The following is a 72,089-nucleotide window of genomic DNA, read 5'->3' on the forward strand; positions in this document are numbered from 1 at the left end:
CTGCAAGACAGTATACAGGCTGCCATCCATTAACTGTCTCTCAACAGAGACCAAAACCTGATGGGCACCCTTCCCTGCCCAGTTGGGCACCTGCCCTCTTGGCAGCTAGACACCCTTTACTTTTGGTGTACACCCCACACAGTCCCTTTCTAGGATAGCCAACATACATAGCTATAACAATATCCCTCAGTGTGGGAGACTGGACACTTGCCAGTTATTCCCAAAGACTACTAAGGACTGTAGACCATCACCGGTCCACAGCTACAGCTACATTTAAACCTGTAAGAGAATTGAAGGTTAATACAACATATCAATACAATGAAACATAATATTGGCATCATGGCAGCTTCAGGCAGCCAAATCTTCTGCTACTAAACATGTGGTTCTACAAATTGTCCTTGTCTCCTTGGAGTCATGTCCATGAAGATGCAGGCATTATCTAAGTCTATTACACAGTATTGTGGGGGCTTCCAGTGGCAGGAGTGATCGCGAGCAATGTTACCAGCATCAGGCAGGTCGAGCACGCTGTAGCTTGAGCTTGAGCGGGTTGCATTGATCTCAATCGATGCTCCACTTGGTGACGAAGTCTTCCCGGATCATGGATGGGTCCGCTGACCGGACGTGAGTGTGATGGACCCAGGTCGCGATGTCATCTACCTTGAGAGTGGTGGGGGTTGTCAGCACCACAGTGTAGGGACCCTTCCAACGTGGCTTGAGGGTCTCCCGGCAGTGCCTTCTGATGTAGACCCAATCTCCTGGTTTGTGCTGATGAGGAGTTGGGGTTGGGCTGGTCTCGTAGATAGCGTGGAGGCACAGCCAAATGTCCTCGTGTGCCTTCTGGAGCCCTCTCAAGGAAAGAGATAGTTCTTGATTTTCAAATTCAGCAAGAAGGTCAGCTTTAAAGTTAGGAATGATAGGGGGTGGCCTGCCAAACATGATTTCATAGGGAGTAAAGCCCAGGGTGTATGGGGAGTTCCTTACCCGGTAAAGGGCATACGGTAGGAGAGCCACCCAGTCCCCGCCAGTCTCCATGGTTAATTTGGTAAGGGTCTCTTTTAGAGTTCTCTTCATTCTTTCTACCTGCCCTGAACTTTGGGGCCTATAAACACAATATAATTTCCAATTTGCCCCAATAGCCCTGGTTACTACCTGCGTTAACTGTGAAATAAAGGCTGGCCCATTGTCGGACCCTATGATAGCAGGAAAACCATACCTGGGTAATATGTCTTCCAGCAGCTTCTTGGCCACCGTCTGAGCTGTTTCATGTTTGTTTGGGTATGCCTCTACCCAGCTAGAGAAGGTGTCTATAAATACTAAATGATATTTATAACCATACTTCCCTGGTTTAATTTCAGTGAAGTCGACCTCCCATTGTGCTCCCGGTTTGGTGCCTCTGAGCCTGGTCCCTTTTTCATTTGATCCTACCCTCGCATTCGTAAGTTGACAGGTCTTGCAGGCAGACACAACCTGATCTGTCTTGGTATTCTGCTGGCGAATCTTGATCCCGGCATGTCGGATTAAGTCCTTCATTTTCTGAGTTCCCAGGTGAGTGGATCGGTGCATGTGTTCTAATACCGTGTCCCCAAGCCGGTCTGGCAGTATAAGTTTCTTATTTGAGGTGTACCACCATCCCCTCACCTCCTGGGCCAGGGGAAGCTTCCTGATCTGCTGCAGCTCTTCCTGAGAGTACCTGGGCTGGTCTGGTAGAACTGGGTCCCTGGGGTCTGGTAGTTGTAAGGCCATAGTGGAGACCGAGATGAAGGCTGCTGCCTTGGCTGCCTGATCAGCCTTTTGGTTACCTCTTGCCACTGGGTCATTTGCCTTCTGGTGCCCTTGGCAGTGGATAATGGCTAGCTTAGTGGGAAGCCATAAGGCCGCGAGCAGGTCGAGGATTTCCTGCTTATTTTTTATTGTCCGTCCCTCTGCTGTCAATAGCCCTCTCTCCTGGTAGATTGCTCCATGAACATGAGCTATAGCAAATGCATAACGGCCGTCTGTGTAAACGTTAAGCCATTTCCCAGCCCCCAGTGTCAGTGCCTTGGTGAGTGCAATGAGTTCTGCTCGCTGAGCTGACGTCCCGGAGGGCAGGGCCTCCGCCCACACAGTGTCCGTTTCAGTGACCACCGCTGCACCCACGTACCTGCACCCATCCACACGAAGCTGCTTCCATCCGTGAACCAGGTGGCCTCTGCATTTGGGAGGGGCCGATCGGTCAAGTCCTTCCGAAGTCCATGTACCTGCTCTAGGATTCCCGCACAGTCGTGTAGTGGGGCATCTAGGTCAGGGTCAGGTAGCAGGGTAGCAGGGTTGAGGGCCACACTGGGATGGAACTGTACTCTAGGGGGGTTGAGCAGCAAGCTTTGATAGTGGGTCATGCGAGCATTGCTCATCCACCTATTAGGAGGCTGTTTTAGGAGCCCCTCAATGGCATGCGGGGTTGTGATCCAGATCTCCTGTCCCAGGGTCAGTTTGTCGGCATCCTTGACTAAGAGCGCGGTTGCCGCAATGATTCTTAGGCATGGTGGCCAGCCGGTGGCTACGGGATCCAGCTTTTTAGACAAATATGCTACTGGGCGACTCTAGGGGCCTAAAGCCTGGGTTAAAACCCCTTTTGCTACTCCTTTGCACTCGTCTACAAAGAGGCGAAAGGGTTTCGTAATGTCTGGTAGGCCCAGGGCTGGAGCAGCCAAAAGAGCTCTCTTTATCTGATTAAAGGCAATTTCCTCTGTCTCAGTCCATTCAAAGGCATTCCCTTCCTTGGTGGCTTCATATAGGGGCCTGGCGATCACAGCAAAACTTGGTATCCAGAGGCGGCAATAGCCAGCCGATCCTAGGAATTCCCTCACCTCCCTCTGGGAGGTGGGAGTAGGGATTTTCAAGACTGTCTCTTTCTTAGCATCTGACAACCGCCGCTGTCTGCCCTCCAGTATGTATTCCAGGTAACTCACCCTTTCTTGGCATATCTGAGCCTTCTTCACAGAGGCCCGGTATCCTAAGGTCCCTAGGGTGGCCAGCAGATCTTTGGTCCCTTGCTCACAATCTTTGGCAGTATCGGCAGCAATCAGGATGTCATCTACATACTGAAGGAGGGTGAGACTGGGGTGTTCTCTCCTGTACTCACCAAGGTCTTCATGCAGCACCTCGTTGAAGATGGTGGGCGAATTCTTGAACCCGTGGGGCAATCGCGTCCAGGTTAATTGTCCACTGTAGCCTTCCTCTGGGTCGTGCCATTCGAAGGCAAACAGGGGTTGGCTTTGCGGCACTAGCGGCAGGCTGAAAAAGGCATCCTTCAAGTCTAATACAGTATGCCAGACTCTTGAGGGTGCCAGAGAGCTTAGGAGAGTGTATGGGTTAGGAATGGTTGGGTGTATATCTAGGACTCTTTTATTTACTTCCCGGAGGTCCTGGACTGGTTGATAGTCATTCTTGTGGGGCTTTCTGACTGGCAGGAGGGGGGTGTTCCAGGCAGATTGGCACGGAACCAGTACCCCTAGGCTTCGCAGTCTCTGGATGTGAGGCTGGATTCCCTTCTGAGCCTCCTGGGACATAGGGTACTGTTTGACTCTTATCGGGCCTTCTCCTTGTTTTAGCTCTACTAGGGTTGGGGCCCTGTGAGTGGCCAGTCCTACTCCCCCCGTCTCTGCCCAGGCTGTGGGGAATTCTTGCAGCCACATGTCCATATTGTTCTCTACTGGGGGTGCCCCCTGGTGGAAGTGATATTCATCCTCCAGTCTCAGAGTCAGAACCTGGATGGGGTGGCCTTTGCCATCGGTGACCTGAGGCCCCCCTTGTCTGAAAGTTATTTGGGCTCCAATCTTGGTTAGCAAATCCCGTCCTAATAGGGGGTAGGGGCATTCTGGTATTACCATGAAGGAATGGGATACCCGCCCCATTCCTAGATCTACTGTTCTTCGGGTAGTCCATGAATACTGGCTCATGCCAGTTGCCCCTTGCACCCAGGACTTTTTATTAGCTAGATTCCCTTGAGGTGTGTGGAGGACCGAATGTTGTGCTCCAGTGTCGACAAGGAAGTCAACAGGGGTCCCCTCCACTCTAAGAGTTACCCTGGGCTAGGGGAGGGGGTCAGAACCCCGCCTCCCCTAATCACTCAGTCCTTCCAGCTCCAAGACCTCCACCCGGTTCATCTTGTTTTCCTTTTTACCGGCCTTCTTTGGGCATTCTAGGACCCAGTGCCCTATCTCTTTGCAGTAAACACACTGGTTCCATTGCAGCTTCTTTTTCTGGCCCTGGGGCGGTCCCCTTACCTCTTTCTTGGCCATCGGCAAGCTGGCGAAGGTGGCGGGTCCGCTCCTCAGGGGACTCCGTGGTGGTGGCTAGCAGAATCTTGGCCAGGTTTCAGGTCTGCTTGTCACTGGCAGCCACTATGGCACGGGCTTGCCTATCCTTGGGGGGCTCTCGGCTATTATACACCTTCTCAGCCACTTCCAGCAAGTCCCGAAAACTCTTTTCTCCTAACCTATCTATTCTCTGCAGTTTCTTTCTAATGTCCGTAGCTGACTGGTTTATAAAACTCATGATTACAGCTGCCTTATTCTCAGGGGCTTCTAATTCCATGGGGGTATAGGTGCGATATGCCTCCATGATCCACTCTAGAAAGGCAGCTGGAGACTCATCTCTTTCCTGCTGTACGTACCCTACCTTGGTCAAATTGGTAGGCTTTCTAGCAGCCCTGAGGAGACCCCCCCATTAGAGTCTGGCGGTAGATTCGGAGCCTCTCCTTACCTTCTGCCGTGTTGAAGTCCCAGTCAGGCCTAGTTAAGGGGAAAGAGACATCCATCTGGGCCTGGTTTGTGGTTGGGTTTCCATCTACACTGGGAACCACCTTCCGGGACTTATTGAGGATCCTTTCTCTCTCTTCTGTCATGAACAGAACCTGTAAAAGCTGCTGACAGTCGTCCCATGTGGGCTGATGGGTGAAAAGAACAGAATCTAGCAAGTTAATATGTCCCCCTGGCTTCTCGGAGAACTTAGGGTTTTGTGCCTTCCAGTTATAGAGATCACTGGTTGCAAAAGGCCAATAGTGATGGGCTGGTTGCCAGGGGTCCAGCGGCCTGTAAGGGCAGGGTCTTGATGGTGGAGTCGGGTGCTGCAACAGACAGCTCCCGCTGAGCCCTCTGCTGGGTGAGATGCGGGCCTCCTACAGGAACCGCGGCCATTCCCGGAACTCCGCCCCCAGCCACTCCCAGAACTCTGCCCCCAGCCACTCCCAGAACTCTGCCCCCAGCCACTCCCAGAACTCCGGGCATGAGAGGATCACCCCCCTGTGGGCTATATGGGGGAGGAAATATTAGTTCTTCTTCAGTCCCCCCCTGCAGGACAGGGTAGGGGGGAGCTGATGGCTGGGTGAGATTCTTCTTTTTCTCCTCCATTTCTGTTTCCTGCAAAGCAAAAATGGGCTGCAGCCCAGGAGGGCATGGAGGTAGGAAGGGCCTAAGCCAAGATGGTGGGTTTTCCACGAGGTCCTGCCAAGTAACAATGTAAGAGAGTTGATCAGGATGTCCCCCCTGAGTTGGGAGATGATTTCCCTGACCCGGCGGATGGTGGGGAGGTCAAAGGTCCCCTCTGGCGGCCAGCTGATGTTAAAAGCCGGCCACTCCCTGGAACAAAATGTCTGCCACTGGCCTTTCCAGACCTCTGCACTGAGGCTGCTGGCTCTTCCCTTTACCTCTTTAAAATGATCGACCATAATGCTTAAAGGAGTAGTTTCAGTCTGTCCCATAATATCTGTCCAATAAGTCCACAGAATAAAACAAAACAAACATAAACACATACAGCTAAAGGGCCCAAAAGTACAGCCTTCCAACTCCATGGAAGCAAAACCAAAATAATCTCCCAACTCCATGGAAGCAAAAACTGAAAGCTAGACGATGGCTGCACGCCAACCAGTGGGAGAGACCCGCCTATTCTCAGATTGAGGGGTTTCTACAGACCTTCCGACTCCATGGAAGCAAAACTACACCCCTCCAGATTGAGGATTGAGGCATCCCCCGACTCCTCCCGCCTGTGATCCCCCAGTGCATCCGCTTAGATCATTATGGGCATTTACAGATTTCCGAAACGAGCTCACACAGAACAGAACACTCAACAACACAGACACCTACCGTGGTCAGTCAGACTCTCCGGATCGGGGGTCCCTCGATGGTCTTGGGAATCCTGGACAAGCCCCCAAATGTTATGCCCAGATTTCAAGATTCCCGATATACCAACAGGGAGCCAGCCAAATCTGATGCAAAAGCAGAGAGTTTTTATTATTATAGACCCAGGTCTGGCTCCCAGCCTCCACCGACAAAACGGTGAGACAAGCATGCCATCCCCGTGGGAAAAAAAGGGGTTTTAATAGGGGGGTGGAGTGAGGGGAGGAGAGATGACTGTGGGCCCTGCCGATTGGCCAAGCGCAAGTCGGGTCTTGTTACACAGGATGTGGTCATATCCATGATGCGCATGTCCCTTGATTGTCATTGGTTAGTTTAAAGAAATCCTGGGCGTGGCTAGCAGAGGCTTGGGCTTCCAGGAAGAAGGTGCTTGTTGAACACGTGGCTGTTGCCCCAACATGGAGGATTTGGGGCAAGATGGAGGGCATAGCCCTTGCCCTTTCAGTTTTATGATTTTTATCCCAAAGGCAAGGGAAGTAACAACTAGGACTATATCAAACTAAAAAGCATCTGAAAAGCAAAGAAAGCTTGTAACAAAATAAAAAGGCAACCAAAAAAATGGGAGATGATGTTTTCAAACAGCTTCATCAAAGGGATAATCCCAAAAATATATAAAGAACTCATTCAATGCAATACCAAACAAACAAGCAATGCAATTAAATGGGCAGAGAACCTGAACAGACACTTTTTCCAAGAAGACATAAAAATGGCCAGCAGATATATAAAAAGATGCTCAACTTTACTATTAGGAAAAGGCTACAGCTTTTCAAAACTACACCTCACACCTGTTAGGATGGCTATTGTCAACAAGACAAGTAATAACGAATGTTGAAGAAATTTTAGAGAAAAAGGAACCCTCATTTGTCACTGGTGGAAATGTAAAATGTTACCATCACTATGAAAAACATGGCGGTTCCTCAAAATATTCAGAATAAAGTTACCATATGACCCAGAAATCCCTTTTCTGGGTACCTACTCAGAAAATTTGAAAACCTTTATTTGCAAAGATATATAGCAAATACAGCCCAGAACACCAGAAATGAGAAAGGTGCTCACATAACATCTGGTTGTGAAAAGCAACAGGTTTGCTGTCTGCCAGGAAGAGATGGCTAGAGATGCAGGCAATACACAAAATTTCATGTGCAGCCACTCACTTTGGGCTCCAGTAGAGGGATGGCAGAGGATAATGGAGCAAAAACCAGGGTTTGGAAGCTCTGGGGTTAGAGCTCAGAAGGCAGACACACCAGTTTCCTGTGCTAAGTCATTTCCTTATACTTCAGAGGACATCTTTTTCTGCCAGACCTTAACTATCCAGGCAGTTTTTGCCTGAGTTTGAAGCAATTGCCCCACCCTATTATAAAACGCCTTGTTCCACCATGTGGAGTTTCTGAGGACCATTAAGACACTGAGAATAATAATCTGCCTACAGGCAGAAGTAATTGCCACACCCTGTTGAAAAAACTCTTTCCCCAACCTGTGATCAATAGCCTGAGGCTATTCAAGACTGAACACAATCAGACTGCAAGCAGAGCTGGGTCTCTGAGGGCTTTGAATCATTTCCTGATCTAATTCAGGGCCCTGGGCTAGGAAAAACAGACCTTGGTCACAATTGTGGTTCTTTTCAAAACACCCAGCCCCAGCAGAGGAAGCAACAAGCTGTGGATTGCTGATAGTTCCAAACAGGGTACTCAAGGCCAGTCACAAACAGCATCTGACACTGTCATTCATTAGAGATTGGGTGGCATAGCATATCCAATAAATAAATAGTCATAAACACAAATAGGCAGCTTTCAGAACAGCAAGAGCACTGCTGCTCTGAGTCTGTATATTCTTCTGAATCCTACTAACAACTATGCCAACTGTCAGGGCAGGTTCCTTCTCAAACCCTTCCTATTTCACTAACTGTTGGGGCCAAACCCCTATGCCAGGGGCTGGATCTTCTTGGACACTGGGTGGTAGACAGAGAAGCTATGAGAAGTTGTGGGTGTATATAAGAATTCCTTTCTTGTAGAAGCCAGTGGCCACATAGCAATCAGATAAAACAGTCCTTCACAGCAAAATACCATACAGGTAGCAGCACACCAGTTGGTTAAACCAATACACCTTTCCTATAAAGTAGTAATAGTCTCTGTACCCATAGTTATTATCTGAGCAGCTGGACGTTGTCTCAGACTCACTGCCTCACATAATAGTGGCTCCTGAGCTCTCTGGCCTTAGTAGCTTCTCCCCGCTTTCTCAGGCTCTCTCTCCTCTCTAGCATAGTAGCTTTACATGGTAGCTATATCTGAGCTCTCTATGAGCTCTTAGCTTTACATCATAGCAGTAGCAGCTTTCAGCTTCATCTGCCTCATCTGAGCTCTCTAGCCTTAATAATATACTTTAATACTACTTAGACAAAAGAGGCTTTGTGCCAATAGTTACATCAATCATTTTGGCTACAGCAACACATGTGTGCACAGTGTACCATAATTGTTGTCCTTACAGGTCTATGAGCTCTAATTAGCCTTGGCTGTCCATCAACTCTGACATGGATCCCACGGCAGCCAAAATGGGGAGGAAAAAAAAAAGGCCCAAATGAAACAAGAGAATTCTACAGAAGAAGAGTTAAATGAAATAGCGATAAGAAATTTATCAGACAGAGAATTCAGAATAATGATGGCAAAGATACTCAGAGCATGAGAAAATATATAGTAACTATGATGAATGACATAGAACTAATAAAGAATTCACTGGAAGAAATACACAGCAGATTAGGGGAAGTTTAGGATTAGATCAGTGAATTAGAAGACAGGTTGGGGGAAAACAAGCACTCAATCAGAGAACCAAAATGAAAAAAAAAACAATAAAAAAAGGGACAGCTTCAGGTAGCTGTGGGACAACATAAAACATAATAATCTTTTCATAATAGATGTGCCAGAAGGGGAAGAAAGTGAGCAAGGGACAGAAAATGTGTTTGAAGGAATAATAATAGAAAATTTCCCTAGCCAGGAGAAGGAAAAAGTCACACAAGGTCAGGAGGCACAGAGTGTCATAAACAAGAAGAACCCCAACAGGCCCACGTGCAGACACATCATATTTAAAATGCCAAAAATTAAAGACAAAGAAAGAATCTTATTTTTTTTAAAGAGAGAATCTTAAAAGCAGCAAGAGAAAAACAATTTGCTACATACAAAGAAGCTCCCATAAGGCTGTCAGCTAATATTTCATCAGAAACTGTACAGGCCAGAAGGGAATGGTATGAAGTATTCAAGCTAATGAAAAGCAAGAACCTGAAATCAAGAGGACTATATCCAGCCAGGCTATCATTAAAAATAGATGGTAAAATAAAGAGCTATCCTAGACAAAAACAAAAAAACAAAACAAAAACAAAACAAAACAAATAAGCTAAGGGAGTTTGTCACCACCAAAACAGCACTGCAAGAAATGCTAAAGGGAATGCTGTAATGAGAAGAATTATATATAGAGAGAAAAACATAGTTATACAGAATAAAAATGGCAACAAATAAATAACAATCAACAATAACCTTAAATGCAAGTGAATTAAATGCTCCAATCAAAAGACATAACATAGCAGAATGGAAATGAAAATGTGACCCAAATATATGCTGTCTAGAATAGATCCACCTCAGAACAAAAGACTCACTTAGGATGTGAATAAAGAGAGGGAAACAAATTTTCCATGCAAATGGGAATGGAAAAAAAAAGCCAGGGTAGTAATACTCATATCTGACAAAATAGACTTTAAAATAAAAGCCATCACAAGAGACAACAAAAGTCACTACATAATAATAGAGGGATCGATCCAACAAGAGGATATAGACCTGGTAAATATATATGCACCCTATAAAGGAATATATATATATATATCTACACTAATAAAAGAGAAACATGGTAATTGGCATACGACCGCTACCCTTCCCATTGGCTAATCAGCGAGATATGCAAATTAACTGACAGCCAAGATGGCGACTGGCAGCCAGGCAGCTTAAACTGAACATGAGGCTTGCTTGCTTCAGTGACGGCGGACTCCAACGTTCCCCGCCTGCCACTGCAGGCCTCTGAGCGGGCAGTTTGAAACATGGTAACATATAGAAGCTAAAAAAAACTTCCAGAAACCTGCTTTCAGCTAGCCGGGATCTCAGAGCTGGAGTTGATACAGAGTTTAGATTGTAGAACACAAACAAGTCTGGCCCCGAGGGTTTCCGCTTTCCCAGCAGCAGAGGCCGCAGAGCGGAAGCCACAGCTAAAGCTGGCCCAGAATAAAAAAGAAAAAAAGGAGTGGTTGGGAGCTTCAGTCACCCTACAGCCTGAAAACAGCCCTCAGCCCCTCACCCAGGGTGGCCAGGCACCCCAGTGGGGACCCCCACCCTGATCCAGGACACCCTTCAGGGCAAACTAGCTGGCCCCCACCCATGCACCAGGCCTCTACCCTATATAGTAAAAGGGTAATATGCCTCCCAGCACCGGGATCAGCGTGATAGGGGGCAGCACCCAAACCCCCTGATCGGCCCTGCTCTGTGTGTGACAGGGTGCGGCACCCCAACCTCCCCCCCCCATGGGCCCTGCTCTGTGTGTGATGGGGTAGAGCCATAACCTCCCCATCGGCCCTGCCCTGAGTGTGAGAGTGGCGGCGCCCCAACCCCCTGATTGGCCCTGCTCTGTGGGTGATAGAGGGCAGCGCCCCAACCCGCTGATCCGCCCTGCTCTGTGTGTGACAGGGGACGGTGCCACAACTCCCCTATCGGCCCTACTCTGTGCGTGACAGGGGGGAGCTCCCCAACCCCCTGATGGGCCCTGTTCTGTGCATGACAGGGTATGGAGCCCCAACCCCCTGATCGACCCTGCTCTGTGCGTGACAGGGGGTGGCGCCGCAACCTCCCTATCGACCCTGTCTGGAGTGTGACAGGGGGCGGTGCCCCAACCCCCCAATCGGCTGTACCCTGAGCGTGACTGAGGGTGGCATCGCAACCTCCTGATCCGCCCTGCTCTGTGCATGACAGGGGGCGGTGCCCCAACTCCCCAATCGGCCCTGCTCTGAGCCCGACCAGGGGCTGCACCTAGGGATTGGGCCTGCCCTCTGCCACCCAGGAGCAGGCCTAAGCCAGTAGATCGTTATCTCCCAAGGGGTCCCAGACTTCGAGAGGGCACAGGCTGGGCTGAGGGACCCCCCCCTGCCCCCCAAGTGCACAAATTTTTGTGCACTGGGCCTCTAGTATATATATAATTTCTGGAGACTTTAATGGAGAGATTGACAGCAATATCATCATATTGGGGACTTTAACACCCTGCTGACTTCACTGGATAAATCTTCCAGACAAAAATTAACAAGGAAATAGTGACTCTAAAGGACACACTGGATCAGATGGATTTAATTGGCATTCATAAAACATTTCACCCCAAAGATGCAGAATATACATTCTTCTCAAGTGCACATGGGTCATTTTCAAAGATAGACCATATATTGGGTCACAGGCAAAGTCTCTTCAAATTCAAGAAGATAGAAATCATATCAAGCATCTTCTCAGATTACAATAGCATAAAACTAGAAATCAACTACAATAAAAACAATAAAAAAAAATCAAACACCTGGAGGCTAAATAGCATGCTATTAAACATTGACTGGGTTACCAGAGAGATCAAAGAAGAAATAAAAAGCATCGTAGCAACAAATGACATTGAAAACACAACAATCCAAAATCTTTGGGACACAGTGAAAGCAGTTTTGAGATGGAAGTTCATAGCTCTATAAGCCTACCACAAAAAAACAAGAAACAACAGTAATAAGTTACCTAACCTTACAACTCAAAGAGTTAGAAAGAGAGCAAGAAAAGCCCACCATAAGCAGAAAAAAAAAAAAGGGAATAATAAAGATCAGAGCAGAATAAACGAAATAGAGACCCAAAACAAACAATACAAACGATCAACAAAACCAAGAGCTGGTTCTTTGAAAGGATAAACAAGATTGATGAACCTCTAGCCAGGCTCACCAAGAAGCAAAGAGAGAGGACCCAAATAAACAAAATCAGAAATGAAATGAAAGAGGTGAAATAATAACTGATGCTACAGAAATACAAATTATTTTGAAAAATACTGTGAACAACTCTATTCCAACAAAAAGGACAACCTAGATGAAATCGACATAGTCTTAGAAAAATACAAGCTTCCAAAACTCAACAAAGAAGAATCAAAAAACCTGATTAGGCCACTAAATACTGAAGAAATTGAAACAGCGTTCAAAAATCTTCCAGCAAACAAAAGCCCTGGTCCAGACAGCTTTACAGGGGAGTCCTACCAAGCTTTCAAAGAAGAACTAAAACCTATCATCCTCAGACTATTCCAAAAAATTCAAGAGGAAGGCACACTTCCAAGCTCTTTCTATGAAGCCAGCATTACCCTAATTCCAAAACCAGATAAAGACATCACAAAAAAAGAAAACTACAGGCCAATATTCTTGATGAACATAGATGCCAAAATCCTCAACAAAATTTTAGTAAGTCGGATACAGCAATACATTAGAAAGATCATACACCATGACCAAGTAGGATTTATTCCAGGGATGCAAGGATGGTACAATATTCGCAGATCAATAAATGTGGTACATCACATAAACAATCTGAGAGACAAAAACCACATGGTCATATCAATTGATGCAGAAAAAAGATTTGACAAAATCCAACACCCATTTCTGATAAAAACTCTCAGCAAAGCGGGAATAGAAGGATCATAGCTCAACGCAATAAAAGCTCTATATGGCAAACCTAGAGCCAACATCATAATCAATGGACAAAAACTAAAACCATTTCCCCTAATAACAGGAACAAGACAAGGATGCCCACTTTCACCACTCCTTTTTGACATAGTACTAGAAGTACTAGCCAGAGAGATCAGACAAGAAGAAGAAATAAAAGGCATCCAAATTGGAAAAGAAGAAGTAAAACTGTCCTTATTTGCAGATGACATGATACTATACATAGAAAACCCCAAAGACTCCATCATAAAACTACTGAACCTAATAAATGAATTTGGCAGTGTAGCAGGATACAAAATTAATGCCAAGAAATTTATGGCATTTCTATACACCAATAGTCAACTTACAGAAAGAGAGACTTATAAAGCAATTCCATTTACCATTGCACCAAAAAATATTAAGATACCTAGGAATAAACTTAACTAAAGAAGTAAAAGACCTCCACTCAGAAAACTAAAGGACATTGAAAAAAGAGATAGAGGAAGACATAAACAGTTGGACAAACATACCATGTTCTTGGATTGGTAGAATCAACATCATTAAAATGTCCATACTACCCAAAGCAATCTATAGATTCAAAGCAATACCTATTAAAATACCAATGGCATATTTCAAAGATCTAGAACAAACTCTCCAAAAATTCATCTGGAATAAAAAAGGACCCCCAAATAGTCACAGCTGCCCTGAGAAAGAAGAACGAAGTTGGAGGGATCACAATACCAGATATCAAGCTATATTACAAAGACACTGTTCTCAAAACTGCCTGGTACTGGCACAAGAACAGACATACAGATCAATGGAACAGAACAAAGGATCCAGAAATTGACCCAAGCCATTGTTCTCAATTAATATTTGACAAAGGAGGCAAGAGCATACAATGGAGTCAAAACAGCCTCTTCAATAAATGGTGCTGGGAAATTTGGTCAGATACATGCAAAAAAGTGAAACTAGATCACCAACTTACACCATACACAAAAACAAACTCAAAATGGCTAAAGGGCTTGAATGTAAGATGGGAAACCATAAAAACCCTAGAAGACTCCATAGGCAGCAAAATTGCAGACATATGTCGTAGCAATATCTTTACAGACACAGCTCCTAGGGCAATGGAGACTAAGGAGAAAAGAAACAAATGGGACTACATCAAAATAAAAAGCTTCTGCACAGCAAAAGGAAGCATCAACAAAACAACAAGAAAGCCCACTGCATGGGAGAACATATTTGCCAATGTTATCACTGATAAGGGTTTAATCTCCAACATTTACAGGGAACTCATGCAACTTAACAAAAGGAAGATTAACAACCCAATCAAAAAATGGGCAAAAGACCTAAATAGACACTTTTCAAAACAGGACATTCAAAAAGCCAAGAGACACATGAAAACATGCTCAAAGTCACTATTCATCCAAGAGATGCAAATAAAACAACAATATGGTACCATCTCATACCTGTCAGAATTACTATCATCAACAAATCAACAAATGACATGTGCTGGAGAGGATGCGGAGAAAAAGGAACCCTCCTTCACTGCTAGGGGAATGCAGACTGGTGCAGCCATTGTGGAAAACCGTAAGGTGTTTTCTCAAAAAATTAAAAATGGAACTGCCATTTGATCCAGTAATACCACTTCTAGGAATATATCCCAAGAAATCAGAAACACCAATCAGAAAGGATATATGCACCTCTATGTTCATAGCAGCACAATTCACCATAGCTAAGATTTGGAAACAGCCTAAGTGCCCATCAGCAGATGAGTGGATTAGAAAACTGTGGTACATCTACACAATGGAATACTACGCTGCTATAAAAAAGAAGGAATTCTTATAATTTGCAGCAGCATGGATGGAACTGGAGAGCCTTATGCTGAATGAAATAATCCAGGCAGTGAAAGAAAAATACCACATGATCTCACTCATTTATGGATAATAAAGAACATTATAACCTAATGAACAAAAAGATAGATACAGAGGCAGAGAAGCATTGAACAGACTGCCAAATTACAGCGGGAAGGCTGGGGAGTGTTGTGGGAGAGGGGGCTAAGAGATCAATCGAAGGACTTATATGCATGCATATAAGCATAGTCAATGGACACAAGACACTGGGGGGGTGGGGTAAGGGCATGTGCTGGGGGCTAGGGTAGGCCGGGGGAAGGTCTATGGGGGAAAAAAGGAGACATATGTACTACTGTTTGTAATACTTTAAACAAGAAAATAAAAATTAAAAAAAACAAAACCAACCTATTTTTTAAAAAAGGAGATGAATAAAATGAGAGAATGGCCATGTATGTGTAAGGATAGAATGACTTCATATTTTAAAGCTTTGAGTTCTCCCCATGCATTTCTCATCAAAACTTAACCAAAATATTTTTAGCAACTTAACAAACTTATTAATATAAATTCTGACTAAAACTCAGACTTAATGCAACATTCAGGGGAAAAGAGCAAAGCTGGATTTATTGCCCCACCAGATTGTAAGGCCTAGCAATAAAACTACTGAAGTACTGTCCCAGAGTAGACAAATAATCAATGGAACAGAATAGATAGCAGGCAGACACGGACCCAGGAAAGGTGGCATTGTCAGTTCGTGGAGAAAAGATAGCTTCTACTAATGGCTTTCAGAAAACTAACTTACTTTACAAAGAAAAACAAACTTCATAGAGATCAAAACTTACATGTGCTAGAGCAGCCAGAATGGGACTAAATTATTAAGAAATTTTGATTGAGACCTTTGGGTGGAGGAAAGTTTCTTAAGCTGGAGCCAAAAAACACAAACCACAAAAACCATGACAAACCAGACGAATGCATTCTTTGCAAAAAAAGAGATGAAAGAGTAGGTTAACTGTTGCTAGACAGGAGAAAACATGTTTAAAATCCTAAACTATTAAGGGATTGTTATTTATGGAAATAACTCCTACAAAGTAACAAGAAAAAGGGAAATGTTAGAGAAATGGACAAGGTATTTAGAATATGCACAAAAGGATAAACCTAAATAGTTAAGTATTTGAAGGAATTCTCTAATTTTTTTAGTATTAACAAAAATGAAAACTAAATACAAAAGAAAAGAGGACTTAATGATATTCAGATAATATGTGGGGGAAATTGGAACCCTTTTCACTGCTGCTTGAAATGTAAACAGACACATTCTGGGGAACATATGACAGCAGTCACCAAATTAAAGATATGCATTCACTATGACCAAACAATTTCACTCCTGGAAGCCTACTCTAAACAGTCTAAGTCGACAAGAGAAGAGCAAGAATTGTTTGTGGATCTGTTTGTATCCATCACTAGGTGAAGGATAGCAAAATCAAGGACAGGACACATGTAATACCAATTGCTTTTCACTTTATAAATGCCCTGCTTCAAACTCATGTTCTTCAGTTACCACAAGCACATAAGCAGAGTATATTTGAGTTGTCAAAATTTTAGCAGGAAAAGCAAACTCTCTTATTCTTCCATTATCAGCAGGAAAATGAATGTATTTAAGTATAAATTATAATATTTCACAGAATTTTGCTCTTCCCAAATTCCAGTATCTTGAAAACATAAAATATTCACATAGAAAAATGACTGTTTCAATTTCCAGAGATTAAGTTCAATGGTACATGAGCATAACTACTACAAAGTAACAAGAAAAAGAGAAATGTTAGAAAAATGGATGAGGTATATAGAATATGCACAAAAGGATAAAACTAAATAGTTGACAAGTTAGGAGAAGGGAAGACATAGACTACTTCAGGGAGGGCAAGAAGAAATTAGAAATAATATATATTAACAAATGTGAAAATATGGGGACAGTGGGGCGGACCTTAATCAACATTTGCTAGTATGGGCTTTCTAGAAATTTAATTTTGAATGAATTTATGATGGAGGAAAGGAGGATATTATGGAAAAGTTAAGGTAAAATTGAACTTAGTGTTTATGTTTTATTTGTTTTATAATGATGTGTGTGACTACAACTTTAGGCAGGGATTTAAAAATTTAGTAACTGGTAAAGAGAAAAGAAAATGTTACCTACTAAGTAACATTTATATGAGTAATATATATAACAAATATTTTAAACCTTTTTTTAAAATTCAGAGTTTTATTTTTTTTTCTATACAAAGAATTTCAACTTACGTTTCTAAATTGTCAACACATGTGAATAACACATTTGAATTTATCAAATATCCAAATCTAGAAATTATGTGGGACATTTTTTAAAGCCAATTTATATTTGTTCTTAATGTGAAGGTATGGAATTGAATAAATTAAAATTTATTTTGTCTATTTGCATGCCCTCTGATAAATACTGATTGATGTATTGAATAACAGGATTCTAGTTTTTTCTATAACTACAGAAGAAATGAACTTTAGAGAGCCAATTAAAAGTCAAATTCCTCAGTTATGAGAGAAGTTTATAACATTTTTATAAAAATTTACTTTTTCAGTGACAGATAAAACTTTCTTTTCTTACTTTATAAGTTGATGCAATCTCAATATATAAAATTGTTACTAGTTATTATATTAAGCAAGCTTAGCTTTCATGACCATTTCCAAACTCCACATTGATGCTTAGAGAAGGACAACATTCAGTGACTGTTTCCCTTACTGCAGATGGAAGGATTCCAAACTTTTTCACCTTTATCTAGTTTATTCTGTTTGCCTATGTGCCAAAAATGTGATATTAAGGTTTTATTAGCTATTTGATTGCTTTGTTGGAAATGACCCTCAGTCTCCAACTGAAATGACTCCCAGATATATCTCTTCTAGGGTATTTTGTCCTATTTCAGATTATCAGCTCCAAAGTTTAGATTGTCAGGGATAGATGGGATAGATTTTTACCCTTTCTTCTGAAACTACAAGAAAGGTGTCTGACCAGTTTGTGTTTGGGTTCAATATTCTTACAAGGCTATTGGGGAATAATAAAGCTTGTTTAATTTAATAAAAGGCAATGTCCATATATAACCATTTCATTTTATTTTTTATTGATGATGGGCAATGAATGATGTTCATAATTGATTTTTATAGTATTTATACAGCACAAAACATCATGAACAAATATTTTATCGAATCCTAAGTTGTTAATTAGTAATTGTCTTAATAATCTTAATTTTTGTTAAAACAACAAGGGCCCTATTCTTAAATGTGGGAAACAATTGAAGTAGTAAGATTACCCCTAGCATTTTTTTGGATTAAAGGCAGGATTAGCTTGGTTGGAGTTGAAGGATCAGAAGAGGTCATCCATTTTGTCAATATGCAAATGAAAAGCTGCTTCAGACAGAAGGATACAGCTTGATGGACCAATGGACTCGATCAACATTATGCCACCAAATATGTCCTCAGTTGAAAACTAATCTCTGAAAATGTGAACACCTTCTTTTTTTTAAAAATATTTTTTAAATTGATTTTTTACAGAGAGGAAGGGAGAAGGATAGAGAGTTAGAAACATCGATGAGAGAGAAACATTGATCAGCTGCCTCCTGCACACCCCAAACTGGGGATGTGCCCTCAACCAAGGTACATGCCCTTGACCTTTCAGTCTGCAGGCTGACGTTCTATCCACTGAGCCAAACCGGTTAGGGCTGAACACCTTCTTTTTAAATATTCTCTAGAATTATGAAGAGGCTACTTTTACTCCCTTGATAGGGATTTTAAATAGTGTTATCACACAACATGCCAAGATTAGTAGTGACTGAAGAATTTACATTTTACACCACACACTTCTGACAGTTAATATTACAGTAGCCATGACACATGAGAAATGTTTGGAAGTTGAAGTCTCACATCATCAATTTCAGATTCCAGCAGGAAATAACAAACGCCATACTATAGGTCATATTTTGTCTCTGTAGAGGATGCCTTAGAAATCATTTTAGACATAGGTATGTATTGTTAAGGACTTGAATCACAGAAACCAAAATCTTTGATCAGCAAAATCAGGTCAGCCAGAAATACTTTACCAGGCATCAGAAAATGCAAACAACGTGCAAAAGTTCAATTTGAAACATACATGTCCTCTTTCACTGGTAACATTTTTCATAAAACATTGAAATTTTATCTGGTGTAGGTGATTAGGTATGAGTCCTTTTTGTGACAATTAACTTATTCTTTAAAGTGGTGGATAAATTGTGATATTATTAGTAGATCTGAAAGCATGAGCAATTTTAATCAAATAAAAGTTTATAATGATTAATAATAGGCATAGCCATTGTCATATGAAAAGCCCAACAATCTACACATAGTCCACAAAATAACTATTAATTTTATACAGCCAAGCCTTAAATTTTCACTTGCCTCTTTTTCACTATTATCTCTCCCATTTGTATAATCAGGATCAAGGTGGAGAGCAAACCATTTAGTTCAATCTTATTGTAGAGCCTTTCCCACAGGCACATGTTAAAATAAAAGGTCAGGGGTCTGCCCTTTGGCCTCAGGCTGTGGCTGGTCTCTGAACTTTTCCCACTACCCTTTCACCTCCCTGTCCTCTTCTCAGACCCCAGGAATTTATTGGGTCCTCAAATAGCACATCTAGCAGCTGCTTCTACAACCCAACCTCTCCCCACCCCCACTCTCACCTTTGCAATGCATTTCCTACATTCTGGAGAGCTTGTGTTTACCAAATATCTGACCATGAGGCTGCTTTTAGCTCCTTTGGGTAAATTTTTCAACTCTATTATTTATTTATTTTTTTACTTTAAATATTTTTTTAGTTTTTTAATTGCAGTTGACATACAATATTATATTAGTTTCAGGTATACAACCCAGTGATTGGACATTATGTAACTTAATAAGTGATCTCCTTGATAAGACTAGTACCCATCTAACACCATATATAGTTATTACAATATTATTGACTATATTCCCTATGCTGTACTTTACATCCCTGTAACTATTCTGTAACTACCAATTGGTACTTCTTAATCCCTTCACCTTTTTTTACCCATCCTTCCAAAATACCTCCCATCTGGCAATTTTCAAAATGTTCTCTGTATGTTTGAGTCTCTTTCAGTTCTGCCTGTTCATTTATTTTGTTTTCCGGATTCCACATATAAGTGAAATATGGCATTCTATTTCTTAACTATAATGTGGATTAGACATTTGAAAATATAGGCATTTTGTCATGACTAATACATTGAATAAATCAAACTTGACCTTAGGGGGGGAAAACACACCTTCATATGGTTATGATTTCACTAAGAGGAAGATCCTGACAAAGTCTTCTTCACAAGGTGGCTGGTGTCTGAATTTTCTTTAAAGGAGAAAAACCTATCCATTAAATAACTTAGAGATTAAAAATTGCACTACAAAGCAACAAGACAACCGATTTAGATCAGAATTTCTTTCATGGAGGGAGCAGGAGAATAACAGAAATACCAAAAGGAAGGTGGCTAAACCAGAGGTGGCCAATGGCATCAAAGACAGTATCTCTGGAAAACTGTGGATTCATATTTTTAATATCAGCTATGTTTAACATAGAAAGGGGCATTTACTATTCCATTTGTTTCAGTGAGAATAGTTTCAGTGAACCATATTTAAAAAGCCATTCAATAATACTGTTTTACTTAAAATAGCTGTTTGTGTCAGGCATCCCATTGTATGCAAACTTCAAATTATTCTACATTTTTTTTTAGCTGCCTTATGAAACATCACATAGTTTTCTATTCAACAAATGTTTACAAAACACCTATTAACTGTCAGCCTTTGCCAACAGCTGAGGATGAATTCAACAAGTTATATATGTTAAGGGGTTCACAGTCTGGTAGAAGTGCTACATTCAAAACAAAACAAAAAAAACCGTGATTAATAGTATACTGCTATATATGGCATGAAAATAGTGAGGAAAAAAATGTGATTAATTTTGCCCTACTACGGTGAAGGAAGCTAACATAGGAGGTATTATTTGATGTCATTTAGTCATTCAATAAATGTTTATGGAGCACCCACAAACATTTGGATAGTACCAAATAGGAACAGGAGATATAATTATAGGCAATACAGGAAAAAACCTCTGTCTGCATGATAAGTACATTCTAGTGAATTAGACAGAAATTAATCAAAATAAGTAGTATATTGTATGTAAGAAGTGAGAATGAAAGTCAAAGAATAGAAGATAGAAATGAAATGTTGAAGAGGTCACATTTTTGATAAGTTACTCATGGCTGGCCTCCTTGAGAAGATGTTATGAATAAAAACTTGTTTGGGGAGAAATTATCCAGGTAAATGAAGGTTTGGAAGAAATATTTGAGACAGAGAAAACAGCATGTACAAAGCATAACATAATGTTTTGCTAACATGATGCTTAAGAAATTGGAAGTTGTGAAGCAAAATTGTGAGCGCGTGCGCGTGCGAGAGAAAGAGAGAGACAGAGACAGAGAGAGAGAGAGTTATGAGAGTTAACAAAAGAGGTAAAGGAAAGGCTGAATTAAGGCTAGAGTGTGGGCCGAAACCGGTTTGGCTCAGTGGATAGAGCGTCGGCCTGCAGACTGAAGGGTCCCAGGTTCGATTCCGGTCAAGGGCATGTACCTGGATTGTGGGCATATCCCCAGTGGGAGATGTGCAGGAGGCAGCTGATCGATGTTTCTCTCTCATTGATGTTTCTAACTCTCTATCTCTCTCCCTTTCTCTCTGTAAAAAATCAATAAAATATATTTTTTTAAAAAAATGGATAACCTAAGCACTGGGCTAAGGAATTTAAGCTTCATCAAAACAATGAGGCCACATCACAAGCTTTTAAGCAAGGGAATAAGACATGATGTTAGAAGGTTGGTTGAAGCAATGTCACTGTGGCCCTGGGGAATTAAATTTTGTGGAACCCTAAGCAAACCAAGATCTCTCAATGTATTTGTGAGTTTTCCTTGGATTCATATATTATTTAATTTTGCACATAGATACCAGTGGACAGAATTATTGATATTCAAGAGTAGAGGAGCATGAGAAGTTGGTACTATGACCATAAGAGATGGTAAATTGCAGCTACAGAAATTAAAGAAAAGAAGAAAATAACTGTGTGGTAAATGTTTAAGAAAATATGTTGGATCCATTAATTATCATACATATACATATGTTATATATGTATATGTATGATATACATATATCATATACATATATATATATAAAACATTTTTGAAAAAGATAAAACTTTATTTTTAGAGCAGAAGTTTTCAAAGTCTGGTATACAGAGCTCTGGAAGTTTCCAAGACTCTTTCAGGGGGCCCACAAAGCCAAAACTATTTTTATAATAGTTTAACACTACAAAGTATAACACTACAAAGCCATGTGCTGGCATTCAAACTGATGATGAGAAAGCAAAGGCTCTGGCACCTTAGCATGATCAAGGCAATGACACCAAACTGTAGTACTAATCATTATAGTCTTTACTACACACATTCACAGGGAAAAGAAAAAAAAACAGTTTCACTTAATTTGTTTGATTAAACATTAATTTAATTATATCTCTAACTTTGAATAAACGTTTTTAAAATAGTGTGTGTAATATAGGTACACATAAAAGCACTTCTGCCAAATTATACAGGGGGTCTTAAGGAAAATGTTTGTGCTGTGAATTGAATGAGCTGCTTATTTATTTATTTATTTACCTATCTATCTATTTACTTATTTATTTATTTATCTATTGTTTAAATCTTTGTTGTTGAAAGTATCACATATGCCTCTTTTTTTCCCCATTGTCCTCTTATAGTGTGTCCCCACCACTCACCCCAGGCCTCCACCTCCCTATTGTCTGTGTCCATGGGTGATGCATATGTGCATACAAGTTCTTTGGTTGATCTCTTCCCATCCACCCACCCACCCTCTCCCACCTTCCCTCTGAGATTCCATAGTCTGTTCTATTGTTCTATGTTTCTATGTCTCTGGGTCTATTTTTGTTCAACAGTGTATTTTGTTCATTAGATTCCTCATTTTCATTTTCATTTGCATATCTCTGATGTGGAGTATCTTTGAGCATCTATCTACACTAATAAAAGAGAAAAATGGTAATTGGCATACGACGCTACCCTTTTCATTGGCTAATCAGGTCTATATGCAAATTAACTGCCAACTAAGATGGCAGTTAACTGCCAACAAAGATGGCGGTTAATTTGCATATGTAGGCACAATGCAGGGAGGCGAAAGGGAAAGCAGGAAGAAGCCCCCTGCCACTGACAGTGATAGGAAACCCAGGGGGGAGCTAAGAGCTGGGGGGCAGGGCAAAGGCAGCCCTGGGGCCGCCTTTGCCCTGCCCCCCAGCCATGATCGGAGAATCAGGCGCCTTTGCCGCCCTGGCCAGTGATAGCAGGAAGTAGGGGTGGAGCCAGCAATGGGAGCTGGGCACAGTCGAAGCTGGCAGTCCCGGGAGCTAGGGGTCCCTTGCCTGGGCCTAAAGTGGAGCCCACGATCGCAGGGCCGCTGCAGCTGTGGGTCCCCGCTGCCCGGGCCGGACGCCTAGGCCAGAGGCGTTAGGCCTGGGCAAGGGCAGAGCCTGCAACTGCGGGGAGCTGGGGGTCCCCTGCCCAGGCCTAATGCCTCGGCCAGAACCGCGGGGAGCTGGGGGTCCCCTGCCCAGGCCTGACACCTCTGCCGGAGGCCTCAGGCCTGGTCAAGGGGCCGATGCGGTGATTGGTGATCGGAGGGTGATGAGGGTCAACTCCTCTGGCTGAGGCATCAGGCCTGGGCTGGGGGCTGGGGGTCCCCTGCCCAGGCCTGATGCCTGGGCCAGAGGCATCAGGCCTGGGTGGGGGGCAGAGCCGGGGATTGGGGGGATATTATGGTTCCCTTGCCCAGGCCTGAAGCCTGGGTCAGAGGCATCAGGCTTGGGCGGGGGGTGGAGCAAGCGATCAGAGGGAGATGGGGGTCCCCTGCCCAGGCATGATTCCTGGGCCAGAGACCTCAGGCCTGGGTGGGGGTCAGAGCCAGTGATCGGGGGGAGATGGGGGTCCCCTGTCCAAGCCTGACACCTCTGGCGGAGGCATCAGGCCTGGGCAAGGGGCCGATCGGCAAATCGAGGGTTGATGGGGGCTGACGTCTCGAGGTGGAGAGATCGGGGGGCTGGGCCTGCCCAGCCTGACGCCTGGGAAGGGCATCAGGCCTGGGCGTGGGGCCTGAAGGGTCCTGCCCAGGCCTGACACCTCTGTCAGAGGTGTCAGGCCTGGGCAAGGGGCCGATCCTGCGATTGGAGGGTGATGGGGGTCAACGCCTGAGGGCTCCCAGTATGTGAGAGGGGGCAGGCTGGGCTGAGGGACACTCCCCCCCACACACACACCCAGTGCACGAATTTCGTGCACCGGGCCCCTAGTATATATATATAAAAGCCTAAGCGACCATCTGACCATTTGACCGTTTGACCATCTAAGCAGTAGCTATGATGCACAACGACCACCAGGGGGCAGATGCTCAACCCAGGAGCTGCAGAGCTGTGGTGACTTAGCATCTGCAGTTCTCCAGTGATGAACCCAGTACCAGAGAGGAGGGAGCCCAATTCCAGAGTGTGTTACCCAAGAACTGCCCTCTCACAATCCAGGACCCCTTGGGGGATGTCAGAGAACCAGTTTTGGCCCAATCCCCTTAGGCCAGGCCGAGGGACCCCGAATCTGTGCACCAGGTCTCTAGTTTTTTCATATGTCTCTTGGCGATCTGTGTGTCCCTTTTAAAGAAGTGTCTATTAAGATCCTTTGCCCATTTTTTAATTGGATTGTTTATCTTCCTTTTATTAAGTTGTATGAATTCCTTATGTATATTGGATACTAATCCTTTATCAGATGTGTCATTGCCAAATATGTTCTCCCATGCAATGGACTCCCTTTTCATCTTGTTGATGGTTTCTTTTGCTGTGCAGAAGCTTTTTATTTTGATGTAGTCACATTTGTTTATTTTCTCCTTAGTTTCCATTGTCCTAGGAGATGTATCTGTAAACATATTGCTACAAGAGATGTCTGAGATGTTGCTGCCTATGGTTTCTTCTAGGATTTTTATGGTTTCCCAAGTTACATTGAAGTCTTTTATCCATTTTGAATTTATTCCTTTGTATGATGTAAGTTGGTGGTCTAGTTTCATTTTTTTGCATAGTGCTGTCCAATTTTGTGAACATTTTTTTACTCCATTGTATGCTCTTGCCTTCTTTGTCAAATATTAATTGAGCATAATGGCTTGGGTCAATTTCTGGGGTTTCTCTTCTGTTCCACTCTTCTTGTGCCAATACCAGGCTGTTTTGATTACAGTGGTTTTATATATAGTATAACTTGATATCTGGTATTGTGATCCCTCCAATTTTGTTCTTCTTTTTCAAGTTTGTTGCGTTTATTCAGGGTCTTTACTGGTTCCATATAAATTTTTGGAGTATTTTTTTCTAGATCTGTGAAATATATAGTTAGCAATTTAATAAGGATTTCATTGAATTTATAGATTGCTTTGAGTAGTATGGACATTTTAACAATGTTAATTCTACCAATCCATGAACACGGTATATTATTCCACTTATTCATATCTTCCTCTATCTCTTTTTTCAATGACCTGTAGTTTTCTAAGTACAAATCTTTTACCTCCTTGATTAAATTTATTCCTAAGTATATATATATATCAATGATAAATGGGATTATTTGTTTTGTTTCTCTTTCTTGGAATTCATTATTGGTGAATAAAAATGTCATCTATTTCTGGGTGTTAATATTGTATTCTGCTACATACCCAAATTCATTTATTAAATTAAGTAGTTTTTTAGTGGAGTCTTTAGGGCATTCTATGTACAATATAATGTCTTCTGCAAATAATGAGAGGTGTACTTCTTCCTTTCCAATTTGGATGCCTCTTATCTCTTCTTGGATGATCACTGTGGCTGGGACTTCCAGTACTATGTTGAGTAAGAGTGGTGAAAGCAGACATCTCTGTCTTGTTCCTGTTCGTAGGGGAAATGGTTTTAGTTTTTGCCCATTGAGTATGATATTGGTTGTAAGTTTGTTATATATGGCCATTATCATATTGAGGTATGATCCCTCTATTCCCACTTTGCTGAGAGTTTTCACCAAACTCTCAGAAAAGTGTTAGATTTTGTCAAATGCTTTTTCAGTGTGTACTGATATGATCACATGGTTTTTGTCTTTCAATTTTTTAATGAGATATATCATGTTTATTGATTTGCAAATATTGTACCAGGCTTGCATCCACTCAGTTAATCCCACTTGGTCATGGTGTATGATCTGTTTAATATATTGCTGGATCTGATTTGCTAATATATTGTTCAGAATTTTAGCATCTATGTTCATCAGGGATATTGGCCTGTAGTTCTGTTTCTTTGCAATGTCTTCATCTGGTTTGGAATTAGGATAATACTGGCCTCATATAAAAATCCTAAAGTGTTCCTTCCTCTTGGATTTTTTGGAATAGTTTGAGGAGGATAGATGCTAGTTCTTCTTTGAATGTTTGATAAAACTTCCCTGTGAAGCTGTCAGGCCCAGGGCTTTTGTTTGCTGAGATTTTATTATTATTATTATGATTACTGCTTCAATTTCCTCATTTGTTATTGGCCTATTTGGGTTTTCTAATTCTTCCTGATTCAGTTTTGGAAGATTTTATTTTTCTAGGAATCTATCAATTTCATCCACATTGTTCAGCTTGTAGTTCATAGTATTTTCTTGAAATATTTTGTATTTCTGTGATGTCAGTTGTTACTTGACCACTTTCATTTCTGGCTTTATTTATTTGGGTTCTTTTTGTTTGTTTCTTGATGTGTCTGTCTAAAGGTTCATCAATCTTGTTTATCTTTTCAAAGAACCAGCTCTTGGTTTCATTGATCTTCTATATTATTTTTTGTTTGTTTGTTTGTTTAGTCTCTATGTCATTTATTTCTGCTCTAATCTTTATTATTTCCTTTCTTCTACTTTGGGTTTTACTTGTTGTTATCTATTTAATTCTTTAAGTTGTAGGATTAGTTTATTATTAATTTTTCTTATTTTTTGAGGTAGATCTGTAACACTATGAACGTCCCTCTCAGGACTACTTTTGCTGTGTCCCAGAAATTTTGGGCTGTTGTGCACTCATTTTCATTTGTTTTGAGGAAGTTTTTTATTTCTTTCTTGATCTCATTAGTAACCTATTTAATTAGAGGCTTGGTGCACGGATTTGTGCACCAATGGGGTCCCTCAGCCTGGCCTGCAGGGATCAGTGGACCTCCATGCCACCACAGCTCAGCCTTACCCACCAGATCATCACAGCTTATGCACGCAGGGGGAGTGTCTGCAGGAGAGGCTTGCACTGCTGCAGCTGCCCTCACCAGCTGTCATCCCGGTGTCTGACAACCATCTGTCAGCTGAGTGGTGCTCCTGCTGTGGGAGTGCACTGACCACTGGGTGGGAGGAAGGGGGTGGGAAGCTCCTGCATTGAATGTCTGTCCCCTGGTGGTCAGTGAATGTCAGAGCTACCAGCCCATTTTCCAGTCGTCTAGTTGTCTGGTTGTCCAGTTGCTTAAGCTTTTATATATTTAGATAATATGCTATTTAGCCTCCATGTGTTTGACACTCTTTGAGTGTTTTTTCAGTAGTTGATTTCTAATTTCATTCCATTGTGGTCTGAGAAGATGTTTGATATGTTTTCAATCTTCTGGAACTTGTAGAAGCTTGTTTTGTGTCTTAACATGTGGTCTATCTTTGAGAATTACCCATGTGCACTTGAGAAGAATGTATATTTTGCATCTTTGGGGTGAAATGTCCTATAATGCCCATTAAATCCATCTGATCCAGTGTTTCATTTAGTCACTGTTTCCTTGTTAATTGTTTTCCTGGAAAATCTACCCATTTATGACAGTGGGGTGTTAAAGTGCCCTATAATAACAGCATTGCTGTCAATGTCCCCCTTAAAATCCTCCAGAATTTTAAAAAAGTATATGTGTAGGTGCTACTATATGGGTGCATATATGTTTAGCAGGGTTATATCCTCTAATTGGATCAGTCATGTTAGTATTATGTAGTGACCTTTGTTGTCTCTTATGATGGCCTTTACTTTGAAGTCTATTTTGTCAGATGTGAGTATTGCTATTTCAGCTTTTTTTTTTTGTTTCCATTTGCATGGAAATTTTTTCCTATCCCTTCACTCTCATCCTGTGTGTGTGTTTTGTTCTGAGGTGGGTCTCTTGTAGACAGCATATAGTTGGGCCATGTTTTGTATTCATTCAGCTGCCCTATGTCTTTTGATTGGAGATTTTAATCCATTTACATTTATGGTTATTATTGATAGGTACTTATTTATTGCTACTTTAATTCTGTATGCCTATGTTTCCTTTTCTCTCTCTCTCCTTCTTCTTCTCATTACAGAAGTCCCTTTAGCATTTCTTGTAGTGCTGGTTTGGTGGTGATAAACTAATTTAGCCTTTATTTATCTCAGGAGATCCTTATTTCACCATTTTGAATGATAGCCTTGCTGGATATATTAATTTTGGTTTCAGATCCTTGCTTTTCCTTACCTTGAACACTTCATGCCATTCCCTTTGGCTGGTAGATTTTCTGATGAGAGATCCATTGACAGCCTTATGGGAGCTCCTTTGTAGATAACAAATTGCTTTTCTCTTGCTGCCTTTAAGATTCTCTCTTTGTCTTTAATTTTTGGCATTTTAATTATGATGTCTCTGGGCATGGGCTTGTTTAGGTTTTTCTTGATTAGGACTCTTTGTGCCTCCTGAACATTTGTGACTTTTTCCTTTGCCTGGTTAGGGAACTTTTCTACCATTATTTCTTCAAGCATATTCTCTATCCCTTGCTTACTTTTTTCCCTTCTGGCACTCCTATTATACAAATACTGTCATACTTCAATGTTGTCCCACAGCTCCCTAAAGCTGTCCTCTTTTTTTATTTGTATTTTTCTTTTTGGTTCTCTGTTTAAGTTATTTTTTTTCCATTCTGACTTCTAATTCACTGATATGATTCTTGGTTTCCCTTAATCTACTGTGTATTTCTTCCACTATGTTCCTAATTAGTGATATGTTATTCTTCATAGTTACTCTATTTTTTTCATGCTGTTGAACATCTTTGTCATCATTATTCTGAACTCTATGTCTGATAAATTTCTTATCTCCATTTCATTTGGCTCTTCTGGAGAATTATCTTGTTGTTTTGTTTGGTCCTTGTTTTTTTGTCTCCCTATTTTGGCTGCTTGTTTGTGTTTGTGACTATGTATTAGTTAGATCTGCTATGCCTCCCATTCACTAGTACATGACATTGCCAGATGCTGTTTATGACTGACCCTGAGTACCCTGTTTGAATCTATCAGCAATCCAAAGCTTGTGACTTCCATTACTGGCATTAGGAGGAACAAGATGTACACCAAGGTCTGCCTTTCCTGGACCCATGCCCCAAATTAGATCAGGCAAGGACTCAAAGCCTCCAGATACCCAGCTCATCTAGGAGTCTGATTGTATTCCATCTTGAATAGCCTCAGGCTATTGACCACAGGGTGGGGCAAGAAGTTTTTCAACAGGTTGGGGCAATTGCTTCTGCCTGCAGGCTTGTTATTACTCTCAGTCTCTTAATTGGCTTTAGCCACCAGATTGGGAAAGGTATTTTCCAATAGCTTGGGCAACTGCCTTCCCCCCAACCAAAAACCACCTGGATGGTAAAAGTCTATCATGTTCTCTATAGCATGAGGGAATGACTTAGCACAGGATACAGGGGTGTCTGCCTTTCAAGCTCTAACCCCAGATCCTCCAACCCTGGCTTTTATGCACACAGCTCCAGTACAGTCTGCCCTCCCTATACCAGAGCCAAGGTGAATAGCTACACATGAAATTTTGTGTGTTGGCCCTTTAACAGGGTGCCTGCATTTCCAACTATCTCTCTCTGGCAGACAGCATCCCTGCTGCTTTTCACAGCCAAATGTTATGTGGGCACCTTTCTCAGTTCTGATGCTCTGGACTGGGGAGTACAGCTTAGGGTTTATACCTCAGAGTTCTCAGTGGGAACACCCACAGCTGAGATATCCCTTGAGAACTTCAGCTGCTATCTGTGGAAGCCCTTTCTTGACTCTGCACTTCCTACCACTGTTGATGCAGCCTCCACTTTCCATCCTTGGTTATTAGGGTTCTCTCCAGCTAGTCTTCACTTTATTATTCAGGATGGATTTTTAGTATTTCCAGTTTGGTTCTGGGACCATGTCAATATAGCATCCACTTACTATACTGCCATTTTGGAATCCAAATGAGCTGTTTTGTTAATGGAACACTGTCTACTTGAGTAAATGACTGACTAAAATTATCCAGACTTGGGCATTTGGCAGACTTATCCTTGAAAATAAGTAAAATAAACTTGATACATCAAGAAAGACAACTGTTAGAATCTGTTTCCAATGATAAAATTCAAGTTTTTAAGAAAAAATTAGTATTTTGGAAAATGTAGATCCACCACCTTTAGTTTGACACCTCAATATTTAAGACTCTTCTTATGAGATTGCTGGTAATATTAACAAATGTGATTTTTCAATATTGTATAAATATCACTTGAACAAACTACATAAATCAGTAAACCAATTATTTCACAAATGGCCAATACACATAATATTATAAAGTGAGGTACAGCTAGATGGCCCATCAAAGGGCTAGACAGACAAATGGAATTTAATTGGGCAATATGAAACATTTAAAAAGGTACCCCTTGTGGTCTGGTCAGGATGGTGGCATAGTAAACACAGTACTCATCTCCTCCCCACAACCACATCAAAATTATAACTAAACTACAAAACAACCATCATTCAGAACCACCTGATATCTAGCTGAACAGAAATCTCATAACTATGGATATAAAGAAGAAACCATATGAAGACAGTTAGGAGGGGCAGAGACGTAGAAAAAACTAGTCCCACACTCACAATGTGTGGGGGTTAAAATCAGGAGGCATATCTGTGCAGCAGATATGCCCTGAAAAGAGAGGTGTCCCAGACCCACACCAGCACTCCCCCTCAGCCCAAGGTTCCTGTGTCAGGAAGAAAAGTTACTATAATTTCTGGCTGTGAAATGATTGGGGGTTGTGGCTGAGTAAGATGGAGGGCTGCTAGAATGTCAAGTATTCCCTTAAAGGGCCCACACATAGACTTAATCAGAATCACTCATTCTGATCTATAGCACAGGGGCAGAAACTAACTCAAAAGGCATCAGGGACATTTGAGGACGAATAGAATTGTATGAATTTTGAGTAAGGGTTGAAGGGGCAGCTTTCTCCCCAACAGAAGTGTTGGTAGAGACCATTGTTCCTTTTCTGAGCCCTCTCCCCATTGCCAGGGGTGGGGGGTGCCATATCTGAGTCTCCATCAACCTGGCTAACACTGTTAATCCTGCCCTGATGATTCCCTGAGACCCTACCCCACCAAACTTGCAGGCCCATCCAAGCCATTTCTAGTGGCTTTTTCATACAAATGATCTGTCTTGGATCATGCTTCAGAATTTCCTAAACTCACTAAAAGGTTCATAAACCCCAAACAAGCAGCATCTGCCCTCTACATCTTCCAAAGTTGCCCAAAGCCAGACACTGGTGACAGCTGGCCTCAGTTCTTAGCTTGGCCTTTCATGGGCACCACCAAGCCCAGCACAAGGAGCAACCATCTGCAGTTCACTCTATGGCTCATACCAGGTGGCCCAGGGCAGGGTAGACTTGGTGGGCAACACATTCAAGGGGCAACTCAGCAGGTACCAGAGCCCTACTAAGGCAAGTCCTGCCCTGCGGGGTTGGACTCTCACAGCAGCTCCTCTGCTACAGTTGTAGTGAAGGATTAAATCTCTCCCATTGACATGTCAACAGTAATCATGGCTTAACTACAACAGGAGGGTACACAGAGACCAATAACAGAGGGCACATCTAAAGCACCCACCTCAGGTGACCAGGGAGGCTGTGCCACTGGACCTTACAGGGTATCTACTACATAACAACACTCAACCAAGACTGGGAGATGTAGCAGCTCTACCTAAAACATAGAAACAAACACAGAGAGACAGCCAAAATTAAGAAACAAAAAACAGGCCCTCCCCAATAAAAGAACAAAACAAAACTCCAAGAAAAGAACTAAACAAAATAGAGACAAGCAATATACCAGATGCAAAGTTCAAAATACTGGTTATAAAGATGCTCAATGAACTTAAAGAAAGAGTAGAGAAACTTAGTAAGAATTTTAACAGAGATAGGAAATATAAAAATGGAGATAGAAAATATAAAAAAGAATCAGCCAAAAGGAAGAATATAAAAACTGAAGTAAAGAATATATTACAGCCCTAGCCAGTTTGCTCAGTGGATAGAGCATCAGCCTGTGGACCAAAAGATCCTGGGTTCAATTCTGATCAAGGGCATCTTGGTTATAGCTCCTCCACGGTGTGGGCTCAGCAGGTCAGGGCTCAGCAGGAGGCAACCGATTGATGTGTTTCTCTCACATTGATGTTTCTTTCTGTTTTTTCCCTCTCTCTTCCATTCTCCCTAAAAATCAATGGAAAAATATCCTCTGGTGAGGACTAACAAAAACAAACAAACAAACAAACAGACAAACAAAGAATATATTACAGGTAATCAATAATGGAGTAGATGAAGCAGAGCAGCAAATCAGCAATTTAGAAGATAAGGAAGCAGAAAACACCCAATCAAAATAGCAAAAAAAAAAAAAAAAAAAAAAAAAAAAGAGGATAGTTTAAGGAGCCTCTGAACCAACTTCAAGTGTAGCAATATTTGCATCATGGGGGTACTGGAAGGAGAAGAGAGAGAGAAAGAAATTGAAAACGTATTTGAAAAAATGTCAGAAACCCCCTGACCTAGTGAAGGAAATAGATATATAAGTTCAGGAAGCACAGAGAATCCCAAACAAGAGGAACCTAAGGAGGACCACACCAAGACACATCATAATTAAAATGCCAAAGGTAAGGACAAAAAAAGAATTTTAAAAGCAGCAAGGGAAAAGCAGTTAGTTACCTACAAGAGAGCTTCCATACAACTGTCATCTGATTTCTCAACAGAAACTTTACAGGCCAAAGGATTGGTAAGAAATATTCCAAGTGATGAAAAGCAAGGACCTACAACCAAAATTACTCTACCCAGCACAGCTACCATTCAGAATCAAAGGACAGATAAAGAGCTTTCCAGGTACAAAAAAACTGAAGGAGTTCATCACCTTCACACCAGTATTACAAGAAATGTTTAATGGTCTTTAAGAAGAAAATAAAAGATCAAAGATATGAAAAATAAAATGGCAATCCTATCTAATAAAAGAGAAACATGGTAATTAGCCATACCTCTGCTACCCTTCCCATTGGCTAATCAGGGCGATATGCAAATTAACTGCCAGCCAAGATGGCGGCCGGCAACCAGGCAGCTTGAAGCTAACATGAGGCTTGCTTGCTTCAGTGAGGGAGGAAGCTAATGTTCCCCACCTGCCTTGCTGGCCTCTGAGCTTGCAGTTTGAAACATTGTTACAAATATAGAAGCTAAACAAAACCCCAGAAACCAGCTTTCAGCGAGCCGGGATCTCAGAGCTGAAGTTGATACAGTGTTTCAATTATAGAACACAAACAAACCAGATACCTGCTTTAAGCAGCAGAGGCCTCAGAGCTGGAGCCAGAGCTAAAGCTGGCCCAGAATAAAAAAAAAAGAAAAAAAGGAGCAGTTGGAAGCTTCAGTCACCCGCCAGCCTGAAAACAGCCCTCAGCCCCTCACCCAGACTGGCCAGGCACCCCAGTGGGGACCCCCACCCTGAAGGGTGTATGACCGGCTGCAAACAGCCATCATCCCCTCACCCAGGCTGGCCAGGCACCCCAGTGGGGACCCCCACCCTGATCCAGGACACCCTTCAGAGCAAACCAGCCGGCTCCCACCTGTGCACCAGGCCTCTATCCTATATAGTAAAAGGGTAATATGCCTTCCAGCACCGGGATCAGCAGAGCTGCGAGGCCTCCCAGAACCAGGATCAGCGTGACAGGGGGCAGTGCCCAAACCCCCTGATCACCCTGCGGCTCTGTGTGTGACAAGTGGCGGGGCCACAACCTCCCTATCTGCCCTGCTCTGTGTGTGACAGGGGAAGGTGCCCCAACCCCCTGATCAGCCCTGCTCTGTGTGTGACAGGGTGAGGCGCCCCCCCCCCCCCCCACGGGCCCTGCTCTGTGTGTGATGGGGTAGAGCCATAACCTCCCCATCGGCCCTGCCCTGAGTGTGAGAGTGGCGGCACCCCAACTCCCTGATCCGCCCTGCTCTGTGTGTGAGAGGGGGTGGTGCCCCAACTCCGCTATCGGCCCTACTCTGTGAGTGACGGGGGGAGCTCCTCAACCCACTGATCGGCCCTACTCTGTGCATGACAGGGGGGAGCTCCCTAACCCCCTGATGGGCCCTGCTCTGTGAGTGATAGAGGGTGGCGCCCCAACCCCCTGAACCACCCTGCTCTGTGTGTGACAGGGGGTGGTGCCCCAACTCCCCTATCCACCCTACTCTGTTAGTGACAGGGGGGAGCTCCTCAACCCCCTGATTGGCCCTGCTCTTTGCGTGACAGGGGGTGGCGCCGCAACCTCCCCATAGACCCTGCCTTGAGTGTGACAGGGGGCAGTGTCCCAACCCCCCAATCGGCCCTACCCTGAGCGTGACTGAGGGTGCCATCACAACCTCCTGATCCTCCCTGCTCTGTGCATGACAGGGGGCGGTGCCCCAACTCCCCAATCGGCCCTGCTCTGAGCCCGACCAGGGGCTAGCTGCACCTAGGGATTGGGCCTGCCCTCTGCCACCCGGGAGCAGTCCTAAGCCAGCAGGTCGTTATCTCCCGAGGGGTCCCAGACTGCGTGAGGGCACAGGCCGGGCTGAGGGACCCTCCTCCCCCCCGAGCGCACAAATTTTTGTGCACCGGGCGGCTAGTAAATATATATTTATCAATGCTTATATTATTTCATTCTAGAATGTAATGCTCTTTTTAATTAAAATATAATGAAATACAATATTTTTTAAGTAACTATCACTTGTGGATTTGAGGTGTAGATCAAAAAATAATATCCACAATTGTCTGAAAAGGCATTAAAATATTTTTCTTTTTTATAAACTATATATCTGAGTGAGGCCATATTTTCTTCATATACTTTAACCAGAACAAGATACTGCAATGTACTCCAGAAGATTCAATGCAGAAGCAGGTATGAGAATCTAGCTGACTTCTATTAAGCCAGATATTAAAGAGATTGGCAAAAATCTAAAACAATTCCATCCCTATCATTGTTTTTTAAGAAAAATATATCTATTTTTTATAAAAATAACAATTTTAGGCCTATTGTTATTTTAAAATAGATTAATGACTGAATAAAAGAGAGTGAAGGGATTAGCCAAAGAACATATATGTATAACCCATAGATACAAACAATAATGTAGTGATGTCCAGAGCAAAGCAGGGGGGAGAGGGGAAGGGGGGAAAGGAGAAAATGGAGACATTAGTAATAGTGTTAACAATAAAAACAAAGTAAAATAAAATAAAATAATGGATGCAGACATTTTTAAAATTTCTTCGTTTTCATTTATAATACAGAAAATATAGACAGATATAACCTGCATAAACAAAGTGGGTTAGGGTTGCCATTTAAATAAATAGGGTTGCAAATAAAACTACAGGACACACAGTAAATCTGACTTTTAGATAAACTGAATAACTGTTATTATACATTTGTCCCATGTGATATTCGGGGCATAATTACACTAGTAAATTATTCATTGTTTTTTTTTTAATATGTTTTTATTAATTTCAGAGAGAAGGAGGGAGAGGAAGAGAGATGGAAACGTCAATGATGTATGAGAATCATTGATCTGCTGCCTCCTACATGGGGATCAAGCCTGCAACATGGGCATGTACCCTGACAGGGAATTGAACTGTGACCTCCTGGTTTATGGCTTGATGCTCAACCACTGAGCTACACATGCTGGGCAAATTATTCATTGTTTACCTGAAATTCAAATTTAGGGTGATTGGGTGGAGAGGTGCAAGAAGGTAAAGGGGTGGTAAACACACAGTACAATGTACAGATAATGTGTTGTAGAATTGTGCACCTGAACCTGTATAATTTTGTTAACCAGTGTCACCCCAATAAATTCAATTAATTTTTTTTAAAAAAATTTGAAATTCAAATTTAACTAAACATCCTATATTTTATCTGGCAGGCTTACTTTGGTATTTTCAATAATTTTGAAGAATGTAAAGATGTCCTAAGACCAATAGTTTTGAAAAACACTGCTTAAAAGCTTTCTGTACTTCATTCTTTTTCCATTTTATTTCCTTTTTCCACTTACTCAGATTTAGTGAAGTTTAACTATAATTAATTACTTTAAGTGCCTTATTACCTCTAGACTTAATTGCTATTGAACAATTTGTTTTTATAGCCATTTCTAGACATAGCTTATTCATCTATGTATATTTTGCTCAAGTAGAAAATAAATGTGTTGTAGTAGCAAAACCAATAAACTTGTCATAATTTTTATAAATTATTTCATGATAACAGTGATGTAACCCATGCATGGGGAGAAACCATGATGGGGATGTTCTAATTAAAATATTAGTAAGAATTGAAATAGCTCCTATACTTATTTTATGAAGATTCTTTTTTTAGTAGAATAGGAAAGTGAAGTATTCTGCTAAAAGCTTTACAGTTTGAAATTTACATATGTGTTAAAGGAGGGCACAATGTAGCGGTTATCAACCTGTGGGTCGTGACCCCTTTGGCAGTCAAATGACCCTTTCACAGGGGTCGCCTAAGATTATCCTGCATATCAGATATTTACATTATGATTCATAACAGTAGCAACATTATAGTTATGAAGTAGCAACGAAAATAATTTTATGGTTGGGTCACAACATGAGGAACTGTATTTAAAGGGCCAGAAGGTTGAGAACCACTGGCATAATGGAATATAGTGCTTCTTAGAGATTTATAATCAATTATAGTTTATTGTCTGCATGTAATTTACCCATATTGGATTGATTAATAATAGCATAGTACCTATGGGAAATAATAATCTCTGAAGGGCTATGCCCTCCATCTTAACTTGGCCATGTGCTCAGCAAGCTTCTTCCCGGAAGATAGTCAAGGGAAGTGCACGCCATCACTATGACCACATCCTGTGTAATGAGACACCGACTCGGTCATGGCCAATCGGCAGGGCCCACAGTCTTTTCTCCTCCCCTTACCCCAACCCCCTATAAAAGCTCTCTCCACACAGAGTTTTCTCTCTCTCGGCCACTGGAGCTTACCGTTGCATCGGTGAGTGTGGCAGGGGAGCCAAACCTAGGTTTGAAATGAATGACTCTTTGCTTTTGCATCGGACTCGCTGGCTCCCTGTGGGTTCTTGGGAATCATGAAATCTGGGCACAACACTTAACTCCCCATAACTCAGTGCTATGGATAAATTCATAAAATACTCATTCAAGTTTTAGATATCCGAATGACTTAGATTTCTCCATGATAAAGACAGATAGCACTGAGGAAGCTGACTCTAATGTGGATGGCTACATTAAGACTCTCAAAGAGATAATAATGATATTACTTTTGCTATTCATAAGAGCCTAGAGATATTGAGCTTCACTCTGTCCAGTCACTCCACATGTTTTAACTCCTCTCCCTCCACAATCCTATGAGGTAAATCCTAAGCATCACTCCCATTTTCCAGTTAAGAAAACTGAGGCTCAGCAGACCCAAAGCAATGAGTGAAATTAAGGAATCTCATCACTGTAAATCTTTGAGAAAGGAGTAAATTTCTCAAGCCCTTGAGCCCCCTGAGTCTTCTGAGTTTATATTCAGAGGAAGGAGCAAGATGAAAATTAGGAACAAAATTCTCTCATAGGAGGAAGATGCTTGTTATCAACTGAGAGTTCTAGGGAAATGCCATGAGCTCCCCCAAGGCTTCTGGAGTTCTGTGGTTGGAACTGGGAATCCTGAAAGTTTCCCTGAACAGACTCAGAGCTGATGGAGGTGGGAGAGAACAGGTTTTTAAGGTTCTCTCACAGGAAATGCAACAATAGCAGTGTTGTGCCCTGTGAGAGCTGCAAATGGGGTTCTCAACAAGAGGGAATACAGAAATGCACACGCTCGAGCTGTTCTGCCAACTAAATGTACATAATGAAAAAACCTTGTATAAAAAAACGTAATAAAGTAGGTCTGTGAATTCAGCCTTGAAAATCATGCACAGCCCTAACCGGTTTGGCTCAGTGGATAGAGCATTGGCCTGGGGACTGAAGGGTCCCAGGTTTGATTCTGGTCAAGGGCATGTACCTTGGTTGTGGGCACATCCCCAGTAGGAGGGGTGCAGGGAGCAGCTGATCAATGTTTCTCTCTCATCGATGTTTCTAACTCTCTATCCCTCTCTCTTCCTTCCTGTAAAAAATTAATAAAAAATATATTTAAAAAAAATAATAATCTCTGAAATGTGTTACAAGTTAAAATTATGTACAATTGAACTGAGCCTTGGCCAGTGTGGCTCATTTGGATGGAAAACCATCGTATACACAGAAAGTTGTTGGTTCAATTCCTGAGTGGGGCACATACCTGGGTTGTGGGTTCAGTCTCTGGTAGGGGAGCATATGGGAGGCAACCAATCAATCTTTCTCTCTCTCTCCCTGCCCCTCTTTATAAAAATCAGTAAAAATATCCTCAGGCAAAAATAAATAAATAAAATAAAATAACATTGAAACCAAATTTATGAAACAAGTTAGCATATAGAAATTATATCTGTGAATGTATCAATGTCCCCTATGACTTTTTTGGTAGAAAAGTAAAGAAATTTAGAATACAACATAGGTCCTGGGGTACTATAGCCCTGACACAACAAATATTCCTAAAAATTAAAATATGCATCTTAAAACTAAATTTATTTAAAAATGTAATCTATACTTTGTATGTGTACAGAGAAAAATAACATACATGAAAATAAAGCAGTTATCTGAGGAAATTAGGGTTACAGAGCATTTTTACTTTCTATATTATATGCTTAGGTGAAATATTTACATTTTAATTATATTTAAAATAAAAACAATGCACTGAATATAATAATGCATTTTAAAAATTATCCTTTGAAAAGTAGGATCATACTTTACAAACTGTCCTTTAACTCATTTAGTGTTTCTCAGAGCTCTTTCCATGATGCTACCTATAACCGTTTCTTATTTTAATTGCTTTATATCATGTTTATACCAAAATTCTTACCCTTTTCTATACTGACAAGCACTTTTTATTGCTATTCAAACAGTGTTGCCATGAACGTGATTACACAAATCTCTGCTATTGTGGGCAGTTCATAGGTGAGTGGGATGAAATAAATCATTGTTTGGGGTTGTAGCACTGGTGGGAGAGACGGGTACAATAATTGTTACTTTTATACAATTTTGTGAGCATTATACAAAGATAGCTCATAGAAGGCTTGGGAAATGCCAAAGAAATCATCTTAATCAAGTCTGTGTCCCTTGTGTTAGTCTGTGTTCGATATCTTTAATTGCTTTGTCCAACATCCATTCTAACCCACTGCTAACATGCGGCAGCTGGAAAATTAAAAACCATGTCTCAGATTCTATGGAGGCTAGAACGTGACTTAGTTTCTTTTGTGAGAATGTTTAGGACCTACATAAAATGCAGGAAAAGCCCAGCTTGAGGCAGTTTTACTGGCAAGAATGAAGGCCAGGGTGGCAGCTACATCAGAGACTTCTCAATGTGGTGGGTGGATTCCTGACTCAGCAGCTTCCTGGAGCAGCAGTGGCGTATTTCTGGACCAGGCAGAGTAGCCTGGGACTGCAGCCTGGGATGTCAGCACTATTAGCAGCAGGTTCATAATTTTTCAGCTTCCTGTATCGCTGGGAAGGATTTACCTGCTCAAGGCAGAGGCAGAGTGATTTCTGGAGCCACTGGTTGTTCCTGGTTGTTAGGGCTAGAACTGCTCCTCCATTACTTCCAATAATTTTGAATGTTCTCATTTCTTCATATAAAATTCCTCAATACTCTAATCCAGCACACTGTCTGTTTTTCTACAGCCTGTAAGCTAAAAGGGTGTTTTACATTTGTAACTGGTTGGGAAAAAATTAAGAGAAGAATAATATGCTGTGGCATGTGAAAGTTATGAGATTCAGATTTCATTGTGCTTAAATAAAATGATATTGGAAAACACCACTCTCAAACATTTGTGTATTAACAATGGCTGGTATTTTATTACAACAGCAGAATCAGATGGCCCACAAAGTTTAAAATATTTGTCATCTGGCCCTTTACACAAAAAGTTTGCAAACCCCTGATCTACAGCAAACTCTCTTGGCTCGATTGTACTCTGACCAATATTGATGGTATTATATTAAGGAATGTAAGGAAATGATGGCAGAGTTGTGAACAATACATAAATCTTGTTAAAATTTTAGCCACTGGTATCTTTTCTATTTCTCACATCTTTTTCTGGTCAAATGATTTTCCGTGTTGAAACCATAATCCAGAAAGTTACAAATGGTGGTGGCCATTAGCACTGTTCCCCCAATTCTTTCTCTTTCTCCTCTAGGGCATATGGTAAAATTAAACTTCTATGCACCCTTGAGGTCAGGGGTGATCACGTGATTGGCTTTGGCTAAGAAAATTTGAGCAGAAGGAATCCATATCACTCAAAGCAGAAACTGAAGAGCCAGTGCACAACCTACCATGTTGCTTTTCCTTCTGTCAGTTAGTTGAGATGGTCCATGCTCCATCAGCCTGGATTTCTCTCTGCTTAACTGCAGTGAACATCTGTCCCTGCCAAGTCTCATGCATGTAGCATGAGTGAGAAACTAACTTTGTTGTTCTAAGGTACTGATATTTGGGGGTTGCTTGTTAATAATCTAAACTATCCTGACTGATGCCTCAATATGTAAATTGGAAAGCAGTATTTAAACTCTGTAATTCAGACATGCGAAATACAAATGCGCTTTCTCTATTTTTAAAATAGGTCATATTTTCATCAGAAGATGTTTCCACAGATACTTGGGGAAAATATTGAAACTTGTAACTTTTTTTGTATAAAAGTCTCTTTAGGTTAACTGAGTTTCTGTTGGGTAAGTAAATATTCAGCCCATTAAAAATTTAAATTCTATCAAGACTATTTCTTTATTCTCAAGAGAGGAATCTTCCTTCCTTCTTTGCCAAACTGGCACCTAAATACAAGTGATTCCTAAAATTTCCAGTGAAGGGCATGGGGCTATAGTTATATGTGCTCCTCCCCAAGTGTTTTTACTATGAGTTGCAGTCTCATCCTGACCCCACACGGCACGCAAGTCCAATCTCACTCTCACCTGAAGTTCACAGAGCTCTGTGAAGCCTTACTCCACATTCCCTCCCATGGCTTTTCTGTTCTACTGTCTGGTGCCATATTAAATGTGGCTCCAATGAGACAGCTTCTCTGAGAGACCTACTATCTTTCCAAGGATATCTCTAGGAATCCCCAAAACCGACATGAACATTCTATGTCCTCTGTCTTTGGGTTTTAACTAAATGGTCAGAGGAAGAGAGTCATGTCTTACTCCTGACCTTATCTTCCTCCAACTCCCACCTTCTTATTTACCTTCTTCTGGAATCAGAAAGTCTTTCCACTTCCTCTTCCAACTGGTAGGAGCTACTTTATGCTCCTTCCTCAGTCCTGTGTATTCACCCTCCCCATATTCCTGGCAGTGTTAGGTAAAGGGCCATATGGAATGAAATGCTACCAGGAAGATGATATATACTTTAGAACATATTGAAAAAGTATTGTCCTTATTACATTAGTCTTAATAGATCAAACCATTAAAAAACACAAGTACTATATATGTTTGATTATAAGGTGAGTTGTTTCCTCAAAATTATTCTTCAGATACAAGAAAATCATCTTGTAGAATCTCTCATATTAAATAACAACAAACATCTACTTGGGAAAGATCCACTAACCCAAAAAAATTCAATTAATGATAGAATTAAGTTTTTTTAAAGTGGCCAATACATTTAGATATACTTAATAATCATTACTAAAGTGTGGTCTGATAATCACAAGTCTTGTGTATAAACACTTCTTTTATATATCACTTTAACAAGTAAAGTAGTAATGCCTATGTTGTTGAAACGATAATTACCCAATAGATATTTGTGGCTTTGGGTAAAATTTCCATGACCACCTTATTCACAAATTGTGAAAGAACTAGATCTCCAGTACTTTAGATGGAAGGGAAGATAAGTTCTTCAGTTTAGATGACTCAAAAAGTGGTTCTGTTTTTAACAAGGACACTGATTGTTAAAGTATACTCTCCATAAAATATTGTTTTTATAATTCAGGCATTATAAAGCATTCATGCAAGTGAAGAGTTTTAGTAGAATTGTTTCATGGAATAAAAGTATGAAAAATAGCAATGTTTGTTCATTACTAGAGAATTTAAAATAATGTGATTTAAAATTGAGGGTAGACAAATAAAATAATTAAAGTTTATAAATAAATTAAATAAGTAAATTGTTCTTTAAACTACATCCCTAAATGAATGTATATTCAAGATGGCAAAAAAAAAAAAAAAAATCAGAACAAAACAAAGAAACAAAAAACTCCTTTTAGGATCCTCTCTTTGGAAAATGGGGATCACCTTAGATTCAAGTTTGCTTAATATTCAATACATCACACAATTTTAACTCTCTCCTACATGAATGTTGCTTCTATTATTCAGAAATGAAACTTTTTTCCAAGTTCCCAAATTCCTCTTAGTTCTGATGAGCACTCTCTAGTTAGCCGATTTATACAGATATTTATGAAGCTTTGATATTCTCTATAACTTATTACATTGCAAACTAACATGTCCATCTTCCATTAGCAGCATTATTAGTAACTGTCAGTTAATGAAAAAGGTCCTTTCCAAATGTAGATGTGCCACAAGACATTGCTATTCCTCTTCTACCAGTTTTCAGCCCCCAAACTACATCTCAGGCAATTCCAGTATGGTATTCATTTGACCCAGCGGTTCTCAACCTGAGGGTCGCGACCCCTTTGGCGGTCGAACGACCCTTTCATGGGGCTCACCTAAGACCATCCTGCATATCAGATATTTACATTACGATTCATAACAGTAGCAACATTACAGTTATGAAGTAGCAACGAAAATAATTTTATGGGTGGGTCACAACATGAGGAACTGTATTTAAAGGGCCAGAAGTTTGAGAACCACTGTGGACCAGTTTTCACTGGACCTGCCTTTCATAAAATTACACAGTGATTTCTGCTCTTGAGAATTTATACAAAAGACTATTTTTCAAAATATCATTCATATAAAACAAAAAATCCTGGTTTGAAAACAGAAACCATTCTAAAGCAGAGAGAGAGAAGGGGGAAGAGAGAGAGAAAAAAAGAGAGAGAGGAAGGATATGAAAAGGCCATGTAGGAAGCTGTGGAAATTTGGTGAGAAGTGAGGTTTCAGTATCTAAAGATGTGATTCCAAGTTTGCAAACACTTTCATCTTCCAGAAATGGTAAATTTCTCTTTGAAGAGGTCTTTTAAATTTGTTAATAATATCCTTAATTATAAATTTGAAATAAACCTAGAACAAATTAAGTATGGATTTTCTAGATCTGGGAACTTTTTTTTAAAGCAGCCCATTCCCTCAGTGCTCTCCACTTTTTAAATGGATATTCCTGTCTTTTACTGTGGAGTAGAAATACCTCTTTCTTTCCTGAGAAAGTCAAAGGCAAAACAGGTTCAGTGATTTGCTCAGGATCACGTCGCTAAACCAGCGACAGAAAGAGGACTGGAACTAGCCCAGGAGTCTCCCAGCTAGGCTGCACTGCCAGCCTCCGTTACATAACAAGTTTGCCAAGTTCTCATCTGGATTCAGCAACTTTACTAGGAGAGATGCCCAGTAACAACCCTTTTATAGTATTCTAAGTCATGAGGGCAAGGTGACAGGAATTTAACCTCAGCAATTTTTTTCCTCTTACCTTTCACCCGAGGCACAAACACATTAATTCAAGAAGCAGAGGCCCCTTAGCCAATATTGTACATTACCCTATAAAGGCTGAACGTTTATTACAGTGGTTACTATTCTGGGGCCAACCCAATGAACCATATTGCACAATCTCCAGTGCAGCCGAATCCCAATCGACTTTCTTTTCCTAATTTTTCCTTCTGTGCTAGCAGGCACAGGTGCATGAATGTAGTGTGCCAAGAGCAATCTCTATGCAGAGCTGAATTGATTTCTTGCTCCTTTTTTTAAAATATATTTTTTACTAGAGGCCCGATGCATGAAATTCATGCAAGAGTAGGCCTTCCTTCCCCCAGCTGCTGGCACCGGCTTCCCTCTGGCACCCGGGGGTCCCGGGGCTTCCCTCACAGCCCCGGCTTCATCCGTAAGGTCATCCAGAAGGACGTCTAGTCTAATTAGCATATTACACTTTTATTATTATAGATTATTGATAGTATTACAGATATCTCCTATCCCCTTTGCCCCCCTTTAGGATTTCTTGTCTTTTTATGAGCAACATCTACATCTAGGCATACACTGACAGAAAGCTGCCTCAGCAAATTTTTAGTCACTTGAGTTTAGGGATTAAAGAATATCTGATCATGTTTTATTGTGTTCTCTGTGGCTAATAGCTTATTGCCAGAATTAACAAAATAGGAGAGAAAAGAAAATTTGGCTCTAGAGTTTTCATGTCATTGTGGTTATGCTTTTGAATGGCTTAAGTGACATGTATCCACAAGCATAAGGAAAACAGGTTTTCTGGGTCTTATTCATGTTATAAATCACTCTGCAATAGTTCACAGGGTATGCTGATACTTGTTGGCAGAGTAGAAGTATATTCAGTTACATGAAGCATTTCCTAGCAATGTGTGAACTATGTAGTGAAAAATAATTACTAAACAAATGTTCTACATTGGTCTCTGAGAGTAGACATTGGCATTAACTGGGTTGATCAATTCTCTTTCCCTTGACTTCTGCAATGCTATAACCTTGTGGTCCACTGCTTCTCTAGCAGCTTTTTCTTTCCTTTTATGATTCCTCTTCCCAAGAGAACATAGTGGTTCCTGAAATTCAATCCTCACCCCTCGCTCCAATTCTTTTTTTCTTTATACTTTTTCACCTTTAAAGCTGTTATCTGTTTAGTTGATCATTATCTCTAATGGCTGAATTCTAGGCCTCTGAGGAAATAAATTCACTCAAACTTTTCTAATCCTAAATTCTCTCTCCTAAGATAATTTTAAAATGGATATTTGCATTCAACTGACTGCTTTGACACTCACCTCAAAGCCAACATTACTGAAACTAATCGTCAGTAGATCACCATCTCCCCACCTTTTATCCAACAATTCCTCTTTTGGACTTCATAGTTCCACTAGCAGGTCTCCTGCCTCAGCCTTCCCCTGGCAAACAGCCTGCCCACTGCTGTCAGATGAACCTGTCCAAAGAGCACCCATTCCCCTTGAGAACCCACAGACTGATCATCTGGTGCCATAATTAGGACTATTTAGCTTGAAATATAGAGCCCACCAAAATCGGGTCTTTGTTTTTGCAACCGTATCTCTAGGGCCTTACATGGATGTTCTGCCCTATCTGTTCCCTGTCACCAATACATGTTCAATGTTCACACCTCTCTTGGCTTTAGTTCACCATGTTCTCATTGGTGGAAATTTCTTTTCTTCCTTCTTTCTCACTATTTAAATCTCATCCATTCTTCAAGACCCTGGCTAAACCCCTCCTGCTTTGTCAGGATTTACCTGGATCATCCGGTGCTGAATGGCCTCTCCCTCTTTTTTCTCCTCTGCCTCTTTGGGCTGCAGCACTTTCTAAACATAGATTCTTTGTAGCTTTGTGTTGTTTTCTATAACTTCATTTATATTCATAACATCTTTCCCATCTTTACGTTTATGATTTTTCCACAATAAAAACACCATTGATTTGTTGACATTCATTCTTATTACTATTAAATGAACAATATTTAGAAAATATGTTATAAACATACATGCATTGAGTTATTGCTACCCTTAACTGTCATGAATTATAGTCAGATGAAATCTGAATACAAGCAGAGTTTGCAGTTGTTTGGGGTAGGAGGATAATTTATGTCCAGCATAATTGAAAATAAGAAAAAAAAAGATTAAGTAGATGAAACTATTATTTCACTACTTACAATGCATATAAAGGACTTAAGGGAGAGAGGAGAGGACTTGACAATGTCTTGGGGGTGGCCAAGAGAATTATATTATTAAAAATAATGCCAAAGATGAGAAAGAGAATGCACTATTCCAACAATCAACCTAAAAAAATTTAAAAAACATGTAATACTGTGGAGGAATTCTATATTTGTAGCAATAATAGATGTTTGTATATGTAGCAATGTGGAATTTTACACATTTGTAAAAGCACATATAAGTAGATTATTTAGTATTACACATATTTTTCAATGTAATAGCCATGACCGTTAAACGAATATGCTTGACTTCAAGTCTCTATTTCCCAGATAATCCTGCTGACATGTCTCAATTTATTAGCTCAAACATACAACTAAAGTTCATCCCATATTAGGCCATTAGCCTGTTTTACTGGATCTACCTCTTTTACATAGTAAATAAAATATGTGCTATTAATTTTTTAACTGTTGCCATGGAAACTTCAAGCTTCAATGTTACTAAAGGGTTGCACATTTTAATTAACAAATCATTTTATTTTTACAAATATGCACATGACCTTCTTAACATTTTAATTGATTTTGTTTAAATAGCTTTATTTCTAAAACTTCAATCAATATGGTTCCTAGAAAAAGAAAGCAGACCAAAAAATACTGGATCTAAGCCATTTTACAAGATGTCTTTCTGTTTAAGCAAATTAGTTAGAAGAAAAATGAACTTTTAATTCACTATTCGATTATATTTTCTAGTATCCTACATTTATTCTGGTCTCTTGTGATTATAAAGCAGTCTTGCCTAGATCATTTAAATGGTTTTCTCAAACATATGTTCAAGAAATACTTGTATAATGACCTGGTTTCTATTGATAAAAATAAAAACTACTACTATATGTGGTTTAGATCACAAACACACAAAAAACAGATTATTTTTAAAATCTGTTTTTATTCCAGGTCAGAGTAATTTTTTACAAGTATACTTGCCTTAAAAATGCTCAAGTAAGTAGTCATGCTTGAGTACATATTAAAAAGGATATAAAGAGGAAGACATTGGATCCCAAACTGAAAAATGCAGTTTTCCTAATTCCTTTGTTTGTTTGTTGAGTTTCACGTGTTTTTCATTTCAGTGGAAATTCAAATTTGTGGAGGACTCTACAACAACAAATCACTGACTGTAGATAAAATGAGATGCAGAGAAACAGCCATAGAAAATTGTCCCAGGATTTCATGGTTATTCAGCCCCTGCCATAAAAAAAAGTCTGATAAATTATTAATATCTAAGTCAGGAGTGTGCAGTGAAGAGGCAGAAGCAAATTTGAAGGAAAGGGAAGAGAAACAATTCTCATGGCTTTGAGGGTGCGTGGAATATTGATTATCAGCCAACTTTTCTGGTTAATGGAGAATACTGGCCTATTAGATATTAGCACATAATCCAAGCATTGCAGATATGTAAAAAAGGAAATGAGAATGACTTAGACATGTTAGTGGTTTCAAAAAAATGTAAACGAGGTTAACACATTTTGAAGACTAAAAGGAATTTTCTTGAGCCTAGACATCTTAGAAAGCTATTTGTGCATCTGAAATAAACAACTTCTTGATATCCAATGTTATTTAAAGGTACTTTTAAAAATATATATTTATATATTTTTTATTGATTTTAGAGAGGAAGGTAGGAGAGAGAGATAGAAACATCAATGATGAGAGAGAATCATGAATCAGCTGCCTCCTGCATGCCCCCTCCTGATGATTGAGCCCACAACCCAGCATGTGCCCTGCCAAGAATTGAACTGTGACCTCCTGGTTCATGGGTCAACCCTCAACCACTGAACCACACCATCTGGGCAAAGAAACTTTTTTTTTTTTTTTTTTAATCCTCACTGAAGGATATTTTTCTATTGATTTTTAGAGAAAGTGGAAGAAAGGGAAAGACAGAGAGAAGTATTGATGTGAGAGAAACACATTAATTGGTTGCTTCCTAAATGCACCCCTACCAGGGCCTGGGTAGCGAGGAGCCTGCAACCAAAGTACCTGCCTATGACCAAAATTGAATCAGGTTCCCTCAGTCTGCAGGACGATGCTCTACTCACTGAGCCAAACTGGCTAGGACCAAAGATACATTTTTAAGTAACCTTACTTTTCAGTGCTGTATTTGCTTGTGGAAATGTTGCATATTTAAAAAGTTCTTCAGTGATAAAAATAAATGAATTATTAAGCCATGAAAAGATATGGGGAAGTTTTAAAAGCCTATTACTAGAAGAAAGAAGCCAATCTGAAAAGGCTACATACAGACTGTGTGATTCCAACTATAGGACATTTTAGATAAGATTAAATGATAGAGACAGTATTATTTGGCCAGAGGTTTGAAAGGGGAGGAAAGGAATGAATAGGTGGAACACATAAATTTTTAGGGTGTAAAATTATTCTGTGTGAAATCATAATGGTGGATACATGTCATTATGCATTTGTCAAAACCATAGAACTATGCACCTCAAAGTGTGAATATAAAGAATTGACTATAGTTAATAATAATGTATCAATATTAATTCATTAATTGTCACAAATATACTACACTAATGTAAGATGTTAATAATAGGGAAAACTATGAGGGGTAAGATTAATATATGGAATTCTTTGTATTGTCTGCTCAATTATTTTGTAAATCTAAAACTGTACTAAAAATAAGTCTATTAATTATTTTTTAAAAGGTATTCTCATATGTTTGGTTCATACAATTTTTACTAAAATAAGAATTTGGGTCTTTCCTCTCAAGAAAAATGAAACTTTTTTCTTTAGAGATTTAAAAAAAATTTTTTTTTCAGTTTTAATTTTGAATGTTAAAAATAAAACCTGTTAGGTGTATATTTTTTTAACCATTACTCAGAAGTTCAAAGGACTACTGCTTGTTTATAGAAAATCACTAAATTTTGTTAGTTAAATAAATAATAGGATGACAATCTATTTGTAATATTAGTAAGCCATAAGTTGTCTTCAGGATTGAAAATTCATAAGTAGGAAGTTAAAGCTACTATAAGTTACATTTTTTAAAAATATATGCAACTCCTGAATGGATGGGGATTCCACAAAAAGGTTGACTTTGTATAAGTTATAGTTTTCTAGTAGCTGAGGTCAGAGAGAGAGAAAAGAAGTCTTTGAAACAACACTTGCTGGATATTTAAAGTCGGTTGAACCAGATGGCTGTGGAGCAGACTAAGGCACATTCACCTTTTGTCTTCTTTATGTTATGGCTTCTGATTGTTCTTAACGATCCCAGATGTGCTTTGCTTTAAACCTTTCCCTTCTTCCTGACCTCACATCTTTTGTATTTCTTCTGTAAAGATCTGTGGAATTGCCTTTCCCATATTGTAACTAGGATTAAGTCTTTAATGATGCATTTCCAAATGACCACATCCCTTTACTCCAAAGCTATAAAAATGTTTTCCATCTTTCCTAGACTCACTCTTAAAAAGATCACCTATAATGGCTTAATTAATATTCTGAAAATAATTAAAATGAGGTCACCCTATTATAAGCTAGAGCTGTGATATGTGTGAATTCACTTATAGTATCCTATTTTAAAATTAATGTATTTTTTAAAGTCTTAAGTTCTAATTCACCATTAAAATGTATTATACATGCCAGAATTACCAAAATGGTTTTAATTTTAAATATTGTTCTTTGACTGCATAAAATATCAGTAATGTCCTTGAAGTTTTAATATTTTGGTAAATAATAATTAGGTAATACAAGCTAGTAAATATTAAAATAGAAACATGAAAATAAAACAACAAAAATACTTAATCCCACAAGAAAGGGAACATGTATATTTTAGTTATAATATAGTTATATATATATACTTACATATAGTTATTTAATGAGTTATAAATATATATCTATAATATGTAATGTATTTGGAAATACATGTCAAGGATTCATTATAAAACTCTATAGCAGTTGAAGTATTGAGATTATAAGAGTAGTTTATAAATGTCTCAGCAAGGCAGCAAAAAAGGTGATCAACTAATCCAGTGAATACCATATGACATTATTCTGGTTATTGTTCTTACAGTTTGCTGTTTCAAAATGGCTAACTTAAAATGTTTAATAAGGATTTCAGTCAAGGTGGTGGCAAAGGTAAATTCGAACTCAGAACTTCCCCAAACCACATCAAAATTACAACTAAACTGAACAACAACCATCATTGAGACCTGCTTAAAATCTAGCTGAACAGAAGTATTATAACTAAGGATATACAGAAGAAGCAACATCAAGACTGACAGGAGGGGCGAAGATGCTTATTTGCTGGTCCCACACCCAAGAGTGATGGATAAAAATATGGTGGGATATTTCAGCTGAGGAGATGCCTTCTGAGGAGCGAGAGGTCTCAGACCCACATTGGCCTCTCTAGGCCAAGGTTCCAGTGTCAGGAAGAAAAGTCCCTATAACTTCTGGCTGTGAAACCCAGCAAGGATTGTAGTTGGATGAGGTGGAGAACTACTGGAGTCCCAGTAATTCCCCTTAAAGGGCCCACATATAAACTTATTCAGACTCACATGCTCTGAGTTTCAGTGCTGGAGCAGCTGGGTCACACAAGGAGGAACTGGCATTGGACAAAAGCTGGTGGGGCAGATTTATCCCAGACAAAAGTGCTGGCAGAGGCCATTGTTCCTTTGCTGATCCCTCCTCCCACAGTGCTGGCAGGGTGATGTCATATCTGAGTTTCCATCAACCTGGCTATCACTCTTTGCCATGGTGATTCCCTGAGATCCCAGCTCAACTTGAAGGTCCATCTAAGCCATTTCTAGGGGCTTTTCTGTACAAATGGCCTCTCTTGGCTCATGCTTCAGACTTTCCTAAAATCTAACAAGCAGCATCTAGCCTCCCAGTGTCCTATATCTTAGTGGCCCCAGGCCTGACCTAGCAGCAGCCAGCCTTGTTTGGCAGCCTGGCCTCTCCTGGGCACCTCCAACCCCAACACAAGCAGCAGTGATCTGCAGATCACTATGTAGTTTGTGCTAGGTGGCCCTGGGCAGGGCACAGGCGGTGGCTAACCTGGTATCACCCAGGATGCCACAGAGCCAGTGCACCCAGTGGACAGCTTCAGACCATGTTGAATTACAGCCAACCACCTTGACTAGCGACACATTCAAGGGGCAGACCTGGCAGGCACCAAAGCCTCACCAAAGCAAGCCCTGCTCCATGGGGTTGGCTCCTGCACAGCAGCGCCTCCACAGTACTTGTGCCACCATCATAACTGGCTAGTGCAGTGATGGCAAAACTTTTGAGCTCGGCGTGTCAAAATTTTGAAAAACCCTAACTTAACTCTAGTGCTATGTCACATATAGAAATATTCATAATTTTTTTTTGATATTTGCAACCATAGTAAAAAAAAGATTTATATTTTTGATATTTATTTTATATATTTAAATGCCATTTAACAAAGAAAAATCAACCAAAAATATGTATAAAATGAACAAAAACAGAAAAACAATGTACATTTAGGAAAAATAATAATAAAAACAATGGTAATCAAATGGTCCGAAATCTAGAAATTAGTGACTTTTTTGGTGCTGAAGTTTGTCTGCTAATTCTTCGATTGCAGGTTCATACTTGGTGCACTTCAAGGCCAAGCAAGCATCACTAACTTCATCTGTTAGCCAGCTTCTTTTGTTCGTTTTAATATTATTTAATGCTGAGAACAAAGTTTCAGAAAAATATGTTGATGAAAAAATTGTTAGCATCGCTAGATTTTTTATGTCGCTAAAAGTGTCAAGTACTCTGTTCCAAGCACTCAAAATTTCTTGTTTGTAGTTGCACTCTTCTTCATTATTCAAACGATTTTGCTCCAGATTTTCAAGTTTCGACCATAAGTCAACAAACACATGAGTCCAAATGCTACCTTGAAAATCTGCAAGTTGCATCTCTAAATCATCAATTTGCATCCATTGGAAATCCTTTAATTCCAAAGTACTGTAAACAACTACATCTGGATACTTAATTATTTTAATGGTCTGTTTTAGGCTTCTAAATAGGTTGAATCTTTCACTGAACTGTTCAAATAACGAGTTTACTACATTCTGGTACATAAGTATGGACTCCATTATGCTCATTGTAATGGCCTTGAGTACTTTTTTATCCAAGGAAAATACTTATAAGTTTTAGTTTCAATATCTTGCTTGAAAATTTTAAGTTTACTTTCAAAATATTTGATGTATCCAAACATAACTTCAATACTTTTGCCAAAACCTTGTAATTTTAAGTTTAGTTCATTCATATGAACAGAGAGATGTGTAAAAAACATCAAATTGCTGACCCACTTATGATCATTGATCTGAGGAAAGTTTGCCAGATCCTTATTCTCAATAAATACCGTAATTTCTTCAAAGCACTCCACAAATCGCTCAAGTACTTTACCTTGACTCAGTCATCTCACATTATTGAACATCAGTAGACCACTGTAGGTTGAATCAACTTCCTGTAAAAGTGCAGAAAATTCTCGATTGTGAAGGGGTCGAGAAGCTATAAAATTCACAATTTTTGTTACAACTGACATTAAATCATTCAATTCTGAGAATTCCGATTTGGCACACAACACCTCCTGATGGATAATGCAATGAAAAGGTACAAGTGGATGTCTAATAGCTTCCATAAACAATTTCAGGAATCCCACATTTTTCCCACCATATTTGGTGCCTCATCTATCGTGACTGACACAATTTTAGAGATATCAATGTTTAGGTTACTGAATGTTTTTATAACAACCTTACATATTTCGTTTCCTGATGTACTTATTGGCACTGATTCTAACTTTATCAACTCTTCTCTCATTGTGAGACCATCAGAATATCTAACAATAATGGCCAGCCGAGCATTTGATGTGACATCAGTAGTTTCATCAAGAGAAATCAAAAAAATATTTATAACTATTTAAGTCTTTTTTTAATTGATGTTGTATGTTTTTGTTAAGATCTATTATTCTGTCTTTGATAGTATTTCTACTGAGTGGTAACTCAGAAATTCTTTTAATAATATCATCTTTATTTTTCATATTGTGAAATAGAGCTGGTGCACATCTTAGAAATGTTTCCTTAATAAATTCTCCGTCACTGAGGGCTTTTCCATGCTGAGCTATGGAGTGAGCAATATAGTAACTAGCTGATGTTAAATTTGTAGAGCATCTTACAATTTTAATGATGGAACTTGATTGACTTTTATAGAGGTGTAGCTGCCTAGAAATGTATTGCCTCCTTTCATCAATACCTTTTTTTCAAGAGCTGACAATGATTAGTTTCAAAAATGTCTCTTTACATTCCACGTTCTGCTTACTACCGTTTCATTACACAGTATGCACAATGATCTGTTGTTTCTGTCGACAATCCCGTACATCTAGGTCCATATGTCTTGAAAGGGTCGGCTACTGCTACTTCCACTTCCTTTGTCATTCAATCTTGTCTTTTTATTTTTTTGATTCTCCATCACAAAGCTGTAAAAATAAATAAATATAAATCACGGCATTTTTTATATAAGGTTGATAGGTTTCTTACCTATTAACTTTTTGCAGTGTTGTTCACTGACCCCTGGTGCAAAACAATTCAAAGATAGTATGTATAAACAACAAATATATGGTGCTGTAATCAATTATCCGACACTCAGAATGTCTCGTCGAACACTGTTGCACTGTATATCTTTTTCTTCTAACCCTTCCACTCCTGTCTCCTAACGAACATGGCGATCAAGTGCGTCCGTTTGTGGAATGCACCCAAACACAAGGGAAGCTTACCGAGGCACATGTTGACAATAGCGAGTCCATTTCCAGAATTGGGCATTTTGTCACTCAAAGTAAAAATAAAATGTCATGAGGAAAGATTAATCTCTTTATAGTGCAATTCTTAACCTTTTTATATTACTGTCAATATTGGAACAATGTATCTTGGATGTTTCCACTATGTATCTTTGCTACGGAACACCGATGTACATGTTTTAGAATTGCATTATTGATCATGAGTAACGTGAGTAATAATATTACTCAAGTGATGCCTAACTCTGGTCGTTGTGAGAGACTAATATTTGAATTATGCAATTTTTTGTCTCTGTCGATGCGTGTCACCCAAAATGAGTTTGAGTGTCACCTCTGACATGCGTGTCATAGGTTTGCCATCACTGGGCTAGTTGATATTAATAATAGGGAGAAAGCAAAGAGGAGGCCAGACATTATAAGCATGTCATCTGGACAATTTCACCAGGAAGCTGCAACTTTACAGTCCCCAGGGAACCACCAGTACATTCCCTGCAAATCACTGGGGGAAGAGGTCCAACAAAGGTGAAGATGGGTGCATGCACAATGAAGTTTGAGTGATGTAGGAAAGTGTTTGCCTGTAAGTCTAACCTGGGGAACAAAGAACATTAGCCAGGGGGGCAGAGCCACTGAAAGCCTGCAAAATTCTGAAGGTTTAATTGGTTATTCTCCTAGTTATAACCCCAAAACAGAGTTTTCACTCTCTTGTTTGCTTTTGTTTGTTTGCTTTCTCTTGTGCTCCTATTTATCCATTGCTCTGTGACCCACACATGTCTTTGCACCTCCATAGTTATGTGGCCTTAGGAGTCACATGGCCCATGATCCTACAGATCCCACACAATGGACTACAGCTGGCAACACAAACTAAACTAGACTGGATAGTGCTTTAATATAGAGTAAAAACTCTGGGCAATATCTTTTTTTTTCTTTTTTCTAGAGAAAGTGGATGAAAGGGGGAGAAACAGAGAGGGAGAAATATTTATGTCAGAGAGACACATCAATTGGTTGCCTCCCTCACTTGCCCCAACCAGGGTCGTGGATTGAGCCTGCAACCAAGGTACATGCCCTTGATTGCAATAAAACCCAGGACTCTTCAGTCTGCAGGTCAACGTTCTATCCACTGAGCAAAACCAGCTAGGGTGGGGCAATGTTAGCCCTACTGAAGACTAGGTTGGATTTTTGCCATGGTGGGATGGAGGGAGATGGGGCCTTGGAGGGAAACTCCCTTAATTTATCGTAGCTTTCCATGATACCTCATCGTCCATGGGGCCTCAGGAAATTCTTGTTCCCATGGCACCCTAAGAGCTCCACTTCCATCAGTAACAGGTGGGGATGCAGAGGTCACCCCAACAATAACAGATGATGCCGGGAGCCGGTCCATGCTTGCTGTTTCAAGGGACCTGGCATATATGGCATACTGTTCTTAATATGTTTGCTCACCTTCTTGGCACTATGTGTTTTAACCAAGGTCTCCTCTCTGAGAAAGGTTGTTTCCCCAGGTAGGGATTTTCCCCTGAAGTTAGGGAGGGAATAAAACCTCTTAACTAAGTGCCAGGCAGGTAATTAATCACTTTAACTACGAACAATCGTGCTTAAGCTACTTAGTCTTTACTCCCTGGAATGAAGATAAGAAACGCCCTAACCTTTGTAATAGAGATTGATAGGATTGAATCAACTGGTATAAATACAGATGCAACAAGACAGCAAGAGCCAGAACTTAGAAGAGAGAACTTAGAAGACAGAACCAAGAGAGACAGAACCTAGGCACAGAACCTACACAGAACATTCTCTAGAGACAGAAGAACTTCGCTGGAGAGAACATGGCAAAAGATCCTGGACAGAAACTGGCCTCAGAACCTAGAGACAGAACCTAGCGAGAGAACATGGCAAAAGATCCTGGACTGAACCTGACTACAGAAATTGGCAAGAGAACCTGACTAGAACCTGGTGACTGAACCTGGCTGGAGAACCTGGACAGAACCTGGCTGGGGAACCTAGCAAGAGAACATGGACACAGAACCTGGCTGGAGATCCTAAGCAGAACCTCTCTGGAGATCCAGACCAGAACTTGGCTGGAGATCCTGGCTGGAGATCCTGGCTAGGCTCCTGATCAACTGAACACTGTCTCCGTGTCCTTCCTTCTTCGCTGACTCCGTCTACGCCTTTGGGAACCCCTGGACCTGCTGGGGTTGGACCCCGGCAAGATGAAGCCAGTCATCACAGCCAATTGACCTGGGGGGTCAGTCCCTCCCAGTGAAGTGCCAACAGAAATCAAGGAACAACTACAGCAGGACGGTTCATACAGCTAGCATGGAGATATACTTAGAGTGCCCATCTCAGTGATTGGAGAAGTTGTGCCACTGGGCCCTACAGGAAACCTGCAACAAAAGGCCACTATACCAAGACTGGGAGACATAGCAGCTCTACCTAATACATAGGAACAAACACAAGGAAGCAGCCAAAATAAGAAGACAAAGAAACAGGTCCCAAATAAAAGAACAGGAATAACCTCCATAAAAAGAACTAAATAAAGCAGAGGCAAGCAAAGTACCAGATACAAAGTTCAAAACAATGGTTATAAGAATTCCCAAGGAAGTTAGTGACAACTTCAACAGCATAAGAAAGTATATGGAATCCATAAAAAAGAACCAGTCAGAAAAGAAGGATACACTAGATGAAATGAGGAATAAATTACAGGGAATCAACAGTAGAATAGATGAAGCCAAGAATCAAATCAGAAATTTGGAATATAAGAAAGCAGAAACAGTCTGGCTGGCATGGCTCAGTGGTTAAGCATCGACCTATGAACCAACCAGGAGGTCATGGTTTGTTTCCCTGTCAGGGCACAACCCCCAGGGTTGTGGGCTGGATTCCCAGTGGGAGTGTGCAGGAGGCAGCTGATCAATGATTCTCTCTCATCATTGATGTTTCTATCTCTCTCTCCCCCTACTTCTCTGAAATCAATAAAAATATTTTTTAAAGAAAAAGATAACAGAAACTCCCAAATAGGAATAGCAAAAAAGGAGTCTCTGGGACAACTTAAAGTCCGCCAACATTTGCATCAAAGAGAGCAAGAATGGAAAACTAATATTTGAAAAAATAATGACTGAAAACTTCCCTAATCTGGTGAAGGAAATAGACATACAAGTCTAAGAAGTACAGAGACTTTCAAACAAGATGAACCCAAAGAGGCCCACACCAAGACACATCATAATTTTAAAGACAAAGAGACAACTTAAAAGCAGCAAGAGAAAAGCAATTAGTTATGTACAAGGGAACTCCCATAAGATTGTCAGCTAATTTCTCAACAGAAACTTTGTAGGCCAGGAGGGATTGGCAAGAAACATTCAAAGTGATGAAAAGCAAGGACCTATGACCACGATAACTCTACACAGCAAAGTTATTTAGAATCAAAAAATAAAGAGCTTCACAGATAAGAAAAAGTTAAAGGAGTTCATCATCACCAAACCAGTATTATATAAAATGTTAACTGGTCTTCTTTAAGAAAAAGAAGAAAAAAAAATTTAAAAAATATGAATAGTAAAATAGCAATAAATACATACCTATCAATAATTACTTTAAATGCAAATGGATTAAATGTTCCAATCAAAAGATATACAATACCAAAATAAGAACCTTACATATGTTGACTACAAGAGACTCGCTTTTTATTGAAAGACACAGAAGGACTGAACATAAAAGGATGGAAAAGAAATTTCGTGAAATAGAAATTTAAAAACAGCTGGGTAGCGATACTTATACCAGACAAAATAGACTTTAAAACAAAGGCTATAACAAGAGACAAAGAAGGACCCAGCAATGCCACTTCTGAGTAATTATATGAAAAACTAGAAGCCCAGTGCACAAAAATTTGTGCACTGGCAGGGGTGGGGGTTTCTCAGCCCAACCTGTGCCCTTTCACAGTCTGGGACCCCTCAGGAGATAACCACCTGCTGGCTTAGGCCCGCTCCCCTGGTGGCAGATGGCACACCTGATCCCATGGTGCCTGCCCCATCGCTCGGCCCGGATCCCACGCTGGGGCGGGCGGCAGCTGGGGATTTTGTGCCCCCCGCCTCTCCCACCCCCCGCCCCAGGCCACACACAGCAGGCCCGGATCCTGTGCTGGGGTGGGCAGCGGCTCGGGATCGCGCTGTCGCCCATGCAGGTCGGCACAGCAGGATCTGCCTGCAGTATGCAAATTTAACGGCCATCTTTGTTGGTTTAATTTGCATACTCTTCTGATTGGCTGATGAGCATAGCAAAGGTATGGTCAATTAGCATCTTCGTCTTTTATTAGTGTAGATAAACCCAAAACACTAAATCAAAAGACATGTGTATCCATATGTTTACTACAGCATTATTTACAACTAGAGGTCCAGTGAATGAAATTCATGCATGGGCAGGATTTCTAGGCCTGGCCAGCGATCAGGGCCAATTGGGGCCTTCCTTCCCCCAGCTGCCAGCTGCTGACGCCTCCCTTCCCCCTTCATTCTGCACCACCCTACCACCCCGTCAGTGCACATCATAGTGAGTGGTCAAACTCTCAGGTGGTCAAACTCCTGAGGGGACAATTTGCATATTAGCCTTTTATTATATAGGCTAGATATGGAAGCAACCTAAGTAACCATCAATAGGTGAATAGATAAAGAAGTAGTGCATATATACAATGGAATATGAGTAGCCATAAAAGAGAATTAAGTCTTGTCATATGCAACAACACAGATGGACTAGAGAGTATTATGCTGGGTGAAATAGGTAAGCCAAAGAAAGACAAATGTCAGATGATTTCACTTATACGTAAAATCTAAAAAACAAGAACAAAATCACAAACAAAAAAAATAAGTAAACAGGTAGAACAGAAACAGACTCATAGATACAGAGAATATTTTGACAGCTACTGGAAGGGGGTTGAGGGTATGGGTGAAAAAGGTAAAACAATTTAGAAGTACAACTTGCTAGTAGAATAGCCACAAGATGTACTTTACAATATAGGGAATATAGTCGATAATATTGTAGTAACTTTTTATGGTGTCAGATGGGTGCTAGATTTATGAATGATCATGCTGTAAGTAATATGAATGTATAATCATGGGGTTGTACATACAAAAATAATACAATATTGTATGTCAATTGCAATTTAAAAATGTTTAAAAATCACAATGAGATATCACCTCATACCTGTCAGAATGGTTATTATAAAAAAGATAAGAAATAATAAGTGTTAATGAGGATGTGGAGAAAAGGGAATCCTGTGCACTGTTGGTGGGAATGTAAATTGGTGCAGCCACAATGGAAACAGTATGGAGGTTCCTCAACAAGTTAAGAATAAAACTATCACATGATCCAGCAATTCCACTTCTGGGAATTTTTTCCAAAGAAAACAAAACACTAACGGGAAAGGATATATGCACCCCCATGCTCATTGCAGCATTATTTAAAGTAGCCAACATATGGTAACAACCTATGTTTCTATCAATAGATGAATGGATAACGAAATTATGGTATATATGTGCAACAGAATAGTATTCAGCCATAAAAAAGAAAGAAACCCTGTGTTTGTGACAACATGGATGGGCCTTGAGGGCATTTTGCTAAGTGACAGAGAAAGGCACATACTGCATGATACCATATGAGGAATCTGTATTAAAGAAAAAAAGAAAGAAAGAAACCTAATTTAAAAAAGGGAAAAGAGATGATATTGGCAAGTACCACAGGCAGGGAAGAGCAGGAGTGGGAGGGGAAATTAGTCAAATAGTACAAACTTTCTGTTATAAGATAAGTAATTACGAGGGATAGAATGTGCAATGCAATGACTATAGTTAACACTACTCTATGTTATATTTAAAAGTTGTGAAGAGAGTAAATCCTGAGTCTCACCACAGGAAATTTTTTTCATTCCCTTTTTGTTGTGTCTATATGAGATAAGGATTACTAAACTTATTGTCATAATCATCTCAGTATATGTGAGTCAAATTATTATGCTATACACCTTAAACATATACAGTGCTATATGTCAATTATATCTCAATAAAACTAGAAAAAATGGCACAGTTATCCTATATAAAGAGCTAATATGCAAATGGTCATCATGCCCTCATGCTGTCACGCTTTAATGGCTCAGATACTCAACACTGGGGAGAGAGAAATGGGGATCATCCAGGCTGCAGCCCAGGAGAGGGACAAGTCACCTGCTCCGTGGTCCCAGGCACCAGCAGCTGTGCCTGTGCCTGCAGCCCGGGAGAGAGAAAAGCTGCCTGCCCCACAGTCCTGGGCACCAGCAGCTGGGGCTGTGGCCCAGGAGAGGGGAAAGCCACTCACTCTGTGGTCCCAGGTGCCAGTGGCTGGGGCTGAGGCCTGGGAGAGGGACAAGCTGCCCACCCCATGGTCCTGGGCGCCAGCAACTACGCCTGCACCTGTAGCCCAGGAGAGGGACAAACCATCTGCCCCATAGTCCTGGGCGCTTGTAACTGTGTCCCAGGAGAAGCCGCCTGCCCACGGTACCCTGCAGCTGCGGCTGGCCCAGGCGAAGCCTGCTCAGGTCCTGGGTGCCTGCAGCCAGTCAGAAGGAGGGAAGCCCGGGTCCTGGGTGCCTGTGATCAGCTGGAGGAGGGAATCCTGGGTGCCAGATATGGGGCAAGGTAGAGGCAGGTAGGGATGATCAGGCCAGCAGGGGACCAGTTAGGGGCAATCAGGCCGGTAGGGGAGCAGTTAGGGGTGATCAGGCAGGCAGGCAGGCAGAAGTGGTTATGGGTTATCAGGCAGGCAGAGGTGATTAAGGGTGATCAGGAAGGAAGGCAGAGCAGCTAGGGGCTATCAGGCAAGCAGGCAGGCAAGCGATTAGGAGCCAGTGATCCAGGATGGCAAGAGGCAGTCAGACAGTCCCTGAGGGATCCTGGATTAGAGAGGGTGCAGGCCAGGCTGAGGGACCCCCATGCATGAATTTTGTGCACCAGGCCTCTAGTAAAATATAATAAAATGTTTAAGAAAATAAAAAGTTGTCTCAAAAGGATAAAGAATGCTTTAAAGAAACTTCACAAGGAAAATATATTGTTTCTAAAGAAATATAGTATATCCATATCCAAATAGAGTATATATCTAATACTATAGTGAGGTAAAAAATAAACATTGCTTTTGCTGGAAATCTAACATCGGTGTACATGTTGTTCTTTCCATTAAAGAAGCAGCATTTGACTCAGAGAAAGACAAATACCATATGATTTCACTAATATGTGTGTGAGGGCCCTGTCTAGAATGTGCTGGATGTTCAAGGCCACTCTGAACATAGGAATCCTAATCAAAGTGTCCAAAACTAACTTGCTATATGCAGGTGCAAGAAGCAAGGAACAGCTATGTTACCATCTGTACACTGCGCAAATGTGCCCTTCTAGCACCCAAAATAGTGAGTTCACTATTTGGAAAGAAGCTTCTTTTGTCTAAGTTAGTATAAAGTATGTTGCTGACCAACTAGTGTGAGGCTGCTGTTATGTGGGGCTGTGTTGTAGGAAAGATGTATTGCTATCTAGCTGGTGTATGACTACTGTATGGAACTTTACTTTGAAGAACTACTTTGTCTAATAGCTCCTGTCATAGCAATGGCTACTTGGGCTACAATAAAGACTCTCTTATATACCCACAACTTCTCATGGCTTCTCCATCAAAGAGGTCCAGTCCCAGGCAATCCGGGACCCCTCAGGGGATGTGTGAAATGGCAGGAGGCCAGAGAGGAACCCAGGCTGAGCGCCATGCTGTTCCTGTTCATCCTGGCCTGGCAGCGCCTGCCTCTGCTGCTAGGTAGCACTGCGGCAGAGGTGGGAAAGCCTTGAGCCACCACAGCTGCACTCTCTAGCCCTGAGCCCAGCATCTGGGGTCCATTGGTCAGCTGAGCAGTGCTCCCTCTGTGGGAGCACACTGACCACCAGGGGGCAGCTCCTGTGTTGAGTATATACATATATATATATATATATATATATATATATATATATATAATCATAATATGAGATTTTGGTAATATATTATATATTATATTATATACTAGCGGCCCGGTGCACAAAAATTTGTGCACTTGGTGGGGGGGTCCCTCAGCCCAGCCTGTGCCCTCTCACAGTCTGGAACCCCTCGGGGGATGTCCACCTGTTGGCTTAAGCCCACTCCCCAGGAGATGTCCACTTGCCAGCGGGGAGGCTCCCGCCACCACCGCTGTACTGGCAGCTGTCAGCCTGGCTTGTGGCTGAGCAAAGCTCCCCTTGTGGGAGCGCACTGACCACCAGTGTGTGTCACAGTGACCAGTCATTCCCAGTTGTTCTGCTGTTAGGGTCAATTTGCATATTACCCTTTTATTATATAGGATAGAGGCCTGGTGCATGGGTGGGGGCCAGCTGGTTTGCCCTGAAGGGTGTCCCAGATCAGAGTGGGGGTCTTGCTAGGGTGCCTAGCCAGCCTGGGTGAGGGGCTGAGGCCTGTTTTCAGGCTGCCCACAGCCCCTTCAGGGTGGGGGTGCCTGGCCAGCCTGGGTGAGGGGCTGATGGCTGTTTTCAGGCTGGCCTAGCCCCCTGGTGACCCAAGCTCCCAGCCTCTCCTTTTTTTCTTTTGTTCTGGAATTTATTTATCTTCTATAATTGAAACTTTTTAGCCTTGAGCGGAGCCAAGGGCTGGCCAGGGTGGGCGGGAAGCCTGGCTTCCTCCATCACTAGGGGTAAACCAAGCCTCCTGCTTGCTCCAGCTCCGTGGCGCCACCATCTTAGTTGGGTTAATTTGCATAGTCACTCTGATTGGCTGGTTGGCGTGGTTTGTGGGCATGGCTTGAGCGTAGCAGAGGGATGGTTAATTTGCATGTTTCTCTTTTATTATATAGGATGATATATATATTATATATAATCTTATATGTATAAGATTATATATGTATATAATCTTAATATGAGGTTTTGGTAAAAACGTTTTATATATCATCTTCTGAAAAACACAGTTTCAAATTTAAATAGACATTTTTTAAATTTTTTTTATTGTTTGAAAGTAAAATTACATCAGCATAAGCAAAAGCAAAGCAAATGTGAAAAAGTCGTTGCTTTAAAGCACAAAAGATTTTTCTAATATGTATTAGACAAAGCCATTCATCTAATTCTTGTGAATGATTTGCCTATCTATTAGTAAAATGTCATTTATATAAAATTAGCAGATACCTAAGTGGATAGGAAACACAGAATAGCAAAATCCCAGCAGGGCATGGGCTGTTGGAACCAGTAATGATGGTGGAGGAGAGGGAGAAGAATTGGGTATTGGTGACAGTGTGACACAGAACATAAGCAAAGGCAATCTAAGCTAATGGTCTAGGGATAGATCTGGTGAACTCAGAATATAACCAAAGAGGAAAATGAAAAATTGTAGCTGTCAGAAAATGGGAAAAGTTCACCCATCAAAGAGTATTGTTGTTTGTTTGTTTAGGAAATTAAAATTGAGTATACAAGGAGTAAGCCAGCATGAAAATTCAAATTAACATTTCAAATATTTAAAAACGTTTTCATTCCCTGAAACCCAGAGGTCATTTTTATACTGATTAAGAACTTCAAGAGCCTGCACAAGCCATGGATACCCATTGATAGAGAAAGGATAAGTGATTATTGAATGAGCTAAAGTAGTTAAGGAAGTACAAAGGAACAATACAATATCTACTTCCATTTGCAGTGAACAGGCCAAGTCTGAGAAAGCTTGTATGCACACACACCCTTTATAAGGAAACTCCTTCCCCATCACTGGTCCTTGAATAATCCTGTTCTCCAAATGCTGGAACCCAGTTCTCACCATACCAGACCATATCAGGGCTCCAAATATAAGGCTGTTTGGAAATTATGGTATGACCTCACGTGGAAAAGGAGCTAGTGGAAGATTTCCTCACCAAATATGTACTGAGAAGCATTGAGAGATTGAGCAGGTTAAAAGTGGGAGTTAATGCGGACAAGGTGTAATGGAGACATTAGACATGTTTCAGAGGATGTGCTGGAATATATCTGAGGGAACTTGTGAAGAGGGAACCCAAGAACTCCAGGGAAAGCCATTAAAATAGAGAGAGCAAGGAGAATGCTGAGAGAGAATGAGAATGGCTACTTCTCCGTAGTCTGTGCCTGAGACTGCTTTGACCTAGATGCATTTCCCATAATAGTTCTAGGCCACATGTAGACTTGAAGTAACTCAAGTTTATAGAACCGAGAGATGTTTATTTAAAAAAAAATGTTTTTATTTATTTCAGAGAAAGGAAGGAAGAGGGACAGAGAGAATGAAATATCACTGATAAGACAGATTCATCGACTGGCTGCCTCCAGCACACCCCCTACTGAGGATTGAGTCTTAAACCTGGCATGTGTCATGACCAGGAATTGAACTGTGACCTCCTGGTTCATGGGTCAAAGCTCAACCACTGAGCAACACCAGCCAGCCCCAAAAGATTTTTAAAAGAATAATCTTGGATTCCAAAATGGCAGCGGAGTAAGTGGAAGTTACACTGACACTTCCAGGACCAAACTGGAAATGCAACTAAAATAGAGAAGAACTACCCTGAAAAATCAACTGAAGACTAGCTGGAGACCCTGATAACAAAGGATGGAAAGTGGAGACCAGAGAGTGACTGGTAGGAAGTTCAGAGACACGAAAGGACTGGCTGGGCACCCACAAATAGCAGCTGAAGTTCCAGAGGGATATCTCAGTTGTGGGGGGCTCTTACTGAGAACCCTGGGGTCTAAACCCCAAGCTGGTCTCCCCAGCTCAGAGCACCAGAACTGAGAAAGGTGCCTACATAACATCTGGCTGTAGAAAACATCAGGGTTGCCATCTGCCAGCAACAGATAGCTGGAAATACAGGTATCCTCTTAAAGGGCCAGTGCACAAAATTTTGTGTGCAGCCACTCACCTATTATCAGGAAGAGGGACTCAGTATGTTGTCTGAAAAAAGTGAAGCTATTTTTCTTGATGGGCTCTTAAGCTGTGGGAATCATGTAAGTTCTGACGGCAGGTCAATCATTTAAGTTATACTGTGCTGATATTTCCAGCAAACACTGTGGGAGTACATGTTACTCAGAATTGAGCTTTGCACAACAACATTAATTGGGTTTACTTAGGGCTGTAGTGGATAGATGGTAGCACAGGTTGACAATTTTCCAGGTTACAACCACCCTGCTTGTGTCACTCAGAGTGGATTAGAATTGCTTTTGGTGTTGGGGGAGGGAGGTGGCAGGCAGCACTCGAAGCTAGTCTATATACAAGGCTCACTTCTTAGAGTTTACTGAAAACATTTTAATAGACTTTATTGTTTAAAGCAGTTTTAGGTTGACAGAAAATTTGAGCAGAAGGTAGAGATTTGCTATATACTCCCTTCCTCCAGACATGCATAACCTCCCCTACTATCAATATCCCCCACCAGAGTGGTATGTTTGTTACCACTAATGACTCTACATTGAAACATTCTTATTAGCCAAAGTCCATAGTTTGTATTAGAGTTTTCTCTTGGTGTATATTCTATGGGTTTGCACAAATGTAAAGTGACATGTAACCTCACCCTAGCTGGTTTGGCTCAGTAGATAGAGCATCAACCTGTAGCTGAAGGGTCCCAGGTTCAATTCTGGTCAAGGGACATGCCTGGGGTTGTGGGCTTGATCCCCAGTGGGGGGCATGCAGGAGACAGCTGATCAATGATTCTCTTTCATCATTGATATTTCTATTTCTCTCTCCCTCTCCCTTTCTTTCTGAAATCAATAAAAATATATTTTTAAAAATGACAAATATCCTCAATTACAGTATCATACTGAGTAGTTTCACTATGAAATCTTCTATTCTTCCTGTTCATCCCTGTATCTTCCCACAACCCCTGGAAACTGCTGATCTTATTTCTGTCTCCATAGTTCTGTCTTTTCCAGAGTATCATATAGTTAGAGTCATACAGTGTGTAGCCTTTCCAGATTGGCTTCTTTCACTTAGTAATATGCATTTAAGTTTCCTCTGTGTCTTTTCATGACTTGATAGCTCATTTATTTTAGTGCTAAATAATATTGCATTATCTGGATGCACCACAATTTATTTATCTATTCATCTATTGTAGGACATCTTGGTACTTCAAAGTTTTGACAATCCTATCTAATAAAAGAGAAACATGCAAATTGACTATAACCCCGACACCCTTCCCATTGGCTAATCAGCAGGATATGCAAATTAACTGCCAACCAATATGGTGGCCAGCAGCCACACAGCAGAAGCAAACAGGAGGATTGCTTGCTCCAGTGACAGAGGAAGCCAACGTTCCCGGCCTGCCGCTGCCAGCCTCTGAGCTGCACTCTAAGCAACTATGTTGCAATTATAGAAGCTAAACAAGCTCCAGAGTCCTGCGTTCAGCTAGCTTCAGCCTCAGAGCTTAGAGCTGCAGTTATGGCAACAGAGTTTCAATTATAGAAGCCAAACAAACCTAGAAACCTGCTTTCAGCCAGCTTCAGCCTCAGAGCTTAGAGCTGCTCTGATGGCAACAGAGTTTCAATTATAGAAGCCAAACAGACCCAGAAACCTGCTTTCAGCCCTCAGAGCTGAAGCCGGCTCTCAGCTCCAGTGACAGCTATAGAAGGTAAATAAATCCCAGAATAAAAAAAAAGAAAAAAGGAAAGGCTGGGAGCTTAGGTTGCCCTCCAGCATGAAAATGGCTCTCAGGCCCTCACCCAAACTGGCCAGGCACCCTAGTGGGGACCCCCACCCTGAAGGGGGTGTGACCAGCTGCAAACAGCCTTCAGCACGTCATCCAGGCTGGCCAGGCACCCAAGTGGGACCCCCACCCTGATCCGGGACACTTTCAGGGAAAACCAGCCGGCCCCCATCCGAGCACCTGGCCTCTATCCTATACTACAGGCAGGGCGGGACAGCGCAAGCTGCCATCTGGGCCCCATGTGCAGCCCTGGGAAGCGGGGCATAAGCCCTGCCCCCAGCTGGGACCCCCATGCCGCCTAAGCCCCACACTGCTACGCCCTGCCCCCAGCCGGGACCCTATGACTATTGGAGAGCAGGAAAGTGCCGCTTGGCCCTGGGTCGCTGTGGTGATCTGGCCATCGGTAAGTAGAAAAGTGCGGCCTGTAGGCAGCCCCCAGTTGCGCCTGATCCGGGAGCAGGAAAGCAAGCCTGGCCTGTGTGCATCCCCCAGCTGCGCCTTCTCCCCGGTCGCCATGAGGATCTGGGAGCAGGAGAGCAAGCCTGGCCTGTGGGCAGCTCCAAGCTGGGCCTGCTCCCCGGTCGCCATGGCAATCCGGGAGCAGGAAAGCCTGACTTGCAAGCAGCACCCCCATCCTGGCCATAGCTCAAAGGAGAGTACAACATGCAGTGGAGGCCAGGAGCCTGAGAGATCAACACAGAGGGGCTCCTGCTCCAAGCCTCCACCGTGTGGCTGGGGGCAGGCCCCCAGCAGACACACACACACACACACACACACACACACACACACAGTGCCTGCTCTGAGCCTCCAATGTGGCTGGGGGCAGACCCCCAGTGGGGACACACACACACACACACACACACACACACACACACACGGCAACTGCTTCGAGCCTACGTGGCACGGCTGGGGGCAGGCCCTAGCAGACAGACACACACACACACACACACACACACACACACACACACACGGGATGCCTGCTCCAAGCCTCTGCTGCCAGACTGTGGCCATCAGTAGGACATCCACTGAGGGCTCCTGGACTGTGAGAGAGGCAAGCTGGGCTGAGGGAACCCCACTCCCCAGTGCACGAATTTTGTGCACTGGACCTCTAGTCTATACTAATAAAAGACAAAGATGCTAATTGACCATACCTTCGCTATGCCCATCAGCCAATCATAAGATTATGCAAATTAACCCAACAAAGATGGCCATTAAATTTGTATACTGCAGGCAGGGCAGGACAGCGCCATCCGCCCCCCGCCTGGCCGCCATCTGGGCCTCCTGTGTGTGACCTGGGGTGGCAGAACAGGACAGCAGTGATCGGCAGCCCTCCCGGCCACCATCCAAGCCTCCTGTGTGTGATCCTGGTTGGCAGGGCGGGACAGCAGCGATCCACCTCCCGCCCGGCCGCCATCTGAGCCTCACCTGTGTGACCTGGGGTGGTGGGGCGGAATAGTGTGGCTCCTCTGTCACCCCAGCTTCCTCATCACAGCTGTGGAAACTGACAGCAGGGAGGAGGAAGTCCCACCCCCACAGAATCATCCAGAATCAGCCATTGGTCACACAGCTCTCAGCAGCCTGACAGGCAGAACTCTCATTCACCTGCATCTCAGACCGTGACAGTAGAGAGCTGGGACTGTGTCCAAAGAAAAATGGTTGATACAATGTAGCTCTGCTGCCAAAAGATGCTGGTGTTACCGACTGAAAATGTCTGCAGAGAAACTTGTGTCTGATCTTGAAAGAAGGCAGTGCCTGCAATAGAATGTATCTGAAGAGCAGCTACTGGAAAAACGTCACTCTGAAGCTGAAAAACAGTTGTGCCTTCCACAGAAAATATCTAAAGACCATCGTGCCTTTGAAGTTGAAAGAAGGTGGTGGCGACCTTAGAATATGTCTAGAGAACAGTCATCAACAAGTACTACCAAATGCCTTCTCAGTGAAAATGGAGTACATGAGGATGCAATTCCAGAACATAATTGTGGTGGAATGACTATTAGATGTGAATTTTGCCTATCCCTAAATTTCTCGGATGAAAAACCATCTGATGGGAAATTTACTCAATGTTGTAGCAAAGGGAAAGTCTGTCCAAATGATATACATTTTCCAGATTACTCAGCATATTTAAAAAGATTAATGACAAACAAAGATTCTGGCAGTAAAAATTTCATGGAAAATAATCTATCCATAAACACTCAACTAAAGGACTTGTATGCATGCATATAAGCATAACCAGTGGACATAAGACATTGGGGGATAGGGGAGGCTAGGGGACTGTCTAGGGCGGGGGGATAAAATGGACACATATGTAATACCCTTTGTAATACTTTAAGCAATAAAAAAAAAAAATAAATAAATAAATAGAAAAAAAAATAAAAGAAAAAAAAAAAAAAAGAAAATAATCTATCCATAAACAGTTCTTTTGCTTTTGCTTCCATGGGTGCTAATATTGCATCACCATCAGGATATGGGCCATACTGTTTTAGAATACAGGGACAAATTTATCAAGGTACTGGAACTTTACATCCTTCAGATGGTATTTCTCAGAAGTTTGCTCAACTCTATATTTCGGATACAGCCGAAGCTACAAGTAAAAGATTAGCAATGCCAGAAAACCAAGGTTGCTCAGAAAGACTCATGATCAACATCAACAACCTCATGCATGAAATAAATTAATTAACAAAATCATACAAGATGCTACATGAGGTAGAAAAGGAAGCCCAATCTGAAGCAGCAGCAAAAGGTATTGCTCCCACAGAAGTAACAATGGCAATTCAATATGATCGTAACAGTGACCCAGGTAGATATAATTCTCCCTGTGTAACCGAAGTTGCTGTCATATTCAGAAACGAAGATGGAGAACCTTCTTTTGAAAGGGACTTGCTCATTCGTTGTAAACCAGATCCCAATAATCCAAGTGCCACTAAAATGAAACAAATCATTATCCTGTTTCCTACATTAGATGCAATGACATATCCTATTCTTTTTCCACATGGTGAAAAAGGCTGGGGAACAGATATTGCATCAAGACTCAGAGACAACAGTGTAGTCGACAATAACACTAGACAAAATGTAAGGACACGAGTCACACAAATGCAATATTATGGATTTCATCTCTCTATGAAGGACACGTTCAATCCTATTTTAAATGCAGGAAAATTAACTCAACAGTTTATTGTGGATTCGTATTAAAAAATGGAGGCCAATTGGATAAATTTCATCAAAGCAAACCAATCTAAGTTGAGAGTTGAAAAATATAGTGGTTTGGTGGATTATCTCAAATCTAGATCCGAAAATGATAATGTGCCGATTGGTAAAATGATAATACTTCCATCATCTTTTGAGGGTAGTCCCAGAAATATGCAGCAGCGATATCAGGATGCTATGGCAATTGTAACGAAGTATGGCAAGGCCAATTTATTCATTACCATGGCACACAATCCCAAATGGGCAGATATTACAAACAATTTACAACGCTAGCAAAAAGTTGAAAACAGACCTGACTTGGTAACCAGAGTTTTTAATATTAAGCTGAACACTCTTTTAAATGATATATGTAAATTCCATTTATTTGGCAAAGTAATAACTAAGATTCATGTCATTGAATTTCAGAAACGCGGGCTGCCTCACGCTCACATATTATTGATATTAGATAATGAGTCCAAATTACGTTCAGAAGATGGCATTGACCATATAGTTAAGGCAGAAATTCCAGATGAGGACCAGTGTCCTCGACTTTTTCAAATTGTAAAATCAAATATGGTACATGGACCATGTGGAATGCAAAATCCAAATAGTCCATGTATGGAAAATGGAAAATGTTCAAAGGGATATCCAAAAGAATTTCAAAATGCAACCATTGGAAATATTGATGGGTATCCCAAATACAAACGAAGATCTGGTAGCACCATTTCTACTGGAAATAAAATTGTCGATAATACTTGGATTGTCCCTTATAACCCATATTTGTGCCTCAAATATAACTGTCATATAAATGTTGAAGTCTGTGCATCAATTAGAAGTGTCAAGTATCTATTTAAATACATCTATAAAGGGCACAACTGTGCAAATATTCAAATTTCTGAAAAATATATTATCAATCATGACGAAGTACAGGACTTCATTGACTACAGGTATGTGAGCACCAGAACGATATTACCTTACACTTTTGCTTCTGCATGTAAAAGGTGCGGTAAGTTTTGAGGATCTGCGAACTATAGGAGGTGTAACTTATGATACATTTCGTGAGGCTGCTAAACATCAAGGATTATTACTTGATGACACTATCTGGAAAGATACGATTGACGATGTAATCATCCTTAATATGCCCAAACAACTACCACAACTTTTTGCATATATATGTGTGTTTGGATGTCCTTCTGCTGCAGACAAATTATGGGATGAGAATAAATCTCATTTTATTAAAGATTTCTGTTGGAAATTACACCAAAGAGAAGGTGCTGTGTAAACTGTGAAACGCATGCCCTTAACGAAATTCAGGAGGTATTCACATTGCATGGAATGAAATGTTCACATTTCAAACTTCCAGACTATCCTTTATTAATGAATGCAAATACATGTGATCAATTGTATGAGCAACAATGGGCAGAGGTTTTGATAAATTCTCTGAATGATAAATAGTTGGCAGCCTTTCAGACTATAACTTCAGCCATCAAAGACCAAACTGTACACCCCAAATGCTTTTTTTTGGATGGCCCAGGTGGTAGTGGAAAAACATATCTGTATGAAGTTTTAACACATTATATTAGAGGTCGTGGTGGTACTGTTTTACCCACAGCGTCTACAGGAATTGCTGCAAATTTACTTCTTGGTGGAAGAACCTTTCATTCCCAATATAAATTACCAATTCCATTAAATGAAACTTCAATTTCTAGACTCGATATAAAGAGCGAAGTTTCTAAAATCATTTAAAAAGGCCCAAATTCTTATTATTGATGAATGCACCATGGCATCCAGTCATGCTATAAATGCCATAGATAGATAACTAAGAGAAATTATAAATTTGAATGTTGCATTTGGTGGGAAAGTTCTCCTTCTTGGAGAGGATTTTCGACAATGTCTCAGTATTGTACCGCATGCTATGCAATTGGCCATAGTACAAACTAGTTTAAAGTACTGTGATGTTTGAGGATGTTTCAGAAAGTTGTCTCTTAAAACAAATATGAGATCAGAGGATTCTGCTTATAGTGAATGGTTAGTAAAACTTGGGGATGGCAAACTTGATAGCAGTTTTCATTTAGGAATGGATATTATTGAAATCCCCCATGAAATGATTTGTAATGGATCTATTATTGAAGCCACCTTCGGAAATAGTATATCTATAGATAATATTAAAAATATATCTAAACGTGCAATTCTTCGTCCAAAAAATGATTATGTTCAAAAATTAAATAAAGAAATTTTGGGTATACTTGACGGAGAGTTTCACACATATTTGAGTGATGATTCCATTGACTCAACAGATGATTCTTTAAAGGAAAATTTTCCCATCGAATTTCTTAATAATATGACTCCTTTGGGAATGCCATGTCATAAATTAAAATGGAAAGTGGGTGCAATCATCATGCTATTGAGAAATCTCAATAGTAACTGGAGTCTTTGTAATGGTACCAGATTTATTAT

General features: G+C 41.0%; 1 pseudogene; it reads right to left on the reverse strand.

The window, feature by feature from the left end:
• Positions 1-4,356: 4,356 nt before the first annotated feature.
• LOC118675647 lies at positions 4,357-55,160 on the reverse strand (annotated as a pseudogene).
• Between the last annotated feature and the right edge of the window lie 16,929 nt (positions 55,161-72,089).

This window comes from Myotis myotis, unplaced genomic scaffold (genome assembly GCF_014108235.1).
Source record: "Myotis myotis isolate mMyoMyo1 unplaced genomic scaffold, mMyoMyo1.p scaffold_m19_p_2, whole genome shotgun sequence".
In the NCBI taxonomy this organism is placed as follows: Eukaryota; Metazoa; Chordata; class Mammalia; order Chiroptera; family Vespertilionidae; genus Myotis; species Myotis myotis.